Source organism: Salmo salar, chromosome ssa02 (genome assembly GCF_905237065.1).
Source record: "Salmo salar chromosome ssa02, Ssal_v3.1, whole genome shotgun sequence".
In the NCBI taxonomy this organism is placed as follows: domain Eukaryota; kingdom Metazoa; phylum Chordata; class Actinopteri; order Salmoniformes; family Salmonidae; genus Salmo; species Salmo salar.
This window is the reverse complement of record NC_059443.1, coordinates 49284096-49356184: the sequence shown is the minus strand read 5'-3', so window position 1 is coordinate 49356184 and position 72089 is coordinate 49284096. Positions and strand designations below refer to the sequence as shown.

Here is a 72089-nt window from a genome sequence, read left to right as displayed (position 1 = left end):
TCTGAAGCATCCGTTTAGAACTTCCACTCACCAGCAAATATAGTGAGAAGAACATGCAGTATTTTGAGCGCAGAAAATTTTTTGCTCACACTACAGACTGCTATATCGATCTGCTAATACATGACTAGTAAAGGGCCAGTGCACACTTATTATTTTTAAACCTTTTATTTTGTATTTTTTTTATTCAGATTTATCAGGGGGTGCTGTATGACAGACTCCATGAAATGATGACCTCTTCCTAAATATTTGGTAAAATATAAAACATTTTGGTATGGTTTCCTAGAAGCAAGGGTGGCTCATATAATCCATTTGGCTCAACTTACCCCACTCTCCCCTGCACCAAATGTTTTAGACTTGACGCTTTGCCAAAGTTTCAAAAAAAATTGTTTAGGAGTCCAAGGGTGAATTGAGTTCTTGCCCGCACAGACTGTTTGATCTGTTCGTAGAAGAGTGGCTGAACATGGATACGGATCGGCCCACGGTGTCAAGACATGCAGAGGTAGACACCGAAATATTAGATCAACTAGAAAAACACAAAGGTAATTGATTTAATATGGAATAGCCTCATGGCTACCTCATCAGTTTCACTATAAAAAAGGTATCATTGTGAATTATTTACGTTCTGCAACTTTGTAAAGGCGTCCGCATGCTTCCCAGCCAACACAGTTCGGAAGAGTTCGTGCATGGTGACATTTAGTGACGTTTTTGTTCGTTTTGGACTTCGGTGAGGGTTTTTTCAGCTGTTCAGGTACACCATTTATTTTATTTTTTTCCTTATCAAGGCAAGCTGAAGTTCAGAACTGAAGTCTACGCCCCTTCGGTGATTGGTCAACAATAGGGATTCTTCAATAAAGTATTTTTTTGTCATTCAACGAGAGATGACTCATTTTGATGCAAATCTTTTCATTAAGAAATACTGCACCAAACATCTTAGTCTCACAATTTTACATCTAACTAAGATCTCCTCTACAAAAACGTCGAAATTAATAACAGATTTCTTGAGTTATTTTAGATCCATTCTGACTGTTTTGAGGAAGCGTATACTGGCTACAGCGTATCAAAATGGACCAACAGTACTATTGCCGTGTTCTCATTTTTCAAGCAAAGGTCTTTTGAAGGGAGTAGGCGAGCACACTCGCTCGGGTTCGCCTAGCCGCCAGCCGAACTGAAGCATGCTGACGCCTTAACAAAACATTGTCACAGTTATCCCAAGGATGAATTTGCAAACATAACATTTGATTAATTTGATCTGTTCATAGAAGAGTGTCTGAACATGGATACGGATAGGCCCATGGAATCAAGACATGCAGAGGTAGACACTGAAGTATTAGATCAATTAGAAAACAGCAGCATTGTACAAGCAACCAACAAGCAAACTTTGTGGGCTCTAAACTGCTTGAAGGACTGGCTGGCAGAGAAACAGATGATAGTGGATTTTTCAACCATTGAGAAATCTGAAATGAATGTCCTCTTGCGAGATTTTTACTGTTCTGTTCGAAGGGGTAAAGGTGGGGAGTATTGCATCCCAAGCTATATTGGAATCCGGGCTGGCGTGAACAGATTCATTAACCTCCCTCCCCTTAGCAGAACCTGGTGCTTGATGAAGGACAGTTTACCTCCTCTAATAATGTATTTATTGGGGTACTAAAGAAACTCAGACGAGAGGGCAGGGACAAAACTACCCATCCTAAGGTGATTAAAGCACAAGACCTTGAGATTCTTCAAAACTCTACTGTGCTAAGCCCCTACACACCCAGAGGACTAGTGAACAAAGTGTGGTTTGATATCCAGTTACACTTTGGCCCCAGAGGAAAAGAGGGCAATAGACAGCTAACGCCACAGTCGTTTGTAATAAGGTACGATGAAAACGGAGCAAAATATGCAACGCTGACTTCCAAAGAAGAAAGACTGAACCACAAAGATGCAGAAGAGCAGAACTGGCAGAATCGCTGTGGGAATCATGTTCCAGAACCCTGGTAGTCACCTCTGTCCAGTCGCCTCCTTGGAGAAGTATCTGAGCAAGATCCCTTCAGATGCCACTGCCTTCTACCTCCATCCTAAGAAGATGGTCATCACCAGTGACAGCATATGGTATAGCCAGGAGCCAATGGGGTTCAACTACCTTTCATCAATGCTGCCCCGACTGTGCCAGGTTTGCTTTTTTTTCTAGCAAATTTCGTAACATTTTAATATTCGCTAAATAGCTAAGTTGTACTCATAACTCAACCTGTTGTTGCTTCTTGACTCGCTTTTCTCACTCATTCTCTTTTTCTCTCTCTAGGAGGCTGGTACATTGGAAAAGTACACAAACAACTGCTTCCGATCTTTGCGCGAGATCATGTCTGTCAGCAGACTGATAGTTCCTTGAAAAGTTATTGAAAACCATCAATGGACAACAGAAAGAGATGTCAAATATGCACAATGTGAGTCAAGGCAGTGACACACTTCTGTTTTACTTCCTACCAGCAACATTGTCTTGGTCTTATACACAAATAGAGAGCTTGCCAAGATGCATACAGTCCTCACCATATGTATTTGGACACTGAAGCTAAGATTTACATTTTTTTGCTCTATATTCCAGCATTTTCACCAACAAGTTGTACTCTACTGGAAACTGTTTAACCATAATCATCCATTTAGAAAATGTAAAGTTTAGGAAAAGAATCTCAGCACTATGAAGAATGGATGCATAAGAGGTTGCTTCTGATAGAGAACAGGGGGAATTAATTTTTGTATGAGGATTTCTAAAATATCATTTTGTTTGTGACTGGAAGCAATTTGAGGTTATACTTCCTAGATCTGTTTTTATACTGGTAAAAAAAAACATGTCCACACCACTTTGTATACCATCTCTTGTGGCAAATGGCCATACTTACAGCTGTTTAACAAATTAATTGTACCCTTCACATAGAAATGATATTTCCCTAATTTACAAGATCTATTGTTTAAAGGTTATGTACCAACTATATAAAATTACCTGTACCCCCTTAAATTCAAGATTTTGAACTATATATCTCTTTCTCAGAAATAAATGGAACTAACAAAACAATTGTGCAAGCTATAAGAGTGCTTGAGAGTTAAGGTAGTAACAAGAAGTATGGAAAACCAGATGAGCCAAACATACGTTGCGGGAAGGAACAAAAGGCCCAAGAGAAGTTGTAAACCATAGGGAACCAGGAATAAGAACGCATCGAGAGAACATATGGAGTGAAACAACCTCATCTGAGGGCATTTGATGTAGAATATGAGTAATAACAAGTACATGTATTCTGAAGTGTGTAGGCATAGTGCACTTGATTACATTATAATTTTGGTCTACATGCATAATTGTAGCCTACCTTTCCTTCACGGCACTAGGGCTGCTGAATCAAGTGCACCGACGCTTAACAGCGCGAAACAAATGTAAAAACAAATAGGAAAGCAAGGCTTTATCAGTTTATAAACCATGTCTTTGGGCTTATCGTTGTTTTTTTACAGAAATGCTTGGAGATCACGATAGACCTGTTGGTAACCACTGTTGTAGCCTTTTACTTACGAAGCACATCGGAGCATAAATTGAAGTAACTTTCCCCACTAAAGATTGACCGTTTCTCACCAAGGTAGGGCAAAGGCCTGCAAATGACTAAACCTGATAATCGCCCAAAAGTACACTGGTGAGAAGAATCTGTAGTAAAACCCAGACTCAGAGAATAAACTGTCTAACAAAATGAATAATTAGACATTTGAAAACCACCTCTAACCATTTACAAAATTATTGGAATGACCACACAAACTGTGAAATTGTTATTCATGGGCTGCGGGCAACCAGCTGAAAACCACAAATCAGAACTTATATATTGCAGTCGATGACCACCCTGCCACTTGCTACTGGGAGGAGAATATAACCATTATACAAGATGGAACTGTGACTGCAAGGATTGACCTAACATGTAAAAAATGTTTGTAGAAAAACATTTGTTTATGAGAATGAATGAAATACCTAGAGTGATGAGTTAGGCAGGCATAGGTATACTGAGCTCATAAAGCATGGATGAAAACTTTCATCACTGAAGAATCATTTAATAAAATGGCAGTATATTGCAAAGTAGGCTACGATTATGCGTGTAGGCCAACATAATGTAAAATCTGAATGGCTATGCTTATAGACTTTAGGATACTTGTTTTACTGATTACTATACAATACTGGTCCATGCTTGCCGGCAAGGGAGTGTCAGGAAATGTAGAAACTGAAATTCCAAATTCAAGTGTTGTAGTTATCCATCTCCAGCTTTTAGCTTTTGCACTCAACATGGAAATATAATTGTTGTATTGAAGAATACAAGGCTTATCAAGAGACTACGCATGATTATTCATGTAACACACCGACAGTGTTATATTACAATGAGCTATAATATAATCACTAGGCCTATGCATTGCATGCAGAATGTTAAAGAATGTGATGAGTTACTATGAATGTCGTCAAATCGGTATAAGCATTAATTAATTAATGAATTACCTAAAGATTTGGATATATCTCTGTTCACTTCCGGCAAAAGAAAGTTTATGACACAAGACAACATATTTTGATTTATTTTTTATTATTACATCATTTACAAAAATAAACATTTGAATATTAAAACATATCTACTTGCAGTGAAGCAGCTCAACATTTACATTACATTCAGTCATGTAACAGACTCCCATCCATAGCAACCCACAGAAGCAACCAGCTTCAACACCCTGCTCAAGAGCAGCTCTACCACAAGGTCAAAAACGGGGACCCGAACCAGCGACCTATCAGCCACCGGCCCAAGCTCCCAACTGCCAGGCCACCAGCCCTCCAAGATCCACAGTTCCCTGAGAGCTGCCCCTCGACCATCCAAGACCCCGCCCCCCCATATTTAAATGTGTGTGTATGTGCACATGTGTGGGTTTGAATGCAAGTGTGTGTATATGCATGTGTACACACGTACAAAACCTGCGCGGCATCAGCCTCAGGCAAACAGGCATTAGATGTAACAACGTTGCCCCTCGGGTGTTATTCAAACTTTATTTTTTTCTAAACTAAAAAAAAAAAACGTTTATCTTTGACGATCATTCTGTCCCCCGCCCAGCAACTCTACTCCCACTTGTCTCCAATTCCACATTACAACCCTCAGCCTATCCCACCCATCTCTGCTGGCTACCCTCTTCTGATTTCTACGTGCCATATAGCTTTCAAATATGCTGTAATGTTTAACATACCATTCGAATCTATCTAATTGAATAGAATCCACAGATTGCACGTTGAAGATAAATACTTTTACTAAGAGTATTAGTAATTGACTGACCAGGCCTCTCCAGATCTCCCAACAACATCTATTTCTATAGTAAATTTTAGATTAATGTTATGCTTTTTCAGCCATTCCTGAACCTGAGACCAGAAACGGGCTACTTGAGGGCAATACCAAAACAAGTGGTCTATTGATTCTGTATCTTCACAACGAAATCTGCAGAGCTGTGATGATTGTATGCCCCAAATATTCAACATTTTGTTGGTGGCAAGAATTCTGTACCAACATTGTAGCTGAAAAGCACGAAGTCTTGAATATTGCGTCGTTTTATGTATCAGCTCATATACCCTGTACCATGGAATCGGTACATCAAAAATCTCTTCCCAGCTATTTTGCTATCTGTGTGGCACAGCTGTCAGTATACTGGTCCTCAAATGAAACTGGTATAATTTCCTATTTATGCTATTTTTATTTCTCTGCCAGTTTTGATGATTTATATTGGGCAGACAGATCAGTTCACTGCCTCCTCAATTTTTGGGGTGTAATCAATTGGTTGTAATCTTGGATTGAGCAGACCTTCTCATACAATTATGATAACTCCATGAAAGACATTACTCTACCATTCCAATTTACAATATCATTTAAAAACAAAATATGACTTTCAGACATATTTTCCATAAATATAGTTATTTTATCAACCAGCACAATTGAGTTCAACCATAATATTTGTTGTGATATTTGTTCTGTCTTTTCAGGGGGATGAAATTGTAACCAGCTGCAGTGCTTGTTTGAAAAATATAAATACTTTGAAAAAGGTTTAATTATCAATTCATCGAAAATGACACATGGCAATCTGCAAAATGGCTTTTTTTAAACAATGGATGACCTTTTCATAGTAATCTACCGGTACTTGAGAACTATATAGGGTTCAAGTAAAACTTTTGTGTAAGTGAAGCTTTTCGAGAGCGGTTTAGTGCTTTTATACACTGCTCAAAAAAAATAAAGGGAACACTTAAAAAACACAATGTAACTCCAAGTCAATCACACTTCTGTGAAATCAAACTGTCCACTTAGGAAGCAACACTGATTGACAATAAATTTCACATGCTGTTGTGCAAATGGTATAGACAACAGGTGGAAATTATAGGCAATAAGCAAGACACCCCCAATAAAGGAGTGGTTCAGCAGGTGGTGACCACAGACCACTTCTCAGTTCCTATGCTTCCTGGCTGATGTTTTGGTCACTTTTGAATGCTGGCGGTGCTTTCACTCTAGTGGTAGCATGAGACGGAGTCTACAACCCACACAAGTGGCTCAGGTAGTGCAGCTCCAGGTAAAAAAACCTGTCTGATCAGGATGAACAATACCTGGTAAAACCTTTTTAATTCTGAGTGCTATGCATTTCGCTAGTATTTTTGCATCACAACATTAAAGTGTGAGAGGCCTCCAGGTTTTTAGAATGACTGGATCTTTGTATTTGCCATCTGGATCTTGTTTTAATAATAGTGAAATCAAACCTTGCAGAGTACCTGACAGACTACCATTTCTATAGGAATAGTTCAAACAAGCTGATAATGGAGCTTTGTGTGTGTATGTATCTATGTATGTATGTATGTATGTGTGTGTGTGTGTATATATATATATATATATATATATATACTGCTAAAAAAAATAAAGGGAACACTTAAACAACACAATGTAACTCCAAGTCAATCACACTTCTGTGAAATCAAACTGTCCACTTAGGAAGCAACACTGATTGACAATACATTTCACATGCTGTTGTGCAAATGGAATAGACAACAGGTGGAAATTATAGGCAATAAGCAAGACACCCCCAATAAAGGAGTGGTTCTGCAGGTGGGGACCACAGACCACTTCTCAGTTCCTATGCTTCCTGGCTGATGTTTTGGTCACTTTTGAATGCTGGCGGTGCTTTCACTCTAGTGGTAGCATGAGACGGAGTCTACAACCCACACAAGTGGCTCAGGTAGTGCAGCTCATCCAGGATGGCACATCAATGCGAGCTGTGGCAAGAAGGTTTGCTGTGTCTGTCAGCGTAGTGTCCAGAGCATGGAGGCGCTACCAGGAGACAGGCCAGTACATCAGGAGACGTGGAGGAGGCCGTAGGAGGGCAACAACCCAGCAGCAGGACCGCTACCTCCGCCCTTGTGCAAGGAGGAGCAGGAGAAGCACTGCCAGAGCCCTGCAAAATGACCTCCAGCAGGCCACAAATGTGCATGTGTCTGCTCAAACGGTCAGAAACAGACTCCATGAGGGTGGTATGAGGGCCCGATGTCCACAGGTTGGGGTTGTGCTTACAGCCCAACACCGTGCAGGACGTTTGGCATTTGCCAGAGAACACCAAGATTGGCAAATTCGCCACTGGCGCCCTGTGCTCTTCACAGATGAAAGCAGGTTCACACTGAGCATGTGACAGACATGACAGAGTCTGGAGACGCCGTGGAGAACGTTCTGCTGCCTGCAACATCCTCCAGCATGACCGGTTTGGCGGTGGGTCAGTCATGGTGTGGGGTGGCATTTCTTTGGGGGGCTGCACAGCCCTCCATGTGCTCGCCAGAGGTAGCCTGACTGCCATTAGGTACCGAGATGAGATCCTCAGACCCCTTGTGAGACCATATGCTGGTGCGGTTGGCCCTGGGTTTCTCCTAATGCAAGACAATGCTAGACCTCATGTGGCTGGAGTGTGTCAGCAGTTCCTGCAAGAGGAAGGCATTGATGCTATGGACCACCCGTTCCCCAGACCTGAATCCAATTGAGCACATCTGGGACATCATGTCTCGCTCCATCCACCAACGCCACGTTGCACCACAGACTGTCCAGGAGTTGGCGGATGCTTTAGTCCAGGTCTGGGAGGAGATCCCTCGGGAGACCATCCGCCACCTCATCAGGAGCATGCCCAGGCGTTGTAGGGAGGTCATACAGGCACGTGGAGGCCACACACACTACTGAGCCTCATTTTTGACTTGTTTTAATGACATTACATCAAAGTTGGATCAGCCTGTAGTGTGGTTTTCCACTTTAATTTTGAGTGTGACTCCAAATCCAGACCTCCATGGGTTGATAAATTGGATTTCCATTGATTATTTTTGTGTGATTTTGTTGTCAGCACATTCAACTATGTAAAGAAAAAAGTATTTAATAAGATTATTTCTTTCATTCAGATCTAGGATGTGTTGTTTAAGTGTTCCCTTTATTTTTTTGAGCAGTATATATATACAGTGAGGGGAAAAAGTATTTGATTCCCTGCTGATTTTGTACGTTTGCCCACTGACCAAGAAATGATCAGTCTATAATTTTAATGGTAGGTTTATTTGAACAGTGAGAGACAGAATAACAACAAAAAAATCCAGAAAAACGCATGTCAAAAATTTAATAAAATGATTTGCATTTTAATGAGGGAAATCAGTATTTAAATAAGTACTATAAAGTCTCCCATCATAATGATTTGATCATTTGTTGTCTGTAAGTTCAATAAATTGGTATAAATATTTTCAAAGAAGTATGGATCATCCTGATTTGGACCATATAGATTAATGAGCCAAATCTGTTTTTCATCCACTTTCATATTCAAAAGGATCCACCTTCCTTGCAAATAATTCCTGACTATTTACAAATTAAGATCGACATTTTTGTTAATTAATATCATCACACATTTTGAGTTCCTTTGTCCTTGACAGATTATTTCGCCACCCCGTTCCTTTTTCCATGCAACTTCATCTAAGGATGTAAAGTGAGTTTAAAACTGGCTAAACTTATTTCACCCCTTACCGTAACTAGATACTATTCTCAGTCTAAATTTTCCATAATTAGTGCTTGTAAAGTTACTGCTATTTCAGATATTATGAGATTTCAAATGTCTGATGTTTAGAATTGACGAAACCGGTTCTAGCTGTATATTTTTGTTTTATTCCCTTGCCTGTTTGCCTTTGAGCCAATGCCACAGATGTTAGAAAATGAAGTCAAGATATTATGTGTGTAGTAGATCTGAGTAGGTTGATGTGTGATATTGGATGTGATTTAGTGAGAATGTATATGATGTCTGGATAAGAGTAAGACTAGAATGTGTGATGTCTAAATAAATAATAACCCAGCCAATTTGCATGGTTGAGTGTCTGTGTGTAACATGAAATGAGTATAGCCTTGTAATCCATATCATATCACCATCATAGTTGCATCTTTACATTAAACATCATTTTCATAGAACAACACATCCCAGCATTTCCATAGCAATTGATGATTGAGAGACCTTGTATTGCTATAGAGACAGCTTCACTACAGTACAAATGTATCCCGTACAATATGTTATTATTCCCCAACGGCCCTGTTCTGATATCTTCCCATTGCTTGTTGTTGTGCAAACAGGCCAAGTGAGTCTAAATATTTATGATAGTGATTAAGAATCACTAATGTAAAGAAACCCATTAGCCTATTAAGTGTGCCCCGAGAAATGCCTCGGAGACTACGTAAACGTGCATTTACAAGAAGTGGCAGCATGATTGAGTGAATCAAAATGCCAGGGACATGCTAAGCAGTAATGAGAAACAAAAGTCTGCTACAGCAGGGGCGTAGGCACGGGTGGGCACAGGCCCACCCAATCAAATTGAACTCTACTTATTGTTCCCACCAGGACATTATTTGTCTTTTTACCTAAGCACAATACTTGACTTGAGCAGAAGCTCACCATAACTGAGTTCTTGCTCCTCCTGTAGAATATTAGCTCCAAAGTAATTAGGAGTTCCTGCACCTAAATATAACTGGTACCGGCACCCAAAATGAGTACTGACACTTATTTCAGTCCAAGTCAAGCACTGGCCTAAATATGCATACACCATCAGATTTCATAGCAAGCATTACACCCCAACCCGAGCACTCTGTTCTACCACATCTGGTCTCTTCGCCCTCCCACTTCTACAGGAGGGCAGCTCCCGCTCAGCCCAGTCCAAGCTCTTCTCTGTCCTGGCACCCCAATGGCAATGGTGGAAAAAGTACCCAATTGTCATACTTGAGTAAAAGTTAAGATACCTTAAAAGAAAATGACTAAAGTAAAAGTGAAAGGCACCCAGTAAAATACTACTTCTAAAATTATTTGGTTTTAAATATACTTAAGTATCACAAGTAAATGTATCTGCCAAAAATATACTTAAGTATCAAAAGTAAAAGTATAAATCATTTCAAATTCCTTATATTAAGCAAATCAGACAGCACCATTTAAAAAAAAATTATGGATAGCCAGGGGCACGCTCCAACGCTTTTGCAAATGAAGCATATGTTTAGTGAGTCTGTCAGATCAGAGGCAGTAGGGATGACCAGGGATGTTCTCTTAATAAGTGTGTGAATTGGACCATTTTCCTGTCCTGCTAAGCATTCAAAATGTAACGAGTACTTGTCAAGGAAAATGGAGTAAAAATAATATAATTTTCTTTAGGAATGTAGTGAAGGAAAATTAGTCAAAAGTTTTTAAATAGTTAAGTAAAGTTTAGATACCCCAAATAATTACTTAACCTGTTTAGGATAGGGGGCAGTATTTTCACGTCCGGATAAAAAACGTACCCGATTTAATCTGGTTATTACTCCTGCCCAGAAACTAGAATATGCATATAATTGTTTGATTTGGATAGAAAACACCCTAAAGTTTCTAAAACTGTTTGAATGGTGTCTGTGAGTATAACAGAACTCATATGGCAGGCCAAAACCTGAGAAGATTCTAAACAGGAAGTGCCCTCTCTGACCATTTCTTGGCCTTCTATACCCTCTTTATCGATAACAGAGGATCTCTGCTGTAACGTGACATTTTCTAAGACTCCCATAGGCTCTCAGAAGGCGCCAGAACGTTGAATGATGACTCTGCAGTCCCTGGCTGAAAAACAGTAGCGCATTTGGATAGTGGTCGATCTGAGAACAATGAAACGGGCGCGCGTGTGCACGTGAAGAGTCCATTTTACATTTTCAGTCTTTGAACGAAAACAACGTCGCCCGGTCGGAATATTATCGCTATTTTACGAGAAAAAAATCGCATAAAAATTGATTTTAAACAGCGTTTGACATGCTTCGAAGTACGGTAATGGAATATTTTGAATTTTTTTGTCACGAAATGAGCCGGCGCGTCACCCTTCGGATAGTGTCTTGAACGCAAGAACAAACGCAGCTATTTGGATATAACTATGGATTATTTGGAACCAAACCAACATTTGTTGTTGAAGTAGAAGTCCTGGGAGTGCATTCTGACGAAGAACAGCAAAGGTAATCCAATTTTTCTTATAGTAAATCTGAGTTTGGTGAGTGCCAAACTTGGTGGGTGTCAAAATAGCTAGCCATGATGGCCGGGCTATCTACTCAGAATATTGCAAAATGTGCTTTCACCGAAAAGCTATTTTAAAATCGGACATAGCGATTGCATAAAGGAGTTCTATATCTATAATTCTTAAAATAATTGTTATGTTTTTTGTGAACGTTTATCGTGAGTAATTTAGTAAATTCACCGGAAGTTTCGGTGGGTATGCTAGTTCTGAAAGTCACATGCTAATGTAAAAAGCTGGTTTTTGATATAAATATGAACTTGATTGAACAAAACATGCATGTATTGTATAACATAATGTCCTAGGAGTGTCATCTGATGAAGATCATCAAAGGTTAGTGCTGCATTTAGCTGTGGTTTTGGTTTTTGTGACATTATATGCTAGCTTGAAAAATGGGTGTGTGATTATTTCTGGCTGGGTACTCTCCTGACATAATCTAATGTTTTGCTTTCGTTGTAAAGCCTTTTTGAAATCGGACAATGTGGTTAGATAAAGGAGAAACTTGTCTTTAAAATGGTGTAAAATAGTCATATGTTTGAAAAATTGAAGTTTTGGGATTTTTGAGGAATTTGTCATTCGCGCCATGCCCTATCATTGGATATTGGAGCGGTGTTCCGCTAGCAGAACATCTAGATGTTAAGTAGTACTTTCAAGTACTTTACACCCCTGTCCAATGGTGGAACCACCTTCCCCCTGAAGCCATCTTCCGAAATCACCTGAAACCCTACATCTTGCACTGGACCCACCCCCCTTCTAGTCCCAGTCTATTAATTATAGGCCTATGGTTTATTATGTGTAGGTTTATGTGAGCCGTATGTTAAAGCTAGAATATGTAACTTTTTAGGCGACCCGACCAAATTCACATAGAAATGTTAGTTATAGATATTTTATTATCATTGAAAGCAAGTCAAAGAAGCAGTAGATCTGTTCTGTGTGTAATTTCTATGCTTCCTGTTCTTAAGTTTCGTTTCTGCGTCTTTTACTTTCGGTATTGCACACCAGCTTCAAACAGCTGAAAATACTATATTTGGTTATGGAAAATATATTTCAAAGCGGTTGAGATGGTACAAGATTCTCTACACAATGACTGCTTGTTTTGTGACAAACTGAAATTAGGCGACCTATTATACTTTCAGCAACCAGGAAATGAGGGAGCGATTTCTGCATAGTGCATCTTTAAATGCAAGAGTCATGGATTTACGTTCACCTAAAAGACTATTTGATCTGTAATGTGAAATCACATGTTAGATGGTTGGTTGTGTGTAATCGATTACAGTAGGGTAAGCTTTTATAATTTACAGTGCATTTGGAAAGTATACAGACCCCTTGACTTTTTCCAAATTGTATTACATTAGCCTTATTCTAAAATGTATTAAATAGTTTTTTCCCCCTCAATCTACACACAATACCCCATAATGACAAAGCAAAAACAGGTTTAGAAATTTTGCACATTTATTACAAATAAAAAACTGATATCATATTTACATAGTAGGTATTCAGATCCTTTACTCAGTACTTTGTTGAAACACCTTTGGCAGCGATTACAGCCTCGAGTCTTCTTGGGTATGATGCTACAAGCTTGGCACACCTGTATTTGGGGAGTTTCTCCCATTCTTCTTTGCAGATCCTCTCAAGCTCTGTCAGGTTGGATGGGTGCATCGCTGCACAGATATTTTCAGGTCTCTCCAGAGATGTTCGATCGGGTTCAAGTCTGTGCTCTGGCTGGGCCATTGATTCAGAGACTTGTCCTGAAGCCATTCCTGCGTTGTCTTGGCTGTGTGCTTAGGGTCGTTGTCATGTTGGAAGTTGAACCGTCGCCCCAGTCTGAGCGCTCTGGAGCAGGTGTTCATTAAGTATCTCACTGTACTTTGCTCCGGTCATCTTTCCCTTGATTCTGACTAGTCTCCCAGTCCCTGCCACTGGAAAACATCCCCACAGCATAATGCTGCCTCACAATAACTGTTCATTGGGAGCTTCATAAAATGGGTTTCCATGGTCGAGCATCCGCACACAAGCCTAAGATAACCATGTGCAATGCCAAGCGTTTACTGGAGTGGTGTAAAGCTCGCCGCCATTGGACTCTGGAGAAGTGGAAACGTGTTCTCTGGAATGATGAATCACGCTTCACCATCTGGCAGTCTGACAGACTAATCTGGCTTTAGCAGATGCCAGGAGAACGCTACCTGCCCCAATGCATAGTGCCAACTGTAAGGATTGGTGGAGGAGGAATAATGGTCTGGGGCTGTTTTTCATGGTTTGGGCTAGGCCCCAGTGCAGGGAAATCTTAACACTACAGCATACAATTACGTTCTTGACAATTCTGTGCTTCCAACTTTGTGGCAACAGTTTGGCGAAGGACCTTTCCTGTTTCTGCATGACAATGTCCCTGTGCACAAAGCGAGGTCCATACAGAAATGGTTTAGTGTAGGTGAATGATGCCGCGTTCACGTGCTAGTCGGAAACTAGGAAACTCAGAAATGTTCAACTTGCTAAATTTATACCTATATAGTGCTGTGTTCATCCAGTTAGCAAGTCAAAAATGTCAGAGTTTCCTTGTTTCGACTAGCACGTGAAAGCCGCATGACATTAAGCGGGAGGCGAGATATGACCCTATAAAGTAGCACAGTGTGAGTCATAATATCCATAAAAGTCACCTTGTCTGAGAGATTTCCATGGTTATCAAAACGTCATGCCAGGGTAAGCCTACACGAAACACAGCACTTATTTTAAGTGTTACTAAAGTCCCCTATGGGAAAAATGAACCATTTCCCTGTTTGACAGCTAGCTTTTATTTGTGTTATGACACCTCCATTGTGGGACTCTATGCTGATGATAATGTTTGTAACCTCTAACATATACATTCCCACTATACATATAGAATAGGAAACGATGTGAATTATATTATGCTTACTGTATTAATGCAAGCATTCAAACCAGATTTACCGATTTAACTTCCCTAAACTACATGACATTGTACCTGGATTTCGATGCTACTGTGGACATCCCTCTTTTCATCACGCTGTCAGGGGGGCGGTAGAAGCCACATCCCAGCACGGTGAAATAAGGAGGAGTTTATTGTTGCCAGGGGGGATTAAGCTGAGTTCATAACCAAGTGGCAAGGTGGTATTTAACATATGATTGGAAAAATCCATTTGAACCGGCCCTCCAACTGGTAATTACTGGGAAACTCGTCTATCATCTCTAATGGGTGGGTGGATGCTTATGACGCTTTCACATGCTAGTCGGAACTAGGAAACTCTGAAATTCCCAACTTGCTAACTGGTTGTAGTTATAGACCTGCTGCTTTCAATGAATCAGCATGTCGGAAATTACATAGTTTCCTAGTTCCGACTAGCATGTGAACGCGACATAAGCACCCTCTACTCTCACATGCTCAACTCTGATGTCATGGGCAAAGGAAAAGGACTTCTATAACCAACTTGAACTCAGGGGTAGACGTAACATAGTAAATGTAAATCCGGGACACTCCAATTAGTATGCGTTACATTTAGTATGTTATGTATTAATTTGTGGATGTCCATCATTCAGTTCGTATGATCTCTTACAAATTACAATTCGTATATGTTACAAATGTGCAAAACGTATATGTTACGAATTCCAATTTGTTGTTGCTAACATTAGCTAGGTGGCTGGGTGGCTAATGCTAACATTAGCTAGGTGGTTAACATTAGCTAGGCTAGAGGTTAAGGTTATGAGTTGGGTTGAAGAGTTAGGGGAAGGGTTAGCTAACATGCTAAGTAGCTTAAAAAGTTGTAAGTAGTTGCAAAGTTGCTAATTAGTTAAAATGCTAAAGTTATCCGTGATGAGATTTGAACATGCAACCATTGGGTTGCGAGACTTTCAGGGTATACGCCCAGACAAAACAAGCAATGTAGAGAATCATTTTAACAACTAAACCACAGTGAAATATATTTTCAATAACCCAAAATGTTGTATTTTCAGCTTTTTGAAGCTGGTGTACAAAACTGAAAGTAAAAGATGTAAAAACTAAACTTAAGAATGGGAGCATCAAAATAGCGTACATAGAACAGATCTACCTCTTCTTAGACTTGCTTTCAATGAGAATGAAAGATCTATAACTCACATTAGCAGGACGTGTACTCAGAGTATGTGCTGACCTACTGGCAAGTGTCTTCACTGACATTTTCAACCTGTCCCTGAACCAGTCTGTAATACCTACATGTTTCAAGCAAACCACCATAGTTCACCATAGTCTCTGTGCCCAAGAACACCAAGGTAACCTTCCCAAATGACTACCGACCCATAGCACACGTCTGTAGCCATGAAGTGCTTTGAAAGGATGGTCATGGCTCACATCAACACCATCATCACAGAAACCCTAGACCCACTCCAATTCGCATACCGCCCCAACAGATCCACAATCTCTATTCCACTCCACACTGCCCTTTCCCACTTGGACAAAAGGAACACCTACGTGAGAATGCTGTTCATTAACTACAGCTCAGTGTTCAACATCATAGTGCCCTCAAAGCTCATCACTAAGCTAAAGACCCTGAGGCTAAACACCTCCCTTTACAACTGGATCCTGGACTTCCTGACGGGCCGCCCCCAGGTGGTAAGGGTAGGCAACAACACATCTGCCACGCTGATCGTCAGCACGGGGGCCCCTCAGGGGTGCGTGCTTAATCCCCTCCTGTACTCCCTGTACTCCCTGTTCACCCACGACTGCGTACCCAAGCATGACTCCAACAGCATCATTAAGTTTACCGACGACACAACGGTGATAGGCCTGATCACTGACAACGATGAGACAGCCTATAGGGAGGAGGTCAGAGACCTTGCAGTGTGGTGCAATGACAACAATCTCTCCTTCAATGTGATCAAGACAAAGGAGATGACCGTGGACTACAGGAAAAGGAGGGCTGAGCATGCCCCCATTCTCATCGACGGGGCTGTAGTGGAGCAAGGTTGAGAGCTTCAAGTTACTTGGTGTCCGCATCACCAACAAACTATCATGGTCCAAACACACCAAGACAGTTGTGAAGAGGGCACGACAACGCCTATTCCCCCTCAGGAGACTGAAAAGATCTGGCATGGGTCCTCAGATCCTCAAAAAGTTATACAGTTGAACCATCGAGAACATCCTGACGGGTTGCATCACCGCCTGGTATGGCAACTACTCGGCATCCAACCGCAAGGCGCTACAGAGGGTAGTGTGTACAGCCCAGTACATCACTGGGGCCAAGCTTCCTGCCATCCAGGATCTGTATACCAGGCGGTGTCAGAGGAAGGGCCTAAAAATTGCCAAAGACTCCAGCCACCCTAGTCATAGACTTCTCTAGACTTCTTCCTGAAGACGAACAATGTATACGAAATGCTTCAGTCTGGTTTTAGACCCCATCGTAGCACTGAGACTGCACTTGTGAAGGGGGTAAATGACCTTTTATTGGCGTCAGACCGAGGCTCTGCATCTGTCCTCGTGCTCCTAGACCTTAGTGTTGCTTTTGATACCATCGATCACCACATTCTTTTGGAGAGATTGGAAACCCAAATTGGTCTACACAGACAAGTTCTGGCCTGGTTTAGATCTTATCTGTCGGAAAGATATCAGTTTGTCTCTGTGGATGGTTTGTCCTCTGACAAATCAACTGTAAATTTCGGTGTTCCTCAAGGTTCCGTTTTAGGACCACTATTGTTTTCACTATATATTTTACCTTTTGGAGATGTCATTGGAAAACATAATGTTAACTTTCACTGCTATGCGGATGACACACAGCTGTACATTTCGATGAAACATGGTGAAGCCCCAAAATTGCCCTCGCTAGAAGCCTGTGTTTCAAACATAAGGAAGTGGATGGCTGCAAACTTTCTACTTTTAAACTCGGACAAAACAGAGATGCTTGTTCTAGGTCCCAAGAAACAAAGAGATCTTCTGTTGAATCTGACAATAAATCTTGATGGTTGTACAGTCCCCAAAAAACTGTGAAGGACCTCGGCGTTACTCTGGACCCTGATCTCTCTTTTGACGAACATATCAAGACTGTTTCAAGGACAGCTTTTTTCCATCTACGTAACATTGCAAAAATCAGACATTTTCTGTCCAAAAAGGATGCAGAAAAATGAATCCATGCTTTAGTCACTTCTAGGTTAGACTACTGCAATGCTCTACTTTCCGGCTACCCGGATAAAGCACTGAATAAACTTCAGTTAGTGCTAAATACGGCTGCTAGAATCCTGACTAGAACCAAAAAATGTGATCATATTATTCCAGTGCTAGCCTCCCTACAATGGCTTCCTGTTAAGGCAAGGGCTGATTTCAAGGTTTTACTGCTAACCTACAAAGCATTACATGGGCTTGCTCCTACCTATCTTTCCAATTTGGTCCTGCCGTACATACCTACACATACGCTACAGTCACAAGATGCAGGCCTCCTAATAGTCCCTAGAATTTCTAAGCAAACAGCTGGAGGCAGGGCTTTCTCCTATAGAGCTCAATTTTTATGGAATGGTCTGCCTACCCATGTGAGAGACGCAGACTTGGTCTCAACCTTTAAGTCTTTATTGAAGACTCATCTCTTCAGTAGGTCCTATGATTGAATGTAGTCTGGCCCAGAAGTGTGAAGGTGAACGGAAAGGCACTGGAGCAACGAACCGCCCTTGCTGTCTCTGCCTGGCCGGTTCCCCTCTCTCCACTGGGATTCTGTTCCTCTAACCCTATTACAGGGGCTGAGTCACTGGCCTACTGGTGCTCTTCCATGCCGTCCCTAGGAGGGGTGCGTCACTTGAGTGGGTTGAGTCACTGACGTGGTCTTCCTGTCTGGGTTGGCGCCCCCCCTTGGGTTGTGCCGTGGCGGAGATCTTTGTGGGCTATACTCGGTCTCAGGATGGTAAGTTGGTGGTTGAAGATATCCCTCTAGTGGTGTGGGGACTGTGCTTTGGCAAAGTGGATGGGGTTCTATCCTGCCTGTTTGGCCCTGTTCGGGGGTATCATCGGATGGGGCCACAGTGTCTCCCGACCCCTCCTGTCTCAGTCTCCAGTATTTATGCTGCAGTAGTTTATGTGTCGGGGGGCTAGGGTTAGTCTGTTATATCTGGAGTATTTCTCCTGTTTTATGAATTTAAGTATGCTCTCTCTAATTCTCTCTTTCCTTCTCTCTCTCTCTCTCTCTCTCGGAGGAGGACCTGAGCCCTAGGACCATGCCTCAGGACTACCTGACATGATGACTCCTTGCTGTCCCCAGTCCACCTGGCTGTGCTGCTGCTCCAGTTTCAACTGTTCTACTTGCGGCTATGGAACCCTGACCTGTTCACCGGACGTGCTACCTGTCCCAGACCTGCTGTTTTCAACTCTCTAGAGACAGCAGGAGCGGTAGAGATACTCTCAATGATCAGCTATGAAAAGCCAACTGACATTTACTCCTGAGGTCCTGACCTGTTGCACCCTCGACAACTACTGTGATTATTATTATTTGACCATGTTGGTCATTTATGAACATTTGAACATCTTGGCCATGTTCTGTTATAATCTCCACCCGGCACAGCCAGAAGAGGACTGGCCACCCCTCATAGCCTGGTTCCTCTCTAGGTTACTTCCTAGGTTTTGGCCTTTCAAGGGAGTTTTTGCTAGCCACCGTGCTTCTACACCTGCATTGCTTGCTGTTTTGGGTTTTAGGCTGGGTTTCTGTACAGCACTTTGAGATATCAGCTGATGTAAGAAGGGCTATATAAATACATTTGATTTGACTCTCTGCTACCGCATGGAAAGCGATACCGGAGCACCAAGTCTAGGTCCAAAAGCCTCTTTAGAAGCTTCTACTCCCAAGCCATATGAATGCTGAACAGCTAATCAAATGGCTACCCGGACTATTTGCATTTACACCCCTGTTTATTATCTATGCGTAGTCACTTTACACCTACCTAGATGTACATATTACCTTAATTACCTCAACTAACCTGTACCCCCGCACATTGTCTCGGTCCAGTACCCGCTGTATATATAGCCTCGTTATTGTTATTTTATTGTGTTATTTTTTTTACTTTACTTTATATGGTAAATATTTTCTTAACTGTTATTTTTCTTAAAACTGCATTGTTGGTTAAGGGCTTGTAAGTAAGCATTTCACGGTAAGGTCTACACCTGTTGTATTCGGTGCATGCAAATACAATTTGATTTGTCACATCAACACCTTAAGGTGAAATGCTTACTTACGAGCCCTCAACCAACAATTCAGTTTTAAGAAAAAAAAGTGAGTTGTGAAAAATATTTACTAAATAAACTAAAGTAAAAAATAAAAGCAACAATACAATAACAATAAAATAACAACAAATAAGATTTGATTTGAATTTGGTTTGGTCGCCCAAAAGTCTTACATAACCATATATACCAAATGTAACATATCATACTCATTTCAGTGTACTTTACTATGTTACGGCTAGTCTATAAAACTAGGCTGCTATAACAGAATTTTCAGCAGTTAAATGCAACAATAAAACATTATTAATATGGTTTTTGAAGTCTAATTTGTTTACGAGCATGATAGATGTACTTTTAATTGATGGTTGACGCAGCTTGTTTGCCATTAGCCAATCAGCGTTTCTCAACGAGTTGAACACATGTGAATGTACACAACTCCTATTTACCGCTTCACAACTGATGATTGCCACCTTCCCACTTGGTTAGGAACGCAGCATTATTAGATTTCAAGAACGCGTCACTCGCTGTAGGGTTGGGTTGCCGACGTTTGTTAATTCAACCGATACCTTTCCAAGTGGGCAAGTACACTTCTAGATACACATTGTCTAAAAATGTAAGTTTTAATAGATAGGGATAAAGATGGATTGAAAATTGGATTTAACAATGGACGTACAGTTGGCTATTTCTGCCGTTCTTTTATTCATGGTTGCACATTGTTGGGCCAAATAACCATGTCGATCAGGTGGCCACCGGACTAATCCTGAGAAATTATTTCAAGGGATAGATCGTTGTCATTGAGAAGGGCCTTGTTACAGTACCATTGCAACAGGTCTCCAGTAAACACAACATCAATGATTGTGGAACGGGAGAATGTAAAATTAGAGAGGCGCTCGTGCGTATAATAGAAAGGCGACAGAAAAAAAGGAATAAACTAGATCTGATGTCACTGCTCTGTTGGATTATCGAATACGTGAAGGATTTAATATCTTCGAATCGAAGATAGCAGTAGCCAACGTTGCATGCGATACGTTGCCAATATGATGCCGGTGAGTTATTGTAACAGACAACATGTTCCTTTTATGTTCGTGTTATGATTGAGATTTCGACAGAATTGTTTAGCATGTGATCTTACCCCTTAGGCTATGTTGTATCTCGTTCCTCAGCCTATACCATCCCTGTTTCTGTTATATTGAGACAAAGGTTCACCATACAAAATCTGAACATGTTTTTAACACACTGACAGTCAACGCAACGAATAGCAGGTTCTGTAAATACTGTATATTTGTGTCATTTAGCAGACTTACAGGAGCAATTACGTTTAAGTACTGGGCACGTTGACTGATTTTTGACCTAGTCAAGTCGGGATTTGAACCAGCGACGTTTCGGTTACTACCCCAACGCTCTTAACCTCTAGGTTACCTGCAGCCTTCCATTTCCAACTGATCACTGGCAGCATCAATGACACTCAGTAAACCCAGTCTTCCAATCCAGAGTAATAATAATGCACAGTGGGCTATTAACTGTTTGTAACCTTACTAATAAAGTCCGAATACCCCACATCTTGGCCCATTATGGGCTTCCTTGACCAGAGTGTTGTATACAACATTAACGTGATTAACAATAGTGGAATCGGCGGTTTGCCTTCAAAATAAAAGTCCCCCATTGAAACTGATGCAAACAGATAAACATTGTGGAATCATGACACAATTGTACTAGATAGTGCTAAACAAGGTTGGAGTGTTGTTTTCATTCAACAAAAGACAATAACTAATTCATCTGACACAAAAGTAAAAATCAGTTGAAATAGCACTGTGGATGTATAGACTTCAGAATTGCAATGGATGCATACATATATTGCAATGTACAGCCTTACCTATGGATCTTGGGTCCATTAAAATTGGGGTATCAGCCTACTCAGTGACACCCACAGAACTGTAAAGAGTTTTCACAAATATTAGCTGTCGTAGCTTATTGCGGGACTCTGAAACCACTGTGAAATTAGCAACATATTAAAGGAAAGGTTCACCCATTTTGAATGTTATATTGTTTTTGTGCATCTCTGGGTGATGTTCTATTAATTCCCTGGGTTATTTCATGTTTTCATGTGCATCTGAGTTATTGGCAATCAAGCAGGCAGAAAACCACAGTGCTACATGATAGCAGACGGATAAGTCGCTCTCACTACACTGGAAGTTAATAGGAATACAAGTTTTAGATCGCGAAATGTCTATCATACATGTCATATTTCAATACTGGCTGTGTCACAGCCGGCCGTGACCGGGAGACCCATGAGGTGGCCCAGCGTTGTCTGAGTTATGGGAGGGTTTGGCCGGCCAGGATTTCCTTGTCCAATCGCGCTCTAGCGACTCCTTGTGGCGGGCCGGGCGCCTGCAAGCTGTCGACGGGCGCCTGCAAGCTGTCGACGGGCGCCTGCAAGCTGTCGACGGGCGCCTGCAAGCTGTCGACGGGCGCCTGCAAGCTGTCGACGGGCGCCTGCAAGCTGTCGACGGGCGCCTGCAAGCTGTCGACGGGCGCCTGCAAGCTGTCGACGGGCGCCTGCAAGCTGTCGACGGGCGCCAGTTGGACGGTGTTTCCTCCGACAAATTGGTGTGGCTGGCTTCCGTGTTAAGCGAGCTGTGTCAAGAAGCACTGTGGCTTGGCAGGGTTGTGTTTTGGAGGACCCATGGCTCTTGACCTTTGCATCTCCCGAGTCCGTAGTGGAGTTACAGCGATGGGACAAGACTGTGACTACCAATTGGGGAGAAAAAAAGTACAATTTTTTATAAAAATAAAAAACCAGTTTGTGCCTAGTGGGAATAGCCTATTTCACCATCGGCTGTGATTGGGAGTCCCATAGGGCGGCGCACAATCGTCCGGGTTTGGCTGCTGTAGGCCTTCATTGTAAATAAGAATTTGTTGTTAACTGACTTGCCTAGTTAAATAAAGGTTACATAAAAAAATATATACATACAGTGGGGGAAAAAAGTATTTGATCCCCTGCTGATTTTGTATGTTTGCCCACTTACAAAGAAATGATCAGTCTATAATTTTAATGGTAGGTTTATTTGAACAGTGAGAGACAGAATAACAACAACAAATCCAGAAAAACGCATGTCAAAAATGTTATAAAATGATTTGTATTTTAATGAGGGAAATAAGTATTTGACCCCTCTGCAAAACATGACTTAGTACTTGGTGGCAAAACCCTTGTTGGCAATGACAGAGGTCAGACATTTCTTGTAGTTGTCCACCAGGTTTGCACACATCTCAGGATGGATTTTGTCCCACTCCTCTTTGCAGATCTTCTCCAAGTCATTAAGGTTTCGAGGCTGACGTTTGGCAACTCGAACCTTCAGCTCCCTCCACAGATTTTCTATGGGATTAAGGTCTGGAGACTGGCTAGGCCACTCCAGGACCTTAATGTGCTTTTTCTTGAGCCACTCCTTTGTTGCCTTGGCCATGTGTTTTGGGTCATTGTCATGCTGGAATACCCATCCACGACCCATTTTCAATGCCCTGGCTGAGGGAAGGATGTTCTCACCCAAGATTTGACAGTACATGGCCCCGTCCATCGTCCCTTTGATGCGGTGAAGTTGTCCTGTCCCCTTAGCAGAAAAACATCCCCAAAGCATAATGTTTCCACCTCCATGTTTGACGGTGGAGATCGTGTTCTTGGGGTCATAGGCAGCATTCCTCCTCCTCCAAACATGGCGAGTTGAGTGGATGCCAAAGAGCTACATTTTGGTCTCATCTGACCACAACACTTTCACCAGTTGTCCTCTGAATTATTCAGATGTTCATTGGCACACTTCAGACCGGCATGTATATGTATTCTTGAGCAGGGGGACCTTGTGGGCGCTGCAGGATGTCAGTCCTTCACGGCGTAGTGTGTTACCAATTGTTTTCTTGGTGACTATGGTCCCAGCTGCCTTGAGATCATTGACAAGATCCTCCCGTGTAGTTCTGGGCTGATTCCTCACCGTTCTCATGATCATTGCAACCCCACGAGGTGAGCTCTTGCATGGAGCCCCAGGCTGAGGGATATTGACAGTTCTTTTGTGTTTCTTCCATTTGCGAATAATCGCACCAAATGTTGTCACCTTCTCACCAAGCTGCTTGGCGATGGTCTTGTAGCCCATTCCAGCCTTGTGTCGGTCTACAATCTTGTCCCTGACATCCTTGGAGAGCTCTTTGGTCTTGGCCATGGTGGAGAGTTTGGAATCTGATTGATTGATTGCTTCTGTGGACAGGTGTGTTTTATACAGGTAACAAGCTGCGGTTAGGAGCACTCCCTTTAAGAGTGTGCTCCTAATCTCAGCTCGTTACCTGTATAAAAGACACCTGGCAACCAGAAATCTTTCTGATTGAGAGGGGGTCAAATACTTATTTCCCTCCATTAAAATGCAAATCAATTTATAACATTTTTGACATGCGTTTTTCTGGATATTTTTGTTGTTATTCTGTCTCTCACTGTTCAAATAAACCTACCATTAAAATTATAGACTGATCCTTTCTTTATCAGTGGGCAAACGTACAAAATCAGCAGGGGATCAAATACTTTTTTCCCCCCACTGTGTATGTATATACACACACACACACACACACACACACACACACAACAATTAGGCTTTGGTGATTACGTTTGCAATGGCAAAAATCGGGAACAACGTCCCGAATCTTAATCTGTCAGATTTTCTTGTGTTTCCAAGTGAGTCTGGTCTGGTGTTTCCAAGTGAGGATGACTGTCCTTATAGACCTTGGACATGGTAGAGTACATGGTTACTGTGTAACAATATACCCCAGTGATGTGTGAATTGGAGCCAACATGTCATCCTCAACAACATCTAAACATTTTCCCTTTTCTTGTTTAACCAGACACTGTTCTTTAAAACTTAAAAAGAATCTTGACTAATGAGTGGATGACATATCTTGACAACAGTTGAACCCAGTGAAGAAGATAGTTGCCTTATCAGTTGTGTAATTTTGCTAGTTAAATATGGGTTGTAAAGTAGACGCAAGAAGTATAATTATTATTTGAAGAACAATGATCCTGCATTTTTAAACTGTAATGATGGTGAGAGAAATATAACTCTGCATGCCTGTTTGTTCCTCTTGGGAGCCCTATGGTGTTGGCCCAACATCTTGTGTTTCTTTATACATGTCGAGATCCTGGACGATTGTTAGCCCTGGTAGAATTCATAAATGTGGTGCTAAGGCTAAATCTATTTCAGGCTGTTCCATCACGTGGCTATGTGAACTGAGAATTGATTTTTACTCAACTTGCAAGGACATCCTATCTATAAGTGAGGTATTAGCCAAGGTTGGCGCCAAAAGTGACACCAGTTATATGGGGGACACATTTTGTGGAAACAACGCAATTATTTAGCAGGGTCAGGGGTGATACAGATAGTAAATAATAGATTAGTTGATAGGCTCCACCTAACTGTTATCTGGTTCCAAATGTCATTGATTACCGTTGTTAAACTCATCCCACACCTGAGGTTACAGAGTGCCTTTGCAACTGTTACCAGTAACCGTAAGTGACCAGTAAGCAAGCACACAGACAGACATGCACACAATCTTCCTGCTGCTACATTTAGGCTATTTATAAATTCATTAGGTGATTAGTCAGAAGTACTGCTCCGAGGCTGTGGTGGAGATTTTCTTTTACATTTCCCATTGTCCCAAATGCCATATGAAAATGTAAACTTTTCAGTGACTGGGTTGTTTGTTTTCACCCAGTACTGTTTTTCTGCTCCCAGGATAATGCTCAGCACAGTGGAGGTTGGGAACGGGGGAGGGTTGCTACTGTTACGCTAATTCAATAGTGAAGTCACGTGAGCCTGGCCATATGGCCTGGGTCCAGGCCGCAGCTTAAAAACATTGGGAGCTGACCGGCGGTGACGGCTTGCAAACCTATCCCAATCTGCCAACATTTTAATAAAGATCCACACAACCACAAGTCAAGAGTTAGGGCTAATATTTTTTTTTTTAAACACGTAATGGAGAAAATGATACCGCTTTAACTGAAAAGGTCTTCGTTTCAAGAGGAAACACAACAGTTCTTTGAAGTTGGACTCTGTAGGATGGCTTTTCCCGGATGATGCATGTATCGACAGATGCTCACTTGTTGGATGCTGTTATTGGCATGAATAATGAATGACTGCAGTGGATTGGATTACTCCTGTAGCTTGTAACTGCCGTCACAGCTAACTTAATCAATATTCACTCTATTCCAATTAATTAGCTTTCAATTTGAGTCCGTCATGGTATATCGACAATTCACTCAACCTGTTTTATTAACCAAATGTAATGGTCAGTCCTATAACAACTTGTGTGTATCATTTCAACTTGTTCTCCTTCCATGTCTACTTTTGAGCGCTCTAGCATTTTTATCACCACAGCACAATAATTCACCAACAATGAATGTCACAAAAAAGGTTATTTGGATTTCCTCAAGGTTTCTCATGAGATATATACTTTTTTTTGTGGGGGGTGGGGTGAATTTGCAGGCACAAGAAGGGCTTTGTCAGTAATTAGATTTTGGATGAAGACCACAATCCACGATTAATTTAGTCTATCCCTATCAACAGTGATTTAGTCATGGTTACATGTTGAAATACAGAACCTTTTAGTTGAAATTTGTTAAGGGAAGGTCGTATAGAGTCTCTAGTCCGAGTCATCATGGTCAAATGCCCATCTCACCTAATAACAGAGGAACAATTTGCAATTACAGCAAACATTTCCGAAGATATCATAGCACTTAGCTCCTCGCCTTATTCTCCACCAAATAAGAATCCCTATTGCTAATGAGGTTTGTTCTCAGTCACACTAATGCTCCATTAATGAGAAGCTTAGCCTAACCGATCTCATTAGATGCCCCACACTGTGAAACATTATTAATTTTTTTTACCACAGACTAGACATCACAGGCCAATGTCTGATCGGAGGAGTGTTAAGTTGCCCCAGACAATCATCATGGGTCAGTTTTGCATTTTTTTGGGGATTGGGGGAGGGGAAGCTGATCCTAGATGTGTACTTAGGGGAAACTTTACCCCGGAGCTGTCTGATCTGTCTGAATACAAGGGCAGTGTTATTAGGGCTGCACCCACACGCAAAATCAAAGTGCTCTGCCTTTCCCCTGCTGTGTGAATCAGGGGAATTGTGTTCAATCAAGCCACCTGCCATAAGTGTTTTATATAGAATCTATCCATAGAATAAGAATGTATTGTTTTCAACTATATCATGGCTTTGTTTATACAACTACTGCCTGCACACATCTTATTCTGAAAACTGGAATGATCTGTATGTGGTGGATACCTGGAATACAATGTAGCCTATAGGACACATTCTCTCAAAAGCAGTAAAGTATTATATTCTACTTCTGGTTCTCCAAGATATACAGTGGGGTCCAAAATGATTGACACCCTTGATAAAGATTAGCAATAATGACTGTAAAAAAGACAGAATTCAAATACTGAGCTATTTTGTATGCTAAAAAATGGGACATTTGGGAAATTATATACTAATACAATTCATTAGAGAAAGCGATATGTTATCTTTTTTCAAAGGTAGGGGTCAAGATTATTGACACCCCTAAAGATTCTTATAAATAAAATAGTAAAACGTTTAGTATTTGGTTCCATATTCCTATCACGCAATGACTACATCAAGCTCGTGACTACAAACATGCTTGATGCGTTTGCAGTTCGTTTTGGTTGTTTCAGATAAGTTTGTGCCCAATAGAAATTAATGATAAATAATGTATTGTCACTTATTATAAATAAGAATAGAATATGTTTCTAAACACTTCTGCATTAATGTGGATTCTACCATGATTATGGATAATCCTGAATAATGAGTGAGAAAATGTAAAGGGTCAAAGATCATACCCTCAAGACATGCTAACCTCTCACCATTACCAATAACAGGGGAAGATACCATGTGTTGGCAGCATGATCTTTGGTCCTCTAACTTTCTCATCATTATTCACGATTCATTCAGGATTGTTCGTAACCATGGTAGCAGCCACACTAATGTAGAAGTGTTTAGAAACATATCCTATTCTTATTTACAATAAAAGTGACTCCAAAATGACACAATACATAAATTACTATGTTTTTTCCCCCCCTTTTTTCTCCCAATTACAATCTTGTCTCATCACTGCAACTCCACAAAGGGCTCAGGAGAGGCAGTGCCTGAGACTGCTGCGCCACTCAGTAGGCCCTACAATTAATTTCTATTGGCCACAAAAGGATCTGAAACACAACCAAAAAACGAACCACAAAAAAACTCAGCAAAAAAAGAAACGTCCTCTCACTGTCAACTGCGTTTATTTTCAGCAAACTTAACATGTGTAAATATTTGTATGAACATAAGATTCAACAACTAAGACATAAACTGAACAAGTTCCACAGACATGTGACTAACAGAAATAGAATAATATGTCCCTGAACAAAGGGGAGGCAAAATTAAAAGTAACAGTCAGTATCTATCTGGTGTGGCCACCAGCTGCATTAAGTACTGCAGTGCATCTCCTCATGGAATGCACCAGATTTGCCAGTTTTTCTGTGAGATGTTAACCCACTCTTCCACCAAGGAACCTGCAAGTTCCCGGACATTTCTGCCCTAGCCCACACCCTCCGATCCAACAGGTCCCAGACATGCTCAATGCGATTGAGATCCAGGCTCTTCGCTGGCCATGGCAGAACACTGACATTCCTGTCTTGCAGGAAATCGCACACAGAACAAGCAGTATGGCTGGTGGCATTGTCATGCCAGGATGAGCCTGCAGGAAGGGTACCACATGAGGGAGGAGGATGTCTTCCCTGTAACGCACAGTGTTGAAATTGCCTGCAATGACGACAATCTCAGTCCGATGATGCTGTGACACACCGCCCCAGAACATGACGGATCCTCCACCTCCAAATTGATCCCGCTCCAGAGTACAGGCCTCGGTGTAACGCTCATTCCTTCGATGATAAACGCGAATCCGACCATCACCCCTGGTGAGACAAAACCGCGACTCGTCAGTGAAAATCACTTTTTGCCAGTCCAGTCTGGTCCAGCGACCGTGGGTTTGTGCCCATAGGCGACGTTGTTGCCGGTGATGTCTGGTGAGGACCTGCCTTACTACAAGGCCTACAAGCCCTCAGCCCAGTCTCTCTCAGCCTATTGCGGACAGTCTGAACACTGATGGAGGGATTGTGCGTTCCTGGTGTAACTCAGGCAGTTGTTGTTGCCATCCTGTACCTGTCCCGCAAGTGTGATGTTCGGATGTAATGATCCTGTGCAGGTGTTGTTACACGTGGTCTGCCACTGTGAGGACGATCAGCTGTCCGTCCTGTCTCCCTGTAGCGCTGTCTTAGGCGTCTCACAGTACGGACATTGCAATTTATTGCCCTGGCCACATCTGCAGTCCTCATGCCTCCTTGCAGCATGCCTAAGGCACGTTCACGCAGATGAGCAGGGACCCTGGGCATCTTTATTTTGGTGTTTTTCAGAGTCAGTAGAAAGGCCTCTTTAGTGTCCTAAGTTTTCATAACTGTGACCTTAATTGCCTACCGTCTGTAAGCTGTTCGTGTCTTAACGACCGTTCCACAGGTGCATGTTCATTAATTGTTTATGGTTCATTGAACAAGAATGAGAAACAGTGTTTAAACCCTTTACAATGAAGATCTGTGAAGTTATTTGGATTTTTACAAATTATCTTTGAAAGACAGGGTCCTGAAAAAGGGACGTTTCTTTTTTTGCTGAGTTTACGTCCAACAACTTTGATGTAGTCATATCTTGCTAGGAATATGGGACCAAATACTACACTTCTGACTACTTTATTTATAAGAATCTTTAGGGGTGTCAATCATTTTAACCCCCACCTTTTTAGAGTTTTTTTTTAATATTACTTGTTAATAAACAAAATCTCTTTCTCTAAGCAAATGTATACAATTCTATAGTTTCACAAATTATTTTGTTGCATACAATATAACTCAGTATTTGAATTATTTTATACAGTCATTATTGCTCATCTTTATCAAGGGTGTTAATAATTTCGGACCCCACTTGTACATACAGTACGAGATCAATGGAACGTCCACCGTGGGGGATAGCACAAGGACATAGTCATTGGAGCCCATTCAACAACAAAAAAAGCCACATTTCCATATGGACTGATTATTCTCTGAGGGGAGAGTAAGATTTCCCCTATTCTGTTAAAGGCTTAGTCATCCACTGCAAGTGTGTATCCAAAATGGTAACCTTTTCCCTACATAGTGCACTACTTTTGACCATATTCCTATGGGTCCTGGTCAAAAGTATTACACTATATAGGGAAAAGGGTGCAATTTGGGATGCAGGCCAAGAGCCAGCAATGATAGCTCACCTATACATTTGTGTATGGAAATACAAGTGTGCTACTTTGCATGTAATTTGATGTTCGGTCGATTTGTATTCGACAAGTATTACAAAAGCACAACAGATCTCTTTACATGCCATGCATTCAGTGAGTGGTGCCAAGCAAACAGGGACATGCCAAGGAATTAGCAAAAGCCCCCAATGTCTGCGTCCCCTTTGAAAAAACAAACAAAAAAGAACTAGAAAATGGAAAACCTAATTATTTCAAAATTGTAGTTGTATATAAAGCTCTTTCTGTTTGGGCATTTTTATTGCATTTTCAGTCCTTTTTAGATATCAACTGTCAAATGAGCCTTAACAAGTAGTGTCCAGTTAATCTCTGATTGTCCTAGATGGCCTCAAGGCTCACTCAGATCCCCCAATGTGCCTACTGCTTCCCATAGCCCTTGCCCTACATGATAAAATGAAGGCCCAGTGCAGTGAAATAGAAAGTGACAGCCTACTTCTCTTCACTTTATCAACCTCTGACACCATCCCCCACTTCTGTATTGGTTTAAGCATGGGCTTCCTTCAGATGTGTATTTAGTCCAACATTTTCCTATTACCACTCAATAAATTAATACATTAGTATAAGTGTGGTTTGGTTGATGAACAGCGTTAGTTTAAATACATTTGCTGTTGAGATATACATACATACATACATACACACACACACACACACACACACACACACACACACAGTTGAAGTCGGAAGTTCACATACACTTAGGTTGGAGTCATTAACTCGTTTTTCAACCACTCCACAAATTTCTTGTTAACAAACTATAGTTTTGGCAAATCTGTTAGGACATCTACTTTTTCCATGACACAATTTTTCCAACAATTGTTTACAGACAGATTATTTCACTTATAATTCACTGTATCACAATTCCAGTGGGTCAGAAGTTTACATACACTAAGTTGACTGTGCCTTTAAACAGCTTGGACAGTTCCAAAAAATGATGTCATAGATTTAGAAGCTTCTGATAGGCTAATTGACATCATTTGAGTCAATTGGAGGTGTACCTGTGGATGTATTTCAAGGCCTACCTTCAAATGCAGTGCCTCTTTGCTTGGTATCATTGGAAAATCAAATGAAATCAGCCAAGACCTCAGGAAATAAATTGTAGACCTCCACAAGTCTGGTTCATCCTTGGGAGCAATTTCCAAATCCCTGAAGGTACCACGTTCATCTGAACAAACAATAGTACGGAAGTATAAACACCATGGGACCACGCAGCCATCATACCGCTCAGGAAGGAGACGCGTCCTGTCTCCTAGAGATGAACATACTTTGGTGCGAAAAGTGCAAATCAATCCCAGAACAACTGCAAAGGACCTTGTGAAGATGCTTGAGGAAACAGGTACGAAAGTATTTTACCCACAGTAAAATGAGTCCTATATCGACAACCTGAAAGGTCGCTCAGCAAGGCAGAAGCCACTGCTCCAAAACCGCCATAAAAAAGCCAGACTACGATTTGGAACTGCACATGGGGACAAAGATCGTACGTTTTGGAGAAATGTCCTCTGGTCTGATGAAACAAAAATAGAACTGTTTGGTCATAATGACCATCGTTATGTTTGGAGGAAAAAGGGGGACGCTTGCAAGCTGAAGAACACCATTTCCACCGTGAAGCACGGGGTTGGCAGCATCATATTGTGGGGGTGCTTTGCTGCAGGAGGGACTGGTGCACTTCACAAAATAAATGGCATCATGAGGAAGGAAAACTGTGGATATATTGAAGCAACATCTCAAGACATCAGTCAGGAAGTTAAAGCTTGGTCGCAAATGGGTCTTCCAAATGGACAATGACCCCAAGCATACTTCCAATGTTGTGGCAAAATGGCTTAAGGACAACTAAGTCAAGGTATTGGAGGGGCCATCACAAAGCCCTGACCTCAATCCCATAGAAAACTTGTGGGCAGAACTGATACACAACACATCACACTTTTTATTTTATTTATTTTTTTATTATTTTTTTTTACTTGAGAAATACTGCCCCAAACATCTTAGATGTAAAATTGCGAAACTATAACATCCTCGGCAGAAACGTACACATTTTATTTATTGAGTTAAATTAGATTTATTCTGGAGATTGAGGACGTGAAATGGGGGGGATAACATTAACCAAACGTGGAATCGGTCAGAAAATACACCTCCAAGATTGAAATCCTGTGTTTCTAATGAGCAACAGGAAAACACACGTGCCAATCGGCGTGTTCAGCGGCTCTTTAAAGACCCTTCAGAGAAACTGGAAAAGTCAGCTGTGCAGAGAGGTACTGTAGTCTCACTTAGGCTAAGTGTCACTTCATCATTGAATAAATATAAAATACAATGAAATACAATGGTGAAATGTCAGAGTTTAGCTTTACCCCTGGAATTGTATGCAAAATAGGTTAAACATTTATTAATTCTCTCCTAAAACTATTATAGAGAGGAATGCATTTAAAGTGTTGTAGGTAGACTTAGGAAAATTACATTGTCATGCAAAGTGGGGTGACTTCCTCAATCAACAACAACAAACTGAGAATTGGCCTCTATTTTCCACTCCCCAATGTGGGCATGTCTCAAGGGAGGCTGAAAGTTTGGAAGTCGTCTTTTTGCAGATATTAATAATCTTGTTTTCTGCATACAGGAAGTTGCCTGGCTTTGCATGATGACGTCATATGGCGGAGTCTACCTTTTAAGTGGGCACATGGCCATGATGTTATCCTAACTCTAATTACCAGTCTCTTGTTTCTTGTACTCCTAGTGTGACTAGGACAGAAAGGCAGTCAGTCATATCGCCAGCTGTAGTCCGATCCAATGCCCAAATTGAGAGCATATTTTAAATGAGGACAAAAAAGGCTTTATTTTTTATTTTTTTTCTACTTTAGTGCACAGCTGCTTCAAACCGGATACTTGAATTGATGCGTGGAGTATCAGCTGGCAAGCTTGTGCCTCGGTTTCACAAATGTCGGATCAGTCGGCATTGCGAAATGGTTTAGCATTGTTACGTGTCTCTCAGCCACTTCTATGAAATGCCAGATGTTTGTGGCGGATGTGGAAGGCTTTATTATTTTATACTGTTGCCTCAACATAATTATGTTTCTTTCCATAATCCACCTGTACTTGACATCATAGATTTATCATGAATGGGTTCAGGGTTGAAAACCTTCCACAAATTTCAGGAAATTGGTAGACAGCTCAGTCTGACGAAGAATTTGAAAACCACTCCGATTGATAGCTTAGTAAATTCTAAATCTCCTGATTTTATACGGATTATCTCCAAATTATAACTGGTTTTAAGCAGATGTTTTCTGAATGGTAGGTTCTGTAGGTTGTTAGTGGGAATTAAGTGCTGCAGCAGTGGCAGAGTCTACAGGACAGCTTCCATCTTACTCTCAGGATATGTACCAAATGGTATTTTGGTGCCATTTGGGACGCATATTCAGTCTAAAGCCCATCTGTTATCTCAGTGGTATAGCCCTTTCAGGCCCCATGCCAGACCACCTCTACAAAGCAACAAGTCAATGATTGCTTTTTGCATCCTCTATACCTTTGGGCAGTGGAGCGTGTTTGGCTTGGCCTGCTATTTATGGTGCGAAGAAATTGCTGACTTGCACTTGGCTCTATAACCCTTTATTGTCCCCCATATACAGTTGTCACAGTGCCTGGCTGCAGCGTTTGCGCATTTGAAATGAAACCATTGACCTATGTAGAATCTAGTGAAAGGTCAAGTCCCCATTCTGTCTTTGGGCTGGCTCACTCCAGATGTCGAAGCAACACCGTTTTTATTTGTGGAATTCCCTATGGTAATTTCTATGAAATGAAAGCTACGAGTCTATTTTGGAGAAATTAAGGCATATGCGTTTCAACCATTTTCCATCCTCAAAATTAGGAATAAGCAAAGGCTTTGATTTATTGTCAAACAGATGGAAAAGGGGTCTTACAAAACATCTACCAGAAAGTCTTAAAAGGTATTAGAAATGCATCAAAATACAATCATCTTGAATTAGACCCCTGCCAACTAATATCACCACAGAAATATAACAGGCAACAATTTCAACGATTTTCTGAGTTACAGTTCATAAAAAGAAATCAGTCAATTTAAATGAATTTGTTAGGCCCTAATCTATGGATTTCACATGACTGGGCAGGGGCACAGCCATGGGTGGGCCTGGGAGGGCATAGGCCCACCCACTGGGGAGCCAGGCCCAGCCAATCAGAATGAGTTTTTCCCCACAAAAGGACTTTATTACAGACAGAAATACGCCTCAGCTGTCCGGGTGGCTGGCCTCAGATGATCCCACAGGTGAAGAAGCCAGATGTGGAGGTCCTGGGCTGGTGTGGTTACATGTGGTCTGTGGTTGTGAGGACAGTTGGACGTACTGCCAAATTCTCTAAAATGACACTGGAGGCTGTTTATGGTAGACAAATGAACATTAAATTCTCTGGCAACAGCTCTGGTGGAGATTCCTGCAGTCAGCATGCCAATTGCACGCTACCCCAAAATTGAGACATCTATGGCATTGTGTTGTGTGACAAAACTGCACATTTAAGTGGCCTTTTATTGTTCAAGGTGCACCTGTGTAATGATTATGCTGTTTAATCAGCTTCTTGATATGCCACACCTGTCAGGTGGATGGATTATTTAGGCAAGAGAGAAATGCTCACTAACAGGGATGTAAACAAATTTGTGCACAAAATTTGAGAAAAAAACATTTTTTGGGATCTTTTATTTCTGCTCATGAAACATGGGACCAACACTTTACATGTTGCATTTATTTTTGTTTAGGATTTAACTTTTTCTGCCTTATGTAAGTTTAAGAAACATTGCCATGTGCCTTTTAAAATTCAGTTACCAAAAACCCACATATCTTTAAGATAATTTCAAATTTCTCTCCCTCATGAGCAGGGGCGGATTAAGAAATCCCAGGCCCCGGGGCTTAGTTTTTTTTATATAGGCTCCGTCAGTTAATTTGTGTTTTTACAAATATCAATTTTGTTTTCATGAATTATTAAGTGTTTAAAACTAAATTCTGTCACCAAATCGGTAACAGAATTTCAAAAAAATTGTTAACGGAATGTCTGCAATTGAATTGGCTACAATGGTAAATCATAGTAGTCACAAACAACAGTTGTCGCCTGCTACTGTTCTCCCTTTCGCTGGCATACTATTATGTTCAGCTGATACATTTTTCTTCCTTTCTGTCATCTGGTTGTCAAAGCAAGAGTGTGAAAAGTCTGGACAACCTCTCTTCTCTATCTCTAATTAATGTCACCTCTCCTGGCTCTTACTGACACCTACCCATGAGCCCCCTCTCTTTCAATGTTTTATTTGGTCAGTCCGCCCTGGCCTTGATTTCAACGTCCACAGACGTCATTTCTTGGTCCGGACCAGTCTTGATTTCAGCTTCCACAGACATCTGGACCGGCCCAAACATAGACGTCCACGATTAGTTCAGATTTGGTCCGGACGCCTATGTTTCACAAGTTTGGACAACACAGTACAGTAAATTCAGCATAGTACAGTAAATAAAAGTAGAATATAGTACAGTAGTGTAAGGTACATTACACTTGTGTACTGTTATACTCTACTGTACTGAACTATACTTACTGTTCTGTGCTATACTACATAGCTCTACTGTGCTGTACTTTGATGTCCAGACTTGTGAAAAATAGACATCTATGATTGGTTCAGATTTGGTCTTGTTTGGTGGTGGAGCTCATTAAAATAATAGCCAGTGTGTAGAATAATGCATGATATTGCACCTTTGTGTATGGATTTAGGATTTATGCATTTCTGTGTAGCATAGATCAAGGACCCATGATGCAATTCTGTTACCGTGTGTAAATTTACTTCACTTAATGTAATACAGTTCAATAACCAAAATATTTTTATTTTTTTTACTCAGTGTCATGTCATAGCTGACATCCCATTCTTTCTGCAGACATCTTTTGAATCTTAATTTGGAGCAGATTTTTGTGACCACGTTTTCCAAGTGTTTGGAAAATGTGGTCACAAGCTGAGAAGATGGTAACAGAATTTCAGTTAAAAACTTTGCATCTGCACAGTTCTTCCAGTAAATTATTTTCAGTGTGTAAACTGTTAAAAGTAGTCCTTGTGCATAGAGTTGTGTGGTTTGTTAAACTTTTAAATCAATGGTTTTCGTTTGGCATACATTTTAAGTAAGAAATGTCAGTGTCAGTGCAATTCCATTATCGTGGAATTGCCCCTATTAGGAAAAAAGACCACATTGACAAATGACTCCCCTTTAAGATTTTTGGACCCAAAATAGACATTGACCATCTGTTTGTTTCAAATAGAACAGGGACCTAATGTGCTACTTATTCTGTTCTCACTAAAACCCATTGCAGTGGGGGTTTCTGAATTGGCTCAGTCTTTGTCTGGGGTTGGACCCCATTGTTCTCTAACACTGTTCTAATGGTCTATTTTCCACTGTCTGTCTTAGATGTTCCTCACCGTGTACCTCAGCAACAATGACCAGCATTTCACAGAGGTGCCCGTTACCCCGGAAACCCTGTGTTGTGATGTGGTGGAGCTGTGCAAGGAGCCGGGGGAGGGAGAATGCTACCTAGCTGAAATGTGGCGAGGCTCAGGTGAGTTTCAGAACGGTTCTGACTCAGTCTTGTCAATTTTATGCCTTTTAAGCTTGTCGTGAAGTGACAACTACTTAAGGATCAAGTTTATTGGACAGTAAAAAGAGACAGTAAAGTAGGAGAGGTGCTAGAAGGGCATGGGCCAGATTCAAACCCATGCCAACACCGTAGTCATGTGTGAGGCTGTGGTATCACTGCTAGACCAGCCAGGACACTTCCTGGTTAACTTTTGATGTCAGTGTTTACTCTAGGTTCATGTTATGCAGGGCTGCACTCATCAAAGTGTTGAACTGAATGAAACCAATCGAAGGCCAGAGTTTTCAGTGGTGGTTAGGAGGAACCCAAAAAAATCTCATTCAATATCAACTTTGGCCCAGTTCCATTTCACTCCTTAGCCCCTACAACTTCGGTGTTCACTAATCTTAAAGGTGGCTAAATAGGTGAAAGCAGTATCACTATCCCGTCAGATGTGAATACCTGAAGGGTAAAGGTTGGGGGTAAGAGGCAAGGGACCAAAATGGAACCGTGCCTTGGACTCAAGAACCGCTTACTCAGGCATCTTTCTTTGTCACACCAGAGCGCGCCATTGGTGACGGAGAGCGAATGCTGGACGTGCTCCAGCGTTGGGGACAGCAGAGGGGGGAGGTGCGCTTCCTCCTGCGCCATGACCGGGCACCCTGCAGAGAGTCAGGTGAGAGCCACAAACACACATTTATCGATGCCCATCCCCCACCAGTACCCTGGATGGTAAATAGTGTGGTAACTGAATGTGTCAAGCCTGAAAAATGGGAAAGCCTGGGTAGGCAGGTGTGTTTACTGGCCGTTATGTGTGTGGTGTACACAATGTTCTATTCCATTACAGTTGAGCTAAAGTCAATACAGCCAGCCACTATTCTAACTGGCAGACACACTTCCTAGTCCCCATTGTTGAGATGATGAATTTCAATACAATTGTTACCATATTAGAGTTGTTACATGGTCACAATTGGATTTGACTTTTTTTTCCCAAATCAATTAAATAATTTTGCTTTGTATATGGATTAGAATAACTGTCACGTGAAGTAACAACTCAAAATGATAAAGAAAATGAGTGATAAGATTGTATATCTTCATGTTATTTGGTGATGCATGCGGTTTTGACCATGGCACAGCGCCAAGCATTCTAAACATCGCTGAGATAATTAAAATCGCCATGATGTTTTGCAGCTGCTGGGAACATGGTTATTTAACAGGGTACACTCTAATTTTCTGTCTTGCCTGCATTCTCTCAGGCCCAAAGGTAACCCAGGATTTTTCTGACTGTGGCTGCGTCCCAAATGGCCAATGGGCCCTGGTCACTGTGTAGTACACAATAAGGAATAGGATGCCATTCATGATGCAGCCTGTGTGTGGTGGTATGATATGCCACGGGCACTGTCACCCGATGTGCCACATGGCCCACACATACTAAGGCTTATGTAAATGCCTGACAGAAAGATTGTTTAGCCATCCTTAATGCTGCTTTTGCATTTTCTTCTATATTTTGTATATTTTATATGAACTTGCCATAAACCAGTGGCACTATTGTCATAGCATCCGTTGTGGTTGTAATAACACAATCCAGTTTTTGAACACACCCCCATATGATGTACAATATTTAACACTTTAACACACTTTAAAGGTGCTACACATTGGATTTGTATTTTATTTTTGCATTGTAATTTCAGAAAATTTACAAAGTATATCTGCAGTAATAGTGTAATGATAGTGTTTCACAGTATTCCTTACTGCCAGTGTTGTGACTGGCTGTGATATTCGCCTATTGATTTCTATTGATTTCTGTTGTCTGTTGTCAAAATGGGAAAGCTGAACTGATTTTGTGGCTGTGTTTAGGGGACATCAGGTCAAGTGGCCAATGTAGAAATTGCGCTGTCATTTCCTAGGTGCTAAAATTCTACACTTTTCACTCAATTTCAGTTTATGTGAGAAAGCAAACACTGAATAGTGTAGGGAATCATTGTAACATCTAAATCGCTGTGAAATATATTTCCAATAACAAAAAATATAGTTTTTACTGCTGTTTGAAGCTGGTGGACCAAAACCGAAAGGAAAAGGTTCAAGCACTAGTCTCCGCCATGTTGCGGGGGAAGGGGGAGATATTTGTTTTGAATGCAGCCTAGTCCTGTTGCAATTCACCTAGCTTCCACATGTGTAAACACCTTTAAACAACTTCACCTTGTAGTCTTAGGTACTGTAGCATGCTAACCGTTAACCGCCCTCTCAGCTGGGGTATTATTCATTACGGAAACCGTTTACCGTTTAAGAACCAAACTTCCGTTTGGTTCTTAAACAGAGCAAAACATGTCTATATTGGACAAATTCAGGTAGGTCCCTCTCCGTTTTTGTTCCATTTGCTTCCATTTAAGAAACGTTTTGCAACAGAATCGGTGTAATGAATACGCCCATGTTAATGTTTAAAGTGAGCCGATAGGAAACAGTACACTACTTTCATTGCTGTGATTTTAGTTTTGTGCTTGTAATTTCTTCTGCGAATATCCGCGTTGCGTTTTCATGAGACGATTAGCCAAGGACATGTTCTTTTCAATGGTATCACTATGTGATGCCCCCGCATAACTTAGTCCTTTATGCAACTTAAAAACAACAGAAAACCATGTCTTTCTTAACCCAAGGCTCTCTGGTCATTTGAGAACCTTGTGTAGTTCCATGTGTTTGGATTTCTAGTTGCTTGGAACGGCCCCCTACGCAGGACAAAGCCATATTACGCAACAGAACAGTGCAAGGGATATCACAGCACAAAGGCTTTATTATTTGTTCTTGGGACACGATTGTAGTCAATTACAACCAGTCTGGCTTGGCTCCCTGTTTAGCTTGTGCCGTTATTACCATATAAGGTGTAGAATTTGGGTTGTATAACTAATAAGCCTGAGTTGTGACCCCCAAAGAGCTTATTAAAGGGATCAGCCTTTTTGGGTTACCCATATAAGGAGTTCGCAAAACGGCATTGCATAACTGTCAGACACTGGCAGGGAAGAGCAACTCTGTGGAAGAGGCCTGGTTCTTTGGCTGCTCCACCAGTTATTACATAATGTGCAGTTCTACAACTCATGCTTGTCCTTTTCATCCCGTATTCTCAGAGTATGACCCCTATTAATGGTGCAGTACTCGGGTCTTGTCGGTTTTCCCGGTCATGTTTGTTCCAACTTTGGTCATAAACAGACTGTAATACACAAACAAATTGGAGCCCCCTTTTAACAAAGATACCTCCGAATGTGGAATTTTCCCCAAATAGCAATTAACTTCTTACCTCTTTTTATACTTCCCATGATCAGTTGTGAAGCAAATGCATGTCCCTCTTCAACAGTTAGATATAAACACACACACACTCACAAGACCGCTGTATTTTATCTTGTATAGGCGGATCAAGGGTTTCCGATCACTCCACTAAAAGGAACATGGTCAAGGTCCCTGTGGACCGATGCATGGAGAATGGGGTGAGTGCAAAAACGGTACTACAGTAAAATGAAGGAAGATAGAAGCCGATGGTTAAATGGTATGGTGTGACACATTCTTTGTCATTATTGACCCCCCCCAGGTGGCACCACCTTGCATGGACATCACCCTCTCGGAGCTGCAGGAGTTGGCGTCACGGCAACAGCAGCAGATCAATTCGCAGCAGCAGCTCCTGGCCTCAAAGGTAGGGCAAGACATTGGCCATGTTGGAGAGCATGATACGTTGTGGGTAAATTGTGACTGACCAACTTGGCTATAAATTATAATCAGTAGTTATTTATGATGCAAGGGGATTTGTACATCAGTGCAGTCGATATCAAAACAAGCCCATTGACTCATTTGGTAGAGACATCTAATTCTTCACCTTGTCTCATACCTAGGCCAGCGTCAGGCAGATGGGCCTGTATGGCAGGGCTCTAGATGAGACAATGTCAAATAAAAAAAGTGTTTTTTTCCCCTTTCTTATTAGCTTGACATAGGCTTCCAGTTGAATAGGCTTGCTCTAGAGTCTGGTTCCTGTCAAGGTTTCTTCCTAGACAGTTCTCCTTCGCACTGTCTCCTCTGCCTTCTCTTTATTAAACTTTAAAGAAAAATACTTGTCTTTATTAATAAAGACATGGGAAGGGCTGTGTGTTCTACACTGAGTTAGAAGGTTACAAAGGCTACAATAAAGGATGCTAACCTCTCACCATTACCAGTAACAGGGAAGGTTAGCATTTTACATTTTAGTCATTAAGCTGATGCTCTTATCGAGAGAGGAGGAATCATCTTTGGGCTTCTAACTTTCTCACTCATCATGCTTCATTTATGATTAATTCATAATCATGGCACCATCCATGTGAATACAGAAGTGTTCAGAAGCACCTTCTATTCTCACATGCACTAAAGTGACTCCAAAATGACAATACATTATTCCGTATTTAGTTACTATTGGGCAAGACATGATACAAAAGACACCCAAAACAAACTGCAAATGCTGAGTTTGTATAGTCACAAACTTGATGTAGTCATTGTGTGCCAGGGATATGGGACCAAATACTACTACTTTGACTACTTTTAATACACCATGTGAGTATTATTAAAAACTTTAATCTGAAAATGTTTTCTCGTTTGGTCGGCTAGGAGCAACATCTGCGCTACCTGAAGGTGCAGGAGAAGCAGCAGCAGGCGTCGGAGTATGAGAGACTACGGCAGCTTCGTGAGAACGCTGAGAACCAGGAGACCAAGCTGCGGCGGGTGCGGGCCCTCAAGGGTCAAGTGGAGCAGAAACGCCTCAGCAACAGCAAACTGGGTCAGTGCCAAGGGGAGAGCGAGGAGTCAAGACACTCGATGAAGAGGGGTTTGGGGAAGGAGCTGAGTAGGGCTTTCTGGGTGACATGTTTTTTTCCTACTAGACACATTTGACATATCTTTTAGCTGATTGGCTTAGTCCTACAGTGTACAACCAGCTAACTACTTTTGGTTCAAAAGAAGATTCCAGGTTTAGGTATCCAGAATATTATTTTGTCCAGCTATCTGTGTGTTCTGAGAATGTACACCTGACGGTTATGGGAACCTGAAGGTGCAATTTAGTGCAATGTTAGCTAAAACATTTCTGAAATGTTTTAATTTTTTTATCTACCATACCAGACGTTCACAGAACACGTTTAAGATAAAATATTGACGTTAACGGAACCTTCGATTTTGGTTTGACCTAACACATCATTAGCATTCTTTGAAATTTGACTAATGTGCATGTCTGTCTGTGCTTGCGTGTGTTTGTTGATTTGTGTGTGTGGGCCTGGCTGTATAGTGGAGGAGATAGAGCAGATGAATGGGCTGTTTCAGAGTAAGCAGTGCGAGCTCCTGGTGGCCGTCTCGAGAGTGGAGGAGCTGAGCAGGCAGCTGGAGACCTTGAAAAGCGTCAAGATGGAGTCCTCTCATGACGGCCCGAGCTCCGCCGGCGAGCTGGAGCGTCTTTACAAGGAGCTGCAGGTAAGAGAAGATCAGATTTGTCTGCTTCCACAGAAGTTTCTTTTTGCGGCATTTACAGGTAGAATCTGCAAAATAACATCATAACCACAGCACTGATGTTGGGTGATTAGGCCTGGTTCACAGTCGGCATTCCAATTCCCAAAGCTGTTCGATGGAGTTGAGGTCATGGCTCTGTGCAGGCCAGTCAATTTCTTCCACACCGATCTCAACAAACCATTTCTGTATGGTCCTCGCATTGTGCATGGGGGCATAGTCATGCTGAAACAGGAAAGGGCCTTCCCCAAACTGTTGTTACCAAGTTGGAAGCACAGAATTGTCTAGATTGTCATTGTATGCTGTAGCATTAAGATTTCCCTTCACTGAAACTAAGGGGCCTAACCCAAATCATGAAAAAGAGCCCCAGACCATTATTCCTCCTCCAACTAACTTTACAGTTAGCACTATGCATTCAGGCAGGTATCGTTCTCATGGCATCTGCCAAACCCAGATTCGTTGGTCAGACTGCCAGATGGTGAAGCGTGATTCATCACTCCAGAGTACGCGTTTCCAGTGCTCCAGATACCAGTGGTGGCAAGCTTTACACCACTCTAGCTGACACTTGGCATTGCGCATGGTGATCTTAAGCTTGTGTGCAGCTGCTCGGCAATGGAAAGCCATTTCATGAAGCTTCCAACGAACAGTTCTTTTGCTGACGTTGCTTCCAGAGGCAGTTTGGAACTCGGTAGTGAGTGTTGCAACCAAGGACAGACGATTTTTATGCATGGCTGTGTGCACAATTTTATGCACCTGTCATCAACCGGTGTGGCCTAAATAGCCGAATCCACTAATTTGAAGGGGTGTCCATATACTTTTGTCTGTATATATAGTGTATACCCCAGAACAAAAGTGCTGGCTCTGAGGTTTTCTTTTCAGCACGGTTCCAGCAACTATGGTGGATATGTAACCAGGCAAACTCAGTAGAGATTGGTTTGGCTCAGCTTAGTTTGGCTCAGTAGTGGGAAAATCGCTATACACACATAAAGCTGACTCTAGCTCTTTCTGCCTTCTCCCTTCTCCCCCCGATTTAAGCTGAGGAATAAGCTGAACCAGGACCAGAGTGCCAAGCTGCAACAGCAGCGTGAGAGTCTGAGCAAGCGTAACCTGGAGGTGGCCACCATGGACAAGCGAGTGGCCGAACTCCGCGAACGCCTGTGGAAGAAGAAGGCAGCGCTACAGCAGAAGGCGAACTTGCCCGTGAGTCAAGTCGAGGTTCAAAAGCTTTATTGTTCCCTTAGGGCAGTGTTCATCAGACCACATCAGCTCCACATTTATTGGAACTAAGCTTAGGAATGGGGCCAGGGAAATGTATCACCACTCCAATTCATAGACGGAGCTATGGATGCAAGACCTCACAGTTCATGAGATAAATGTGATGCATCCCTACATCAGGGATGGGAAACTTTGATGGGAGTGAGGGCCACAGAAAATCGGAACTTATCACGAGGGTCCACAGAGGCTCAAGGGTCTGAGTACCCACATCCATACTTTTGGGGGCACGAAGTGACATTTTGTTGCCCCCCCCACCATGCAAGTAAAACATTTTAGCAGCCCCCTCTTGACAGCGGAGACAGCAGTAAGTTGAGCCCCCGACTGAGTTCCTAAAAACATTATTATTCTATTTTTATTTTTATGGAAATTGATCCGCGGGCTGCCAGTTGCCCATCCCTGGCCTACAAAAGGGTGACATAACATATTATAAAGGCTCATACATGCTAATAACAACTAATAAAGCATCATATCTGCTAACTTTAGATAATGTGTTACCCAAACATTCTCTCCAGGTCCCCACAAAGAGCCAGGCCCTGCAGCCATGTGGCCCTTCCAGGGTGGCGGCTGTGGGCCCTTACATCCTGTCCTCCACTGCGGCCCCAGGGCCTCCGGTGCCCAGCCGACAGGAGCTGCTGATCAAGCCTGCTTACCCCGACGGCACCACCACCTTACCCATGCCAGACTCATCCACCAAGGCCCCTCCTAGACCGCTTAAACCCTACTCAGGTAAAAATGTTTCGTTATGGATGATTTTACTTTGTGTGTGTTCAATTGTGATTGTATGTGTGCGCTTGTGGCTGTGTTAGTGTGCATGTGTGTAACTGTGTAGTAGTAGATTGTGTATTTCTGCCTTTGCAATTCAAGTGCTCTTTCCATGTGTTAACACTTCTCCTATCTCTGACAGGTTTTCAGTCATCCAAGACGTCTAAGTTGTCCGACTGGTCCAGCTCCAGTGCAGAGTCCAGCGGCAGTCATCATGGCATGTCCTCTACTCTGCCTCGCATGTCCAGCCTCTCCTCACAGGGCTCAGGTAACCATCTTCCTTCGACTTGGCTAGGAAACAGGGTTGGGGTTCCACTACATGAATTAACAAATCCTAATAGAAATTTGCCCGATTTTGAATTAATGAAGGGAATTCTTGCTAAGGCCATGTTATTTCATTAATTTAGAAATGAATGTAGTATAGTGTTTTATTAAACTGATGCTATTCAAAATAAAGACTGGCTCCAGGTTACAGTGATTAGGATGTGTATATGGTTCTGACCATCTTGATTATGTTTGGTGGACGTTCTTATGTGGATGTCATATGGTTTGGGTAATGTTCTAATAATGTTATGATTTGGATGTCATATGGTTTTAATAATGTTCTAATGTGGTTTCCTTTGTGGTCGCAGGAGATGCCGAGACCCAAAAGGGGCGTCACATTTCTATGTTTGACACCCCGCCTCCCGTCCACTCACAGAACAATCAGAGCAGTGAGGACCTCTTGAGGGATACCCAGGTACTGCACTGATTTTCAGAAGCATTTCAGAAACGTTCATACATTATACTTAAAAGATGCTCCCTTGCTATGTTCCTCCCTACCCGACTTCCATTCTTCCTAGAAATGATCACAGACCCACAGAGAATGTGGTCAGAGATATAGATTATTCTGCTTTCCATTTTTTAGCTTTTTCCATAAATGCCCGATTAGTCAATGAAGCAGCTTCACAATGTATTTTTGATATACAGGGTTGTATTGTTTTTTTGGTTGGAGCGTGGTACTTGCAACACCATTTGTAGGCTTGATTTCATGGCCCACATACTTAATACTGGATATGTGTTTGAACAGTTGCATTGGATAAAACCATCTGTTAACTGACATTGTTGCAGTTATTATTATGCATTTAATTTTAATCATACTATGTATGTTACGGTCTTCTTGACTCGATAGGCGGGTGGTAAGGCTCTCGGCAAAGTGCCACCTCCTATCCCTACCAAGCCCCCGACCTTCGGCAAACTGCCCTACAGCACGGGCACCTTCCCGGGCAAGGCAAAACCGTCCGCCTCCCTCCATCTGTGTGCACCTCCGCCCATCCACAGCCACACCCTGCCTCTGCCCCCCAAGCAGGAGGCTCCTCTGGCGGCTACGGTGCGCCCCTTCACCCCGGATCCTCCAGAGTCCACAGCGGCAGTGCCTGTCCTGCAGAAGCCACAGACGGTGGCGGCCTCCTCCATCTACTCCATGTACACCCAACAGCCCAGGACAGGCGGGGGCACTCTGACACGCACGCAGCCCAGAGGTGAGAGAAGGAGCCATGGGCTACTGTAGTGTCTTGGCTACTCCTGTGACTCCTGGATCTTTACTATGCTACTAAACTGAGTAATTTGTTCAAATCATTCTGCATTTTCTGTTATTGTTTTGGAAAATACCTGCCTTAAATTTCCCTACTTAACAGCCTTACACTCTTTTAAAAGATGTAATGGTGATTGTGTTAGCATGCTAGATTAACCATTCACTCTCTGACAGTGTATGGAAAGCCAGTCATCTCAGGCAGTGGGGGGCAGCAGTCGCTCCTCCAGGACTCCACCTATTCGGGGGCCGGCGATTTCGAGGTGGACCAGGGGGGTCCCGGCTTGGCGTCTCCGGCCCCTGAGAGCCAGTGGGGCCAGGAGACGGAGCGGGCCCCTCGTCCCCTCAGCCCCACCAAGCTCCTTCCCTTCATCTCGCACCCTCACCGGCACCCCAGCGACGCCGACCTGGAAGCCCTGCGTCGCCGGCTGCACCATGCCCCGCGACCCCTCAAGAAGCGCAGCTCCATCACAGAGCCTGAGGGCCCCGCGGGGCCCAACATCCAGAAGCTTCTCTATCAGAAGACCACACTGGCCGCCATGGAGACTGTTGAGGCGTCCCCCTACGAGGGTGAAGGTGGAGGAACATGGAAGGAGGGGGCCAGTGCCGGTGGAGCCTCAGACCGCACTGGTACGTCCCAAGTTTTCACCGCTGCAGCATCCCTTGCTGAGACCGAGGAAGACGCACAGGTGTCCCCCCTCTCGCCCATCCCAGAGCTCTCTTCCTCCTCCAGCCACACCATGCCCCCGTCGCTGGAGCCCTGCCACCCGCCTCCCCATCAGCCAGAAGCCTACTTGGAGGAGTACCCGCCCTACCCGCCCCCTCCATACCCCAGCGCGGGGGAGCAGGACCTGGGGGAGGACACCCTCAACATGAAGGCACCGGAGGTCACGGGACAGGTCACTCTGCCACCGGTATGTAGCCACACCAAATACCCCATACTAGCATACAACATAGTATGAGGTCATGTTTTAGCCAAACATACTAAAAGGTGTGCTGGTATGGATATTGGGGTACATGGATGGTGAGATATTTGGTATTGGGAAACCATTTTGATTAATGTATTGTTTGTGTGACTTACAGTCAGAAGTTTACATACACCTTAGCCAAATACATTTAAACTCAGTTTTTCACAATTCCTGACATTTAATCCTAGTAAAAATTATCTGTCTTAGGTCAGTTAGGATCACCACTTTATTTTAAGAATGTGAAATGTCAGAATAATACTAGAGAATGATTTATTTCAGCTTTTATGTCTTTCATCACATTCCCAGTGGTCAGAAGTTTACATTCACTCAATTATTATTTGGTAGCATTGCCTTTAAATTGTTTAACTAGGGTCAAACGTTTCGGGTAGCCTCCCACAAGCTTCCCACAATAAATTGGGTGAATTTTGACCCATCCCTCCTGACAGAGCTGGTGTAACTGAGTCAGGTTTGTAGGCCTCCTTGCTCGCACATGCTTTTTCAGTTCTGCCCACATTCTCTATAGGATTGAGCTTAGGGCTTTGTGATGGCCACTCCAATACCTTGACATTGTTGTCCTTAAGCCATTTTGCCACAACTTTGGAAATATGCTTGGGGTCATTGTCCATTTGGAAGACCCATTTGCGACCAAGCTTTAACTTCCTGACTGATGTCTTTTCGTCCCGTGTGGCTCAGTTGGTAGAGCATGGTGTTTGCAATGCCAGGGTTGTGGGTTCGATTCCCACGGGGGACCAGTACGGGGGGAAAAAATGTATGAAATGTATGCATTCACTACTGTAAGTCACTCTGGATAAGAGCGTCTGCTAAATGACTAAAATGTTGATGTTGCTTCAATATATCCACATAATTGTCTTTCCTCATGAGGCCATCTATTTTGTGAAGTGCACCAGTCCCTCCTGCAGCAAAGCACCTCCACAACATGATGCTGCCACCCCCGTGCTTCACGGTTGGGATGGTGTTCTTCAGCCGGCAAGCCTCCCCCTTTTTCCTCCAAACATAATGATGGTCATTATGGCCAAACAGTTCTATTTTTGTTTCATCAGACCAGAGGAAATTTCTCCAAAAAGTACAATCTTTGTCCCCATGTGTGGTTGCAAAATGGCTTTTTTATGGCGGTTTTGGAGCAGTGGCTTCTTCCTTGCTGAGCGGCCTTTCAGGTTATGTTGATATAGGACTCGTTTTACTGTGGATATTGATACTTTTGTACCTGTTTCCTCCATTATCTTCACAAGATCCTTTGCTGTTGTTCTGGGATTGATTTGCACTTTTTGCACCAAAGTACGTTCATCTCTAGGAGACCGAACGCGTCTTCTTCCTGAGCGGTATGACGGCTGCATGGTCCCATGGTGTTTATACTTGCGTACTATTGTTTGTTCAGATGAATGTGGTACCTTCAGACATTTGGAAATTGCTCCCAAGGATGAAACAGACTTGTGGAGCTCTACAATTTTTTTCTGAGGTCTTGGCTGATTTCTTTTGATATTCCCATGATGTTTCAAAAGACCACTGAGTTTGAAGGTAGGCCTTGAAATACATCCACAGGTACACCTCCAATTGAATCAAATTATGTCAATTAGCCTATCAGAAGCTTGTAAATCCATGACATTTTCTGGAATTGTCCAAGCTGTTTAAATTCACAGTCAACTTAGTGTATGTGAACTTCTGACCCACTGGAATTGTGATACAGTGAATTATAAGTGAAATAATCTGTCTGTAAACAATTGTTGGAAAAATTACTTGTGTCATGCACAAAGTAGATGTCCTAACCGACTTGCCAAAACGATAAAGTTTGTTAACAAGAAATTAGTGGAGTGGTTGAAAACGAGTTTATGACTAAGCTAAGTGTATGTAAACTTCCGACTTCAACTGTATACAACATATACACCCACCTGAGGATCTGTCTTTTTCAGCCATCTGTGTTTGAAGGGTGTAAAATCCACTTGTCAGTATGGCTGTTGCGGTGACCATGTTACCTCCACACCGGCAGTCATGAGTCATGACCGCAGTAAAATTCCATGTAACCATTGAGTCACGGTAATCTCCTTTTATACACTGGACATGCGTTGGTAGTACCCAACTCACCTTGTACTCAGCGCTCTATTGTTCCTCTAGTCTAACCACTCTGACATAAATGCAATCAAATCACATCAACCACTTATCAGAACAGTATCATGCTTTTAAAACTCACCGCACTATGATTGATCAATTTGAAGAAAGAAGTTCAACAGCAGGTTGAAACTGAGTGTAAAACATGGTCGCTGTGGATGTTGTTTCAAAGCCTAACATAACGAAATGGACAGCGCTTTCTGAGGTGATGATTCTTTCAAAACCCCAATACGCATATTAGTTCTTATGTATACGCATAGGCCTGTATATGAAATGCGTGTTCTTATAAGCCCAGACTTTTCTATATGCAATCCAGTGTGAAAGCAGGGTTTTGATGGTTGCCACTAAAGAGGATACTGCTACTATATTTATTTTCAGCTGCTCATATTAAGCACATGCTCCACTATAAATCTGGAGTAGCCTACCAGTCCGCCATGGCAGGAAAGCGGCCTCCATTCACTATTCGAGTGCAATGTTTTTTGCCCCTGTTCCTGGCCATTTGATAAGGGGCCATTCATTCTAAATCGATACTAATTTTACATAAGGTAAAATATAAAGTAAAATATATTTTCATTTAACACTTTTTTTGGTTACTACATGATTCCATATGTGTTATTTCATTGTTTTGATGACTTCACTATTATTCTACAATGTAGAAAATAGTAAAAATAAAGAAAAACCCTGGAATGAGTAGGTGTGTCCAAACCTTTGACTGGTACTGTATTAGTCAAGACGAGATTAAATTGATAATAGTCTGATGGGTGAAAATATGCTCGCTTGATGAGAGGACAGCATGTGCAGTCTGAGGCAAGGAACAGAGGGCAAGCTATATTTGCCACTTTCTTAAATCATCAATAGCCTATAGTCGCATCATGCAGCCCATATATGTTTTGATTTCTGAGACATTCTAAGGTTTATATCATTCACAATAAAAGTTATCAAATAACGCTAAATCTAGTGTATAGGACCTGTTTCAAATGATCACTTTTACGCTCAACATAGCCACTTCATATGTGCACTTGCTCCGGAATAGGAAAAATATCCTTGGTTTTATTCAGCTACAGTGCATTCGGAACTATTCTGACCCCTTGACTTTTTCCACATTTTGTTACTTTACAGCCTTATTCTAAGATCGACTACATTTTCCTTTTTCTCATCAATCTACATGCAGTAACCCATAATGACAAAGGAAAAAAACAGTTTTTTTATACTTTTTTGCAAATGTATAAAAAATATTTACATAAGTATTCAGACACTTTACACTGTATTTTGTTAAAGCACCTTTGGCAGAGATTACAGCCTCGAGTCTTCTTGGGTATGACGCTACAAACTTGGCACACCTGTATTTGGGGATTTTCTCCTGTTCCTCTTTGCAGATCCTCTCAAGCTCTGTCAGGTCGGATGGTGAGTGTTGCTGCACAGCTATTTTCAAGTCTCTCCAGAGATGTTCGATCGGGTTCAAGTCCGGGCTCTGGCTGGGCCACTCAAAGACATTCAGAGACTTGTCCAGAAGCCACTACTGCATTTTCTTGGCTGTGTGCTTAGGGTCGTTGTCCTGTTGAAAGGTGAACCTTCACCCCAGTCTGAGGTCCTGAGAACTCTGGAGCAGGTTTTCATCAAAGATCTCTCTCTGTATTTTGCTCCATTCATCCTTCCCCCTATCCTGGCTAGTCTCCTAGTCCCTGGTCTGAATGCTTATGTAAATGTGATATTTCAGTTTTGTTTTATAAATTGGCAACAATTTCTAAATACACTTTTCACTTTGTCATTATTGTGTGTAGATTGCTGAGGGGGAAAATAATATTTAATCAATTTTAGAATAAGGCTGTAACATAACAAAATGTGGAAATAGTCAAGGGGTCTGAATACTTTCCGAAGGCACTGTAAGTTTTAAATTCTATTCTTATTACTATAAAACCATGTAATACTGTATAAAATAATAGCACAGGAATTCTAAACATATCTTGTTTACTAAATGAACTAGCCTACAGCCTATGGCGCATAGCCAAATAACGTATCTAGGTCAAATCATTCTGTTCTTCTGAAATACATTTCCTTCATAATCATGTTTTAGACCTGCCTAAAATAAATAATGGATTTATTGTGATGGTGTATATTAAATAGATTTGTTAGATATAAAAAATAAAAGAAATTGATGTTCCAGAGGCACAGTAGCGGCTTGTATCCGGCTGTATGCTTGGAGGCCTGGAGATGCTAAACATGTTTGTTAACCTCTCTGGGCTAGGTGGCACCAAATCGTCCCACCTACGTAACAGCCAGTTGAATCCTGTGGCGCGATTTTCAAATACCTTAGAAATGCTATTACTTCAATTTCTCAAACATATGACTATTTTACAGCTATTTAAAGACAAGACTCTCGTTAATCTAACCACACTGTCCGATTTCAAAAAGGCTTTACAACGAAAGCAAAACATTAGATTATGTCAGCAGAGTATAGATACAGAACTCCTCTATGCACTCGATATGTCCGATTTTTAAAATAGCTTTTCGGTGAAAGCACATTTTGCAATATTCTAAGTAGATAGCCCGGCATCACAGGGCTAGCTATTTAGACACCCAGCAAGTTTAGCCTTCACCAAAATCAGATTTACTATTAGAAAAGTTTGATTACCTTTCCTGTTCTTCGTCAGAATGCACTCCCAGGACTTCTACTTCAATAACAAATGTTGGTTTGGTCCAAAATAATCCATAGTTATGTTCCAACAGCGGCGTTTTGTTCGTGCGTTCAGGACACTATCCGAATGGTAAATAAGGGTCACGCGCACGGCGCATTTTGTGACAAAAGATTTCTAAATATTTCATTACCGTACATCGCTGTTTAAAATCAATTTTTATGCCATTTTTCTCGTAAAAAAGCGATAATATTCTGACCGGGAATCTGCAATTAGGTAAACAGCCGAAAGAAAATACAGCATGGGGTCGACTCGGGCACGCGCCTAATTCCTTTGTCCTCTGATCGGCCACTTGGCAAAGGCGATTATGTGTTTCAGCCTGGGGCTGCCTCGACATCGTTCAGCTTTTTCCCGGGCTCTGAGAGCCTATTAGAGCCGTAGGAAGTGTCACGTTACAGCTAAGATCCTGACTCTTCAATAAACAGAGGCAAGAACAACAACACCTTGTCAGACAGGCCACTTCCTGCATGAAATCTTCTCAGGTTCTTGCCTGCCATATGAGTTCTGTTATACTCACAGACACCATTCAAACAGTTTTAGAAACTTTAGGGTGTTTTCTATCCAAAGCCAATAATTATATGCATATTCTAGTTACTGGGCAGGAGTAGTAACCAGATTAAATCGGGTACGTTTTTTATCCGGCCGTGTAAATACTGCCCCCTAGCCCTAACAGGTTTTAATTAACTGTCAGTTACCGTGAGACCGGTAGTCTTTCGAATGACAACTGGCTCACATTTCATGACCGCCACAGCCCTACTCGTCACTTAAATGGTTTTCATTTTACTCCTGCGACTCTTTCATACCCTTGCTTGTGCCTGTAATTTTTTCCCGTTAACATTACGACTGTGGAGATGTTTGTAATGACCTGTCAAACACACCCCGGTAATGGCTGAAATGGGCTCAATGGAAAACATTGGCTTTCTGTTGACTATAAGAACACTAAAGCTTCGTCTGGGTTTTAACAGTCTCGTCACTTACGTCACAAGAAAGCGAATAAATATAACTTTATTTTGATGGGTGGTAGTTTTTTGTGGAATTGAAAAGTAATAATTTAATCTAGTTGAGGAAAAAAAGATAACAAAAATGTTAAAGAATTAGATTTCCCTGAAATAAAGCAACTTCCGAAAATGAACACTCGGATTATAGTGATATTATGCCCGATTTCACAAACAATGTAAAGTATGTTTAGATGGGTGTATTCTAAAGCAAAGCGTGTTTTATTTTTTTTTTATCCGAGGGTATCCTGCTATCGACACACTTGTTGAATTATGCAAGAGAATGTGACAACAGTAATTAATGAAGGAGTCTCAAGAGTGCAGGTAGGGTAGACTGAGCAAGTGTTTGGTGGTTTCAGCCCTGTTCCACCCCTTTATGTTAATATATCATATATGCAAGTATATCCAGTGTATTTATGCATATGATGCACATATAATTATATTTTAACACACACCAAAAAAAATACCTGATTACAATATTAAAATGTGTATATATTGGACAAATTGAATACCTGCATTTCCACCAAAGTCCCTGAACTGCATTCATTATTTGTCTGAGCCAGTAAAATGTTTTATGTGCTATAATTTAGTCAATATCTGATGGATAATACAAATTCTAAAAGTTTGGAGGATCTTTATCCATTGTCCAACTGTTGCATTTATTATAATTCATTTGAAAACCTTAACAATTTTGATGACCGTAGCTAGCAGATGTCACTGCATTTATATTGTAATTGTGAAACATCTACACCCCTCACTCCTCTACTCCAACTCCACTCCTGCAGGGCAAGAGGACCAACCTGCGGAAGGTCGGCTCGGAGCGCATCGACCACGGCATGCGGGTCAAGTTTAACCCCCTGGCCCTGCTGCTGGACTCATCTCTGGAGGGAGAGTATGATCTGGTGCAGAGGGTCATCTATGATGTGAGTAGTCCCACTCCTTTTAATTGAAGAGAGAGTTTAGAGTTGGGAAGAAAAGGGGGGTGGGGAGTCAAAGGGCTGTTGGTCAGAGGTTATCCAGTCTGTGATGTGAGTTTTACATCATTAGCCTTGCTAATTTCGTCTGTTTCAATGTTAATACTAACCTCAGACGACTCTTCCACGCAGACATCCCATAAGCAAAGGCTTTGCAATGCCGCTGCAAGTAATACTTTAGTACTCTTAAGCAACAAGAAAAGCTGCTCTATGGCCATCAAAATGCTTAGCTTAGAAGTTGCCCTTAGGCACAGTAATAGGACCAGCTAAAACCTACCCAAATCCTAACCTCAACCATGTTGCCCTTAGGGACAGATCTAAGATCAGCTAATCCCTCCCCAAATCCTAACATCAACCGTAAGGGGTAAAGACCGATAACTGACCTTTTCTAGGAAATGTCTTGAAGCCTATTAACTTTCCGCCTTATAGGTGGATGACCCCAGCCTGCCCAATGACGAGGGCATCACAGCCCTGCACAACGCCGTCTGCGCCGGCCACACCGAGATCGTCAAGTTCCTGGTGCAGTTTGGCGTGAACGCCAACGCTGCCGACAGCGATGGCTGGTGAGCCATTGTCACTTTACAGTGGCCATTGTCACGTTAGTTGCCGTTGTCCCTTTACAGTAACTTTATAGTGGTTGTTGTCACTTTACAGTAGCTTTTATAAAAGCTGTTGTCACCCCCAGCAACCAGTAGCACGTTACATCCAATGTTTTCATGTGGCTGATGTTATCCAGTCGCCCACTATTATTAAAGAGTTATTGTTATTTTATCTCTCCCCTCCTTCACTCTCCCTCACCCATCCTCTTGCTCTCATCTCCTCCAACTCTCCCACCTTGTTCCCTCTCTTATCTCCATCTGCCCTCCTCTCTACCTCCTTCCCTTTCTTTCTTCCATCCCTACCTCACTCCACCTCTCTGTGTCTGTCTCTCTCCCAGGACTCCACTGCACTGCGCGGCCTCCTGTAACAATGTGCAGGTGTGTAAGTTCCTGGTGGAGTCCGGGGCTGCTGTGTTCGCCACCACCTACAGTGACATGCAGACAGCGGCAGACAAGTGCGAGGAGATGGAGGAGGGCTACGCACAGTGCTCCCAGTTCCTCTACGGTGAGACCGCTAGTGTACTCTGACTGGAGACAAAGCACAAACATTTGCTCAAAACAACAAAACAATCAGTGTGCCTAATACTCTTTTTCCGTTTTGCATTCGACCACTCCGCTTGTTTACAAAATGTAGCTACCCTCACCTACTCTAACATTCTGCTCTCCGTAACATGTTCTAGCGGAAATGGAATCTTAACGGCTTGTTCCTGACGAGGTGGGTGTGACTTTGTGTTGATGCAGGTGTGCAGGAGAAGATGGGCATCATGAACCGTGGGGTGGTGTACGCCCTGTGGGACTACGAGGCTGAGGACGATGACGAGCTGGCCTTCCAGGAAGGCGACTGCATGACGGTGCTGCGGCGCGAGGACAAGGACGAGATGGAGTGGTGGTGGGCCCGCTGCGGAGACCGAGAGGGCTACATTCCAAGGAACCTGCTAGGGGTGAGCAGGAGAGAGTATAGGGACACTAGCCTGGCCACACACATGCTCTACCACTAGTTCCTAAGCCCTAGGCACTCCTGTAGATCTGAAATGATTGGATAGGTGTAAGAAATGTGGCAAAAATCATAGGCAGGGTGAAGAGCAGTCAATTTGGAATCCAGCAATAATGTCTGTCTGTGGGCTGCAGCTCCATATTATATTCAGAGCAGTGGTTTAATATAGGAAAAGTGGACATGCACATATCCAGTGGTTTTGACCAAGGGCCATTTCCACAAAGCGTCTAAGAGGAGGAATGCTGATCTAGGATCTGTCCATATACCGTAAAACTTCCATTAAACGGCGAGCCTCCAACAAACTCCGGTCACTTCTAATGGCCGGTCAAAACAGGGTAATTACCAGTAGGTTATGCATTTTCTCGCACTGCTCCAGTGGAATTTCACAGCATCTCTACCAAAGAGTTAATTGTTTTTCAATCCTCTTTCTCTACTCGCGCTGGATGATTGATCCCTATCTGCCAAAATGCAATAATTCTGTTTGTGTAGCCAGCAAAAAAAACTGCCAACCGTGTTTTTATTTATTTAACCTAAGGCAAGTCAGTTAAGAACACATTTTTATTTACAATGACGGCCTACATAGAGGTTGGATATTCGACAGACATTCGGCTCTATGGGGCTAGTTGGAGATGTATCTCTAACTTACAACCTCAAACTAACTTTACCATAATCCACTTTGCCGCCTTTGTAGTCCAACATTGTAGTGCGTTCTAAATGTGTTTTAATTAGCAAACGGAACTGTTGGTGAACTTATTAATGGCAGTAGCTGTTTTTATCAACTTGTAGAGCTAGAAACCCGATTTTATAACAGGGTGAGCTCTGCGTATAAAGCAAATAATCGACCGATTGCTTAAAGTGATCAATTTTGGCAAATGAAATGTGAAATGTTCTACTCTGAGATGTTGTGAATACTGGCCCCGGTGCTGGAGGTTCGAAGAATATGTTCAGTGAAAAGCAGGGGCGCAACTTTCACTGGGGAAGGGGGGGTACAAAACGAGGCAACGGTGTGCGTTATGACCATGCGGACACCTCCGAGGGGTCGGGTAGGCTGCTTGAAGTGTTTATCCAACTGGAAAAAATGTATAAGAATAATTATGTCACCCCCACTTCTAAAACCAAAATTGTGCCCCTGCTGAAAAGTGCAACTTGCAATCTATTTGGGAAGAAATTATCCTTGGGGGTCTACTTCTCTGATTAGAAGACTGGGGAAAACCTAACTGTTGTGTATTGATATTCTAGTTTGTCCCATTAGGGCACCTGTAACACCCCACTGCTTACCTACGTTGGAATGCTGGGAATGTTTTGTCCTGTGAAACGCATTAAACAATGCCCACGTTAGTTTCTACTCATGTCCTGTCCTTATATTAGTTGTATAAGTAATACATTGTGCTATGCAACGCTAACATTTCTTAGTCACGCATGCCTTGTAAAGACCTACCAGCTCTATGCGTAACCTCCTTGACAGAAACTTACCTGCCATTTCACATATGGAGATCATCTGGCAAGGATTAATAGATTTCTTTAACTAGTGGGGGAAATCCTGTCACCTAAGAATATTATGTAATAATGCTGAATCTAAATTGAGACCATCTAAATGAGAATCTCAGCCCCCTGCTTACCATAGTTATGATCTTTAAATTTGTATTTTCTTATTTTTAGCTGTATCTGAGGATCAAGCCACAGCAGAGGAGCTTGGCTTAAATTATATCGGCTCACGTTCCACCCTACTCGCTGAAAACTACTCCAACTTGAAGTTCAACAAGAAGTTACTTTTGAAAGGCAAATGAAGAACCTAAAAGTCCAGTGCTACATTTCACGCTTCTGGTCTTTTTGGATGTCAAAGTCAAGTATTCCATTTCAAGCTTTTGGACCTGTCTGTGAAGGACCATATCATGCTAAAGGGTTTTCAACCCATGTATGGATAATATTCACATGGTTATGCTGTTTCCTTTTCACTGCAGGAATGTATACACCGCGCAACATTTGTAATGGAGACTTCTGAACAGTGTTTTTTTGTAGATGTGTGATTTTCTGAGCAGAATCAATTTGTAAGGGTTTGTAACTGTGGCAGTTGGAAATGTAAAGCTTTTTCTACGTCATGGCAAGAGGCAAGCTTATAACCACACAAGATATAGTATATAAAAACATTGGTTGACTATCTTCCGTTTATCACAAACAATCTTGCTGTGGGTATACAGTGCCTTCAGAAAGAGTTCATGCCACTTGACTTATTCCACATTTTGTATTACAGCCTGAATTCAAAATGGATTAAATTCATTTTTATTCTTACCAATCTACACACAATAGCCCATAATGACAAACTGAAAACATGGTTTAGAAATGTATTGAAAATGAAATACAGAAATATCTAATTAACAAGTATTCACACCACTGAGTTATTACATGTTAAAATCACCTTTGGCAGCGATTACAGCTGAGTCTTTCTGGGTTAGTCTCTCTACGAGCTTTACACATCTGGGTATTTGCACATAATAAAAAAAAAATCTTCAAGCACTGTCAAGTTGGTTGATCATTGTTTAGACAGCCATTATCAATTCTTGCCATAGATTTTGAATTCGATTTAAGTCAAAACTGTTACTAGGCCACTCAGGAACATTCAATGTCATCTTGGTAAGCAACTTCAATGTATATTTGGCCTTGTATTTTAGGTTATTGTCATGTTGAAAGGTGAATTTGTCCCCAGCATCTGTTGGAAAGCAGACTCAACCAGGGTTTCCTCTAGGATTTTGCCTGTGCTTAGCTCTATTCTGTTTTATTTTATCCCAAAAAAAACTCCCTAGTCTTTGCCGATGACAAGCATACCCATAACATGATGCAGCCACCACCATGTTTGAAAATATGAAGAGTGGTACTCAGTGATGTGCTGTTGGATTTTCCCCAAACCTAACAATTTATATTCAGGACATAAAGTTATTTTGTTTGCCCAATTTTTTGCAGTTTTAGTTTAGTGCCTTATTGCAAACAGGATGCATGTTTTGGAATATTTTTTTCTGTACATGCTTTCTTTTTTTCACTCTGTTATTTAGGTTAGTATTGTGAAGTAACTATAATGTCGTTGAACCATCCTCAGTTTCTCCTACCACAGCCATTAAACTAACTGTTTTAAACTCACATTTGACCTCATGGTGAAATCCCTGAGCGGTTTCCTTCCTCTCCGTCAACTGAGTTAGGAAGGACGCCTGACTCTTTGTAGTGACTGGGTGTATTGATACACCATCCAAAGTGCAATAACTTCACCATGCGCAAAGGGATATTCAATGTCTGTTTTGAAATGTTTTACCAAGTATCATGGCCATTCTTTGTGAGGCATTGGAAAACCTCCCTGATCTTTGTGGTTGAATCTGTGTTTAAATTCACTGCTCGACTGAGGGACCTTGCAGATGATTGTATTTGTGGGGTACAGAGATGAGGTAGTCATTCAAAAATTGTGTTAAACACTATTGCACATAATGAGTCCATGCAACTAATGTGACTTGTTAAGCAAAAAAAAAAACGTATTTAGGCTTGCCTTAACAAAGGGGTTGAATACCTATTGACTCAAGACATTTCAGCTTTTTATTTTTAATTAATTTGTAAAAAAATAAAAAATACACCGTTGTGTGTAGACCCGTAACACAAAATCTGTTTAAATTCAAGCTGTAAAACAATGTGGAAAAAGTGAAGGGGTGTGAACACTTTCTAAAGGCACTTTAGTTCCACCTAGATTTGAAGCTCTAATGTTGTTACTTTCAGTTTTCCTATGAATGTTTATTTTTCAATGTTTTTGTAGAACATTGTGTAAGTACTGCATGGAGCCTGGCATGCTGTGCTAATAATGTTGAATGCACAAGCTTCAACGGCCTTGCTCAACATCACCTCCTTATCCAATCCTTCATATCATAAAGAGATGCTCAACGTTGTTCTTGGAAAGGTATAGTCCTGTAGGTTTTTGCTCCAACCATAATCTAGCCCATCCTATTTATAACAATTAGGTGGTTGATAAGCTGAATCAGGTCAGTTACAACTGCGGATGGAGCGAAAACCTACAAGAGGTTCTCTCCAGGAACAGGGTTAGCCCTGCACATGGACCAGACAGAATATAACCAGCATTTTTTGGTTACACAACTTTCATGATTAAGCCATTATAAATGCTTTTTAATGCCTAATTTCAATGTAAATGATAGTCATTAATAGTATGTAGACCCTTAACTATTTATACATGTTTAGCCTATTCATGAAAGTCATAAGTGTAAACACATTTTATTAATGGAATTGAGTCATTTAAAAACTTTGCTTTCAGCTAAACTGCAAAATGCACATTAAATGTGTTCTGTGAACAATCGGTGTTGACCATCAAGCTAAATAAGTTCAGCTTTTAAAAAGTCAAAAATATGCAAAAAGATTGTCTTTTGATGTTTTATAACTTCCATAGAAACATGTTTAATATTTACACAACCTTGATGCAATGCAAACTGGCCACTTGTCTCAACCGAATAGAAGCTAATAATACCTGTAATATAGAATCTAAAAGAAAAGTGCTTTCTGTACTAAATTTGTATATTTCTTATGACAGTAAACATTTAAGATGCTGATACTTGAATAAACGGCATACATCAGTGGTCACCAAGACCTCAATATGCATCAACACCATGATAAATTGAATCCCATATTTCACTACTACACACATTAAAGCTTTCCCAGACTAGATTCGGTAACCTCTGGCATACACACAAACAAGCAGAAGCTATTCCAAAAATACAAAGTGCAAAATCGACAATTTTAGTGCTTCAAAATGGTATTTAGAAGTTCAGGTACAGTACATTCAATGCTTTACTTATAATTGCACACAACCCCGTAAAGGATAAGGGATAAAGTCAAGAGTTCAATAAATATTTTTCATTTAGGAGTCCATTTCGTCTGACAAGATTTTCACAAGTTCCTATTAAGCATGCAGACTCCACATGGGTATCTCGCTGCACAAAGCTACCTTGTACACAGATGAGCCTGAAGCTATGACACAGGCAGCATTGGGTTCAATGGGTTGACATTATAACAGGGTTACAAAAGCAGCGTCGCTACCATGAAAAAAAAGCGGTGTCGCTACATCACATCACTTAAAATACTTGCCTCTGCATTTCTTTCAGAACGGGTTTGCAATCCAACAGTCACTTGACTACGCCAAGTCTTGACTCTGCTCATTCTCAACCCTCACACATTACTGCTGCCCTACACAGACTTAGTTGAATTTGACATTTAAAAAATGAGCATGGCAGCATCTACGATTGGTGCTAGTGCCACTAAAATGGGCGGCACGTAGTCTACTTTTCATTATTACTAACCAAGACGAATGAAGTGCAGAGTAAACCACGTAATAAGGAAACTTTCATTCAAAAGCATTGTAAAAGAGGTCTTTCATTTGCAGACAGGACCACCACTAGTCAACTCCCTTGCTTTGCTCATGCTTTTGAAAGTAATGCTAACTGATACAACCTGTTTACACTAGCATTGCTACATGCTCCAAAAATGCTAGCCATTCTGGATGTTGGTAAATAACAAGCTAACAAACTTAAAAACAACAATACCTTAAGTCAGGGTTTCCTGGGGCCGCTCCTGAGTGCATGCTTTGTTTTTTTTGCCCTAACACTACACAGCTGATTCAAATTATCAAAGCTCGATGGTGAGTTGGTTAATTGTATTGCTAGGGCAAAAACCAAAACTTGTACCAAGGGGAGGGGGGCCCAGGACCGAGTTTGGGAAACCCTGCCTTAGGTAAGTCGACAATGACCTAATACTTTTAAAAAGCCAACTATCCCTTTAAACCTCCAAAGGATGGGTATGCTGAGTATGTTCCACATCGTTCAGTATAGTAAAACAGGGAGAGCATGCATTTTATCTATTGTATCTGTTATGAAAGGACCCAGAGGGATGGGAATGGTTCCTTCTAGCAATCCACAGATTAGATGAAAGCTTAGCCTGCCTTCGAAGAGGTCACCCGACTTCGATTTAAGACGCCGACCTTTGCCGAACCCACACTCAAAGCGTCGCTCCAGAATCCACCACTGAGAAATATCAAGTGTTTTAATAGGGCTTCATATCTCTACATGGCACGAAGGGCAGATGTGGAAAGTACAGTACAGACTCACTTAGATACACACAAATGGGGATTAAAATACCAGTGTGTGGTTCAATAATCTACTGGGATGACGTCCGGCACCGGCAGTTCACACAAACTTACTCTGAGAGGGGGGGACATGTTCAGGAGAGCTTATCATTTCCTCTCCTTCCCTCCTTTCTCCTCTCTATCTCCCTCTGGTTCTGGTCATGAGAGTCAGGCAGGAGGCTGGTGACGTGGCCGATGCCCTTGGTCACGCCCTCCCTGAAGAGCAGCTTGGCGCCCATGCGGAGGTACTCGGGGTGTTTAATGAAGCGGAAGCAGACCACAGCCCTCTCTCCTGTGCGCAGCTCCTCCTGGTGGTGAACACAGGGAAGGGCACACAAAACGGTTCGTGTTGACTCAGAAATCAGCAGGGCCACAATCAGCAGGCAGACGTTGTGGAATGTTGCAGATAGAAATGTCATGGATAGAGCTAATGTGATTCCTCTTTCTCTACATGGCAGAGAGGCATGTTTGTTCTATATAATAAAATCTCTATCTGAACATTGCACAAAGTTGTGTCCTACTGAATGCGGCCCATATTGAGGAAGTGTATACTTAAACAATAAGGCCCAAGGGGGTGTGGTATATGGCCAGTATATCACGGCTAAGGGCTGTTCTTGTGCACGACGCAACACAGAGTGCCTGGATACAGCCCTTAGCTGTGGTATATTGGCCATATACCACAAACCCCTGAGGTGTCTTACTGTTATTATAAATAGGTTACCGAGGTAATTAGAACAGTAAACAAGTAGTTTGGTCTGATATACCAGGGTTTTCAGTCAATCAGCATTCAGGACTCTAACTACCCAGTTTATAATTATTATTACTAACTTTTCCATGCAGGCACTCCACGGTAGCCGTCTGTCTTACGTTCCCCACGTGCAGTCACTTGGAAGCCCCGACGGAATGTTTTGGCGTGGATGAGAAGGACGATGGCCGCCTCAAACTGCCAGCAGATGGTGGGGTTCATCTTCGGGCTGACCATCACCATACCCTATTCAACACACACACACGCACCAATAAGTACTTTGGGAGATGGGAAAGGAACCATTGTGGGACTGGTTTTATAACAGTAGAAAACATTTTGACTGCATATGATTTGTGAGTTGTTTGTGCATGTTTAGTTTAAGTCGGAAGTATACATACACTTAGGTTGGAGTCATTAAACGTGTTTTTCAACCACTCCACTAATTTCTTGTTAACAAACTATATTTTTGGCAAATCGGTTAGGACATCTACTTTGTGCATGACAAGTAAATTTTCCAACAATTGTTTACAGATTATTTCACTGTATCACAATTCCAGTGGGTCAGAAGTTTACATATTGACTGTGCCTTCAAACAGCTTGGAAAATTCCAGAAAATTATGTCATGGCTTTAGAAGCTTCTGATAGGCTAATTGACATCATTTGAATCAATTGGAGGTGTACCTGTGGATGTATTTCAAGGCCTACCTTCAAACTCAGTGCCTCTTTGCTTGACATCATGGGAAAATCTAAAGAAATCCGCCAAAACCTCAGAAAATAAAAAAATGTAGACCTCCACAAGTCTAGATCATCCTTGGGAGCAATTTCCAAACGCCTGAATGTACCACATTCAGTACAAACAATAGTATGCAAGTATAAACACCATGGGACCACGCAGCTGTCATACCGCTCAGGAAGGAGACGTGTTCTGTCTCCTAGAGATGAACATACTTTGGTGCGAAAAGTGCAAATCAATCCCAGAATAACAGCAAAGGACCTTGTGAAGATGCTGGAGGAAACAGGTACAAAAGTATCTATGTCCACAGTAAAACGAGTCCTATATTGAAATAACCTGAAAGGCCGCTTAGCAAGGACGAAGCCACTGCTCCAAAACCGCCATAAAAAAGCCACACTACGGTTTGCAACTGCACATGGGGACAAAGATCGTACTTTTTGGTCCTCTGGTCTGATGAAACAAAAATAGAACTGTTTGGCAAAATGACCATTGTTATGTTTGGAGGAAAATGGGGGAGGCTTGCAAGATCGTACTTTTTGGTCCTCTGGTCTGATGAAACAAAAATAGAACTGTTTGGCAAAATGACCATTGTTATGTTTGGAGGAAAATGGGGGAGGCTTGCAAGCCGAAGAACACCATCCCAACCGAGAAGCACGGGGGTGGCAGCATCATGTTGTGGGGGTGCTTTGCTGCAGGAGGGCCTGGTTCACTTCACAAAATAGATGGCATCATGAGGAAGGAAAATTATGTGAATATATTGAAGCAACATCTCAAGACATCAGTCAGGAAGTTAAAGCTTGGTCGCAAATGGGTCTTCCAAATGGACAATGACTACAAGCATACTTCCAAAGTTGTGGCAAAATGGCTTAAGGACAACAAAGTCAAGGTATTAGAGTGGCCATCACAAAGCCCTGACCTCAATCCTATAGAAAATTTGTGGGCAGAACTGAAAAAGCGTGTGCGAGCAAGGAGGCCTACAAACCTGACTCCATTACACCAGCTCTGTCAGGAGGGATGGGCCAAAATTCACCCAACTTATTGTGGGAAGCTTGTGGAAGGCTACCCGAAATGTTTGACCCAAGTTAAACAATTTAAAGGCAATGCTACCAAATACTAATTGAGTGTATGTAAACTTCTGACCCACTAGGAATGTGATGAAAGAAATAAAAGCTGAAATAAATAATTCTCTCTTCTATAATTCTGACATTCCACATTCTTAAAATGAAGTGGTGATCCTAACTGACCTAAGACAGGGAATTTGTACTAGGATTAAATATCAGAAATTGTGAAAATGAAGTTTAAATGTATTATATTGTGTTATGAGTGTGCATGGACATTATGTCAGATTGTTCAAGGACAAAAATATGTTTTTCACTGATAGCTATCAATTTTAGAAATACATTATTTATAGAAGAGATTTATATTTTCCATGAGGGAAATGCTTCAAAAAGAAACAAAAACATAGTTGGCTACACAGACCTACCTATACTTGAGGTTTCACATGTAACACACAAAACATAGGACAGATGGCAGTATCATAACCATGAGCAGTTTGTGCAGTCATCCTGTTTCCAAATGTGACCCTGCAATGTTCAATCATATTAAGGGATATGATTGGCAGAACATAGAACATGGGGGGGAACTACAGTATATCATAGATAAATAGATAAAAGTCACGAAAATTCACATGCGGTGCGGTTGTGTTGTGGCTGAACTCTCTGACCTTGCGGAGCAGCGAGCGGTCAAAGTTGCCGAGGGCCAGTGTGGCGGCTTGGCCGGCTCTCAGCACCCTGCATGCCGAGCGGTTCCTATGGATGCTGCCCACCTTCAGCCTCAGGAAACGGCCCTCGTCCGTAGGGCCAACCACCAGCCTCTCCCCCTCGCGACACACCCCACTGTCCGCGGGTCAATGGGAGGAAAAACATATTATGATATGTCAAAGTGGAACTCTCCAGGGCAAATTATTTTTTAGCAGCAATTCAGGGTTACACTGTTTGCAGTACATTGACTTTATTATTTTTGATTTGCTAAAAGCTTAACTGAGCAAATCCTCTGAAAATATCTTTAAAAAAAGCTCAACAAAGTCACCTATAGATGTGAACATGATGCGCAAAAAATTATAGTATCATGACTTAAATGGGATTTGTGCCATAAATGCTAAAACATTAGCACTTGGAAACAGTGCCAGGGAAACTACACCAAAGCAGGATTGCTGTCAGACCTTGTCCATAGACAGCTTGCAGGGTAAGGAAACCAATATGTCATTTTGTAATTTTGGTGAACATTCCATTGAACAGTGCTAAATAAATCCATTATCATTGCATTCATGAGTATCAATATGACATTTACATTTTAGTCATTTAGCAGACGCTCTTATCCAGAGCGACTTACAGTAGTGAATGCATACATTTCATACAATTTCATACATTTTTTTTTTTCCTGTGCTGGCCCCCCGTGGGAATCGAACCCACAACCCTGGTGTTGCAAACACCATGCTCTACCAACTGAGCTACAGGGAAGGCTTAACATATGACATATGGCCAACTGACCTGTAGAGAGTTCCTCCCACCACTGTCCCCACATCTGGCACGGTATAGATCTCATCTACCTATATTCACAAGCAGAGGAATGAGGAGGTATATTTTGCTAGCATTGATACAGAATATTGGGCGTGAATCTGAATGTGTGAAAGTGCATGTTCACATCTCGTGTGGGTGTATGTTTTGTTACGCGTGTGCATGAATGGATGTATGCGTTTGGATGGGTGTGGTGTGTTTGTAAAGAGTGTGTGTATGTGTGTAATATATTTGTTGTTTCTGCACAAACGTGTGTGTATGTGTATTATTGTGTTAGTTGTGAGTGTGCATGGACACACACAATGTCCATGCACACACATAATTCACACAATAATTGTATACGTTAATGTGTCTGGGTGTGTGTGCATATGCAGGTGTAGTACCTGGAACTCAGTGAGTTGCTGCATGAGCTCCTCCTGCTCCTTGCTGTTGCTGAGAGGAGGCAGGATGTTGAAGAAGACTGTAAGCAGGTCCAGACTCTCTCCAGACACGCTGGACAGGGTGAAGATGGGTGTGATGCTACGGCACAAAGAGAGACAACGTGAGGGACACACCAGGGTTGAACACTCAAGCACAGACTATACACGTAGCTAAAGTGGACATGAGGTGACTTTTACGACCAGTATATAACCTATGCATAACGTCAAAAAAGTTGTCGTAATTATGTCATTTTGTGTAAAGAAATTGGGTTTGGGTTGGGTGATCGTAACGTCATTCTCTGGATGTCAACTGGTTTTCTGGTTGAGGAGACATCCGATAACCAGATTACAACCAGGTAAAGACATGTTTTTCATGACTACAACAAGGCATAAAGGTGTCATATTTTGGATGTTATCTGGTCAGATATCCAAATAACAACCAGATAGACCTATTTTTATGGTTGCTCAAAAGAAGTCTAAAAAATTTCTCACCTGGTTATCTGACTTCCATAAAATTTGTTTACACCTGGGAAATTTCGTTATGATGTCCAATGCCAAATTCTGCCCACTAAGTTAGTTAGTCCCTTGATACTTAAATGAGAGGTCAAATAACTAGGGCTGGGAATTGACAGGGACCTCTCGATACAATACTATCATGATACTTTGGTGCTGATAGGATATGTTTTGCAATTCTCACAATTCTATATGTATTGCGATTCGATACATCAATTTTATTGTGATTCGATGTTCCAAACATATTGCTCACCATATATCTGCTGCAGAGGGACAAGCGAGAGCCATGAGAAAACAAGTTTTGATCAGTCATGGAAATAAAAGTGCAGAAAACAAATTGGCTCCCTATTTAAAAAGATGGAGAACAAGCTATGAAGGAAACATACCGTAGTTTTGGTGCAGCTATCGCAAAAATAATATTGCGATATTGTCAAAACGATACAATATATCGTCAAAAATATGTAACTGTATTGATTTTTTCCCCCGACCAATACAAACAACGTTGCCGTACATGCTTACTAAGTCAATTCCTTTCTAGTCACCCTGGACTAAGGCCTATGTGGTGTATATTGGGTTGTGAATCTCAATTCCAGTTTCCTTCTAGGTCTTTTCTCCTTTTCAGCAGATACCTGGAGGACTGAGCGAACTGCTGGGCGGCTGTGACGGCGTCGTCCGGGCTGGCCACCAACATCGGCACTTTGGTACAGCCGGGCAGCTTGAGGACATGTTCCAGCTGGCGTACTGTGCGCTCCACTGTGCCTTTGGCACACAGGTCCACCTTGCTGACCACGATAAAGATGGGCACCTTTAGTGCCATGGCCAGGCCCAGGTGCTCGCGGGTGGTGCCAGCTAAGGGGGAGAAAATATTATCTGGTTGGGTCAGTGGTAGGGTCGTAAAACTCCCAGTAATTTACCAAAGTTACCAGACTTGGTAATTAACTGATTATTTTGGAAATCTATGGAAACTTTGGTCATTTATATTTGAGTAAAAATGGTGTCCATGAGTTTCTAGTAAATAGACCATGTGGTTCAGGAGAAGATTAATGGAAAAACATCTGATCAACAATGACCTAATTTGCAATTAACGCCCTCTTAGTCAGTGGTCACATCAAGTAGTCAAACGCATATCACTTTTCATAGCTTGCTGGGCCAAACAAATCTTGTAGAAGTCAACAAGGCCCGCACAATCTACACTTTTACTATAGCTATATGATCGGGCTTACCTATGCCTGTGTTGGCGCTGACCACCAGCATGGCGAAGTCTGGGCAGTAGCTGGTGAGGCCAAAAATTGTGGTTTTCAGGTACTTGTGGTGGCCGGCCAGGTCAATGAAGGTGATCATCTTAGAAGAGCTCTCGCAAATCTCCTCGGCTGTACGGGAGTCACTGTAATTCACCACCTTCAAAAGCCACATGAGAGGAAGTTGAATTAACTTGTGTGTTGTTACACTGTTTTTATGGGTTAGGCCAGACAAAGTTTACATTTACGTCATTTAACAGACACTCTTATCCAGAGCGACTTACAAAAAAGTTGAATTGCTCCGTTTAATGGATGCCCCGCCTCACTTTTCTCAACACCAATAAATAAACAAAATCAGATGTGTTACTTTTTGGCCAATATATGCGGCTCTTTGTTTATAATGCACTGTCCGCTCTCCCTTGAGGCTTTCCCAAGTTGATGCCCAACAGACCAAACAGCCTCAGATCACACGCTCAGATCATGTTCGAGCCTCGGATTGGACAATGAAACACACACGCTCGCACCTGCAGGCGACGTGCAGATGTTTCATTTCTCTCTCATGCCGTCATGGCTGAAGCCAGCGCAAATTCCTACTATTTATGTGTCCAGGTTAAACGTGGGACGTCCCTCATTATAAACAAACAGTCGGTTAAATTCATGGTTATTGCATCATTTTCAGATCTATTAGAAGCGATTAATAGACGAAACAACAATGTAATTTAACCAATTGACTGGCCAGAGATCAGGGCATTCATCAGCAAAGACGCAGTGCAAGCCAATAGTATTTTGGACAACCAAATTTAAGTCAAAATGATTGATGAAATCGAAGTGTGTCAGCTGTATGGTGATTTGCGATTCATAACTTACATTTTACCAGTACTACCAGTAGTAGTAGGCCAACCAATAACACCAAAACGGAATGCGTTTGAAGTGATGACCCGCCGCCGAGAACAGCTAGCACGTCCAGCAAAGTACATCGCCAGTGGCACGCACACACTTCGTGCCGATCAGAAGGTGGGGGCTTTTCGTGGCAGCCAGATGAGACAATCAAAGGAGGATGCGGTGAGCAAAGTTACTAGGCTCAAATTTAGTCACACTTGCTCTATATAGATTGATGCTTCTAACTGTTCATGTTATAATTTTTTTTCTTTGTTGTTGTTGATGATTAAAGCTGAATGGCTGGATTTATGGATTTTTCCCCAATGGTACATTAATACCAAGGCTATAGAGATGCATTCAGGTAATGAACTCATTATTATGCATCAACATTTTAATTTGACTACAATGATTCATTGTCAATCATTCTTGAATTTGTTAGGCTATACAATTAAGTACATTAATACATTCATACATTACTTTTTTAATATAATTTTTGAATATGATAGAATATTGCATTCCATTATACATCCTATGTGAATAATGTTCAATAATGTTAATATGTGTATTAATAATAATAATAATCTGAAAATCAGTCCAAAATTGAATATTTCGCCCATTGTCCATACAGCCCAGGACAATGTGGTAAAGTACTGTTATTCCTTATCCACCTAATGATAATGATTTTTTTTAAATAAAAAAATGTATCTCGCTCGCCTCACTTTTCTGGGGCGAAAATCCGTTAAACAATTAATCAATTTTGTCTGGCCTTAGTAACAAATGGAAGATGTTCAAAACATTTGTGTGCTGTTACACAGTTTTTTGTGTTGTTACTTTTTTGTTATATCAGTGTAGTTTTTGAGGAATACATTTTTTTTATGTCTTTGCTCAAAGGAGGGTAAAACTCATGCATGTTCATCTTTCCTTCTGTATCTTGTCACCTATAAGACGCTGTTACCCACCTCCCCTTTGCTATTGAAGCCCAAAATCTCAAAGCTGATGCTTGATGTCCTGCCCGTTTGGATCTCATGAAGGTGTCTGAAGAGGTTGAGGCGTGCCCGGCCTCGCCCGTTGTCCAGCTCGCCTTGCGTCAGCACGCCCAACAGCGTGGACTTCCCTGAGTCCACGTTTCCCAGTACCGCCACACGCAGGTCCAAGAACTGCTCTCATACACACACAAGAGACACTGCAGTGAAATTACAGCAGATCGGCGTGGCAGAAATTCTTCATTGTATGTACAGCCTACCATTGACCATTTATATAATTGAGTGCAAAACAAGTCACTCTTCTTTCGCATTTTAATGCTTAATTGACAGACAGAAAATAAAGAATGGGAGATAGGTGAGAAGGAGACAGTGATTTGAACCAGACTCCGGGGGGAGTCGCATATGTGCAAGGAGCCAGGAGTGTTACAACTGTCCCTTAAATAAGACAAGGTGCTGTTTATCCCACCTGTTGGTCGTCTGGAACTTTTCGGACAAGAACCTGAGATTTTCCGGCAGTTTCTGTCCGAGTCGTAATCCACCTCTCTTTCCAGTAGAAGTGTGATGTCAGCACCAACCCTGGTGAGGCAGAGATATCACATTTATCACCGGTTAAATACAGTTACAATGGCAAACTGTCAAATTATACATTTATAAACTAGTTTCTTCAAGAATCAACGGGTATAATTGATTTGACCATTAAGCAGAAGAAAATATCCCAGATTGTGCATTTGGTGACATTTGCATACGAGGTAGTGACATACTTCTCTGCCATCCTCCGTAGGGTCTTCAGCGAGGCTCTCATGTCTCCCTCCGACAGTCCGACAAGCAGACCATTGTCTTCCACCCCAATCTGATACACTGCCTCGCCCCGACCCTCTTGAAGACGCCATTTTAACTGGGTGGCCAGGTGTTCAAATCGGTATTGTGTGGGTTTCACCAACTTCAGCTGCAGTGAAGTCAGAGCACGGGACTGCACTTCACCAACAAGAAGTGTCCAACAAGTGAACCACGTGTTTGAGAGCGTGCATGCATTATACATGGATGTGTTTCGACTTTTGATTACTAGCTACAGGTGAAAGGGAAGATGACATGCAAAAAGAAAGAAATGTATACTAGTACCTTATATTCAATGTTTCCTTCTTCAGCCTGAGAGAAACAGAGGGAAGGACATGTTTTGAAAATGTGTCTGTACTGTATTTTGACAGCACACCCCCCTGTTGACTAATGTACTTCTGAATAAAAACTACCCACACCACAGCAAGCTATCACTACAGTATTTTACATCTATGCACCACCAAGGAAGCAATTTATCTTGCAACATCATGGAGCTGCCAAGCTGCTCTCTTGCAGCTAGTCGACACAACATTGTACCGTGAGAACGCCAGCTGTTGTTGTCAACAAACAAACAAATGCCCATTCCCTGCTTGTAACAACGTCATATATGGCCAAAAGGTTTTCTTACCATGGGAAAAGCTCAGACGACAGCATCTGCCAGAAGCTAGCTAAAATAATGTCCGAATGTGTAAATAGCTAGGCTCTGGCTAGCCTAGCATTGGATAATATCGCTAGCTAGCCAACTAACGTGAGCTTGATAGCAAGCTGCAGCTAGCTACAGTAGCTAACGTTACCTCCGGTGGTAAATATGGTGGTGTTTTGTTGGTCTTCGTCTTTTTACTCCTCCGTCTCTTTCTTCTTTTCCCCTTTTTTGAGCGCGTTTTTTTGGACATCCTTCTCCCGTTACCTGAACTGGGTCCTTGCAAATTTGATCTAACGTTAGGAAAATTTGATCTAATGTTAGCGGTTGTACCAACACCGGTCCCGCCTGATATTTGCGCATCCATCACGATAATGAACTAGCTAACGCTAACCCACACTGTTTTTGTCAGTAAGAATATAACGGACTTAAAGTTGTACGTCTGAAAATGAATAAGTACACATACATATGGGCTCAGTGTGGATAGCTAACGCAATCGGTCCAGCTGAGGCTGGCCTTCTCTCCATCACTTGCCTTCTGCTAGCTAGCTAGTCTATCCTCCATCCTATCCTCCATCCCTATCCTCCAGGCCGGCTCGGTCCTCCCCTCCTGCTCCGTGGCTCGACGACTCACTACGAGCTCACAGAACAGGGCTCCGGGCAGCCGAGCGGAAATGGAGGAAAACTCGCCTCCCTGCGGACCTGGCATCCTTTCACTCACTCCTCTCTACATTCTCCTCTTCTGTCTCTGCTGCTAAAGCCACTTTCTACCACTCTAAATTCCAAGCATCTGCCTCTAACCCTAGGAAGCTCTTTGCTACCTTCTCCTCCCTCCTGAATCCTCCTCCCCCTCCCCCCCCCTCCTCCCTCTCTGCGGATGACTTCGTCAACCATTTTGAAAAGAAGGTTGACGATATCCGATCCTCGTTTGCTAAGTCAAACGACACCGCTGGTCCTGCTCACACTGCCCTACCCTGTGCTTTGACCTCTTTCTCCCCTCTCTCTCCAGATGAAATCTCGCCTCTTGTGACGGCCGGCCGCCCAACAACCTGCCCACTTGACCCTATCCCCTCCTCTCTTCTCCAGACCATTTCCGGAGACCTTCTCCCCTTCCTCACCTCGCTCATCAACTCATCCTTGACCGCTGGCTACGTCCCT

The 72089-nt window shown here is 42.0% G+C and overlaps 1 protein-coding gene, 2 long non-coding RNA genes and 1 pseudogene across 6 annotated transcripts; 3 read left to right on the top strand and 1 right to left on the bottom strand.

Moving 5' to 3' along the window:
* Nucleotides 1-406: 406 nt before the first annotated feature.
* LOC106584889 (uncharacterized) lies at nucleotides 407-4622 on the top strand. 3 transcript variants are annotated; one of them, XR_001323857.2, is made up of 3 exons: nucleotides 407-539; nucleotides 1260-2152; nucleotides 2282-4622. It is a non-coding gene; the product is annotated as an uncharacterized lncRNA (long non-coding RNA). The 3 variants fall into 3 exon arrangements; XR_006761313.1 differs by having other exon boundaries at nucleotides 418-598; XR_006761312.1 differs by having other exon boundaries at nucleotides 407-2152.
* A 15611-nt stretch (nucleotides 4623-20233) lies between these two features.
* LOC106584892 (apoptosis-stimulating of p53 protein 2) lies at nucleotides 20234-59552 on the top strand. 2 transcript variants are annotated; one of them, XM_014170517.2, is made up of 18 exons: nucleotides 20234-20794; nucleotides 36594-36741; nucleotides 37319-37432; nucleotides 40156-40232; nucleotides 40334-40435; nucleotides 41374-41542; nucleotides 42044-42225; nucleotides 43294-43458; nucleotides 44046-44259; nucleotides 44438-44563; nucleotides 44928-45034; nucleotides 45467-45815; nucleotides 46043-46779; nucleotides 53431-53568; nucleotides 54049-54182; nucleotides 54557-54723; nucleotides 54960-55159; nucleotides 56872-59552. In XM_014170517.2, the coding sequence occupies exons 1-18, from the start codon at nucleotides 20768-20770 to the stop codon at nucleotides 56911-56913; spliced, it is 3198 nt and encodes a 1065-aa protein (XP_014025992.2). In that variant the 5' UTR covers nucleotides 20234-20767; the 3' UTR covers nucleotides 56914-59552. The 2 variants fall into 2 exon arrangements, with proteins under 2 accessions (XP_014025992.2, XP_045561233.1); XM_045705277.1 differs by lacking the exons at nucleotides 20234-20794; nucleotides 36594-36741; nucleotides 37319-37432 and adding an exon at nucleotides 38920-39104.
* Nucleotides 59553-59634: 82 nt separating this feature from the next.
* LOC106584898 (GTP-binding protein 2-like) lies at nucleotides 59635-71580 on the bottom strand (annotated as a pseudogene).
* LOC123729653 (uncharacterized) lies at nucleotides 61485-62560 on the top strand. The gene is made up of 2 exons (XR_006761311.1): nucleotides 61485-61714; nucleotides 62213-62560. It is a non-coding gene; the product is annotated as an uncharacterized lncRNA (long non-coding RNA).
* Nucleotides 71581-72089: the final 509 nt, after the last annotated feature.

Coding starts and splice junctions, on each gene's coding strand:
- LOC106584892 (XM_014170517.2), top strand. CDS start 20,768: ATGCGATACGTTGCCAATATGATGCCG. Junction 36,742..37,318: donor TGAAATGTGGCGAGGCTCAG/GTGAGTTTCAGA, acceptor TTGTCACACCAG/AGCGCGCCATTGGTGACGGA. Junction 53,569..54,048: donor TGCAGAGGGTCATCTATGAT/GTGAGTAGTCCC, acceptor TCCGCCTTATAG/GTGGATGACCCCAGCCTGCC.